The sequence below is a fragment of the Patagioenas fasciata genome, chromosome 1 (assembly GCF_037038585.1).
Source record: "Patagioenas fasciata isolate bPatFas1 chromosome 1, bPatFas1.hap1, whole genome shotgun sequence".
NCBI lineage: Eukaryota > Metazoa > Chordata > Aves > Columbiformes > Columbidae > Patagioenas > Patagioenas fasciata.
The window spans coordinates 185446877-185518965 of NC_092520.1; positions in this window are offsets into that span (position 1 = coordinate 185446877).

Here is a 72089-nt window from a genome sequence, read left to right on the forward strand (position 1 = left end):
TCCAGCACATAAGTTGCCTTCATTCCACCCACCTGGAAGCAACTTCTTGCTTCTTTTATCCAGTACGCCCCTGAAAGAAGGAAGAGTCTGTTTTCCAGAAATCACAGGTAGAAGTGAGAAAAATGGAAACTAAATAGACTAAATGGTAATATCTGTCAGCCATGAAAGAGAATGCACAACATGTGAAAGGACTTTTCATTTCATCAACCTCATGTCACTATATCTGCCACATGTTCCTGAAGAGTTAGCTTTAAAGCTTTCAGATATTAACAATTCAACTTAATCTTTAATAAATGCAATGGAATTGCCTGAAGCTATTTCGCAACTAAGAAACTTTGGGCCAATATTCTCCCTAATAATAACTTGTGTCATTTGAAGACACTGCACAAAAAGCATATTGGGCCCAATCTGGTTTTCTTCTCCTGGAGGTGACATGTATAATTTTATCAGAATTTGATGAATCAAGCTAAGGCACCTACAAACTGCCTTGTAACAACTCTTATAATGAGAATAGGAGCATACTTTGCAGTGATAGAAAATGACAGACAAGTTACAGTGAGCCTTAACTGTTATAGGTAAATTACACACAATATATTTTATTAGTTCTAAACTAATAATTGTTATCACTCTGTCCTTTTATTATCTCATGTCTGCTAAAATAGAATTCTTCAGTTGATTAACACTTCATAACTTTCATAGGCAGCTATAATATAAAACAAAACAGCAGTAACAGCAATTGTACTATAAATGCAAATCTAGTACTAATGCAAGATGCTATATTCTTTACTTATACAATGTTCCACTATTAAGAGAGACTCACTCCATTATATAATGATTTACTAGATCAATTGTTATTTTATTGCTGATGTAATAATAAATTAAGCTTAGAAAGTGTTTCATAGGTCACAAAGTCCTATTTCTGCCAATGAAAAATTGGTCCCTACAGGAAATTGTGTATTTTTTCCTGTTTGATTTAAATGACTTAATTTCAATAGAAACAGTTCCAGGGCATAGATGCCTGATCAAACAGCAAGGTACACTACATTTCTGAATCAAACGAAGTTCAACCAGCAATGAGAAAATGTTCATTCTCCATTAAGTTTTCGTTTGGCTCAGTTCAGAAAGTTCACTGTGAAGTACCTAAAACACAGGATCATAGAATCACAAAATAAATAAAATTTTTAAAGTTTGGAAGGTGCCTCTGGATACCATGGGGTTGAACTACCTTGCTCAGGGCAAGGTCCTATAGCAGGCTGCCCAGACCTGTGTCCCATCAGGTTTGGAGTATCTCCAGAGATGCAGATTCCAAAACCTTTCTGGGCTTTCAGTGTTTGATCAGTTTGCTCTTATGTTCATATGAAACCTTGTGTTTTTCAATTTGTGTCTATTGCCTCTTGTCCTGCCAGTGGACATCACTGAGAAAAGTCTGGCTCCCTCTTCTTCATTTCCCTCCCATCAGGTAGTATTTATAAACATTGCTGAGATCTGTGACCCACTGACAGGCTATTGAATCTTCTCTTTTCATGCTGAACTTTCCCAGCTCTTTCAGACTCTCGTTCTATGAAAGTTGCTTCAGTTCTTTAATCATCTTTGTGATCTTACACTGGACTTTCTTCAGCATATCCACAACCCTCTTCTGCTGAAGAGCCCAGAACTGGTCACATTGCTGGTACATGACTTGGCATATCCCTTTTTCATTAGGTACCTCTTGCCCCATTGTTTCAGCTTACTGAGGTTTCTCTGAATGGTAGTGCAACCCTTTGGTCTTTCAGTCACTTCTCATGGTTTTGTATCACCTGCAAACTTACTGAAGGAGAATAAAATGGTAGATTTTCAAATGTGAGAAAGACCTAGTGGTTTATCAAAGGCATGCTGGAAGTTTAAACTTTTTTTTGTTTAGGTCATAACGAAGTACACATGATTTGAGGAAATCTGTTCCCGGAGGCTTAAAGCCTTGGGTAACTGATCCAAATGATCCACTGCTTGGCAAAGATCAGAATGTAACATTAGCATACTACTAATACAACTTTATGTTCATAGAGAAGTGTATCTGTGAAGTCCTAAAAGTAGGATTCATTTCCTAGACAAATATTAATGTCTCATTTTCAGATGACCTATTGTCCAAAATGTTCTCAATAGGGCTGGCAGATACAATACAAATATCTGCTACAAGAGGTCAGCACACTTCTAGAAAAGTAAACAGAAATAAATTGGGATGTTCTAGTATATCCAAATTGGCACTCAATACAAATACACATGCAATTAAATCCCATTTCAGGCACCCAAAGTTATCTTAGCCTTCATGGTTAATTAGCTGGTATTTTCTTAAATCAGCCTTTAACTAGACTCCTAAGCTCTGCTTAACTGATTTGATGAATGCCTGTCTTGTATTTTGGAATGGAGCTTAAGCCTCTAGGTTTCCTGCAGAAAAGATAAAATATATTTAGGAATCTCAAAATGCTGTTTTATGAAACACTCAAGGAAAATAAATTTAAGGTTGAAAAAAGGGCTCTGACTTCTAATCTCTAGTCGAGTTCTTTATATATTGAATTGCAGAGGTATGTTCCCTTTTGTTTTGTCTCTTATTCATTCAGTGAATCCCAAATTCTGTTCAGGGCCCCATTGTAAGAGGAAACTGGCAACATACTTAGGTATTTGAGTTTATCTAACTAGAAATGCAAGCTGTAGGGCTTTCTGAAGGAGTGTGATGGAACTTTGTGTGGTGGGTTGACTTTGGTTGGCCATCAAGTGTCCACCAAGGTACACTATCACTCCTCCTCTATCAACATCACACACAGAGAAAATACAATGAAAAGTTTGTTGGTGGAGATAAGGATGATGAGATTAATTACCAATTACTGTCATGAACAAAACAGATAGGCCAAATCTACTTGACCTTGGAAAATTAATTTATTGTAAACAGAGTAGGATAGTGGGAAATAAGAACAAAACTAAAAACACCTTCCCTCCACCCTTTCTTTACAGGCTCAACTTTGTTCCTAACTCTTCTGCCTCCTCCCCCTGAGCAGCGCAGGGGAGTGGGGAGTTGTGGTCAGTTCATAACACTTTGTCTCTGCTGCTCCTTCCTCTCTATGGAGTCTCTCCCATGGGATACAGCTCTTCATGACCTGCTCCAACACTGATCCTTCTTCAAGAACTTCTCCAGAATGAGTACTTTCCATGGGTTGCAGTCCTTCAGGAACAGACCAATCCAGTGTGGGTGCTCCATTGGGTCAAAAGTCCTGCCAGAAATCCTACTCCTGCGTAGGCTTCTCCCTAAAGGCCACAGGTCCTACCAGGAGCCTGCTCTGATGCAGGCTCTCCACGGGGTCACAGCTTCCTTTTGGCATCCACCTGCTCCAACATGGGTTCCTGCACAGGCTGCTCTATAAATATCTGCTCCACCGTGGCCCTTCATGGGCTGCAGAGTGACAGCTGACCTCACCATGTTCTGCACCATGGGCTACAGAGGAATCTCTAATTCAGAATATGAAGCACCTCCTGCCCCTCCTTCTTCACTGACTTTAATGTGTGCAGAGTTGATTCACATTTGCTCACTCCTCTCCCAGCATTTTTTACCCTTTCATAAATACGTTACCACGGAAGCACTACGAATGTTGCTGATGGGCTCAGTTTGGCCAGCAGTGGGTCTGCTGGATCTGTCTCTGTCCAACACGGTAGCAGCTTCTGGTGTCTTCTTGCAGATGCCATCTCCGCAACCTGTTCTGCTATCAAAACCTTGTCACATAAACCAAATTCACTCTGTTTATTCAAGTCCCTATGTAGAAGTTAGTGCCTGCTTGTATATTAAAGATCTGAAAACACTGTAGTTAAGAAAATAATATTAATTTTTATAGTATGGTCATATATTTAATCTAACCTACACCTTCTTCTAAAACCCTTGTAGTGACAGAAATTCAGTTTTTCACACAATCTAAGCCACAAATGTATCTGATCTTTCCAAACTAACAGAGTTTTGTTGGCACTGGCAAAGCAGCATTGAATCAATGGAGATTAGCCCTATGATATAAGCAAATTAATACTTCCCTCTAGGGCAAATTATCTATTAATTGTCACAGGGAAATAAGTCATATCTGAAGACAAATGAGCCACAAGATTTTAGTCTTATATAGGCTATGTCCTCTGTTTACACAGGGCTTGTTCTTCCTCATACCTTGCAGGCTGCAGGATATGGTCTCTCATATTTATTACACTTCTCAACAATAAAAATGTTTGTTATTAAAGCCACCCATAAAACAGATGTATGTAGCCTAGAGAGAGAAAGCAGATTTTATGGTATTACTTTGAACACATTCTCTGCAAATGAATCAAGTTGGGAAGCCATTTGAATACTGTTCATACTAAGTCTCTAAACCAGCAGCATGGAAATGCATCTTATTTTCATTTCAGTTATAATAGGTTCAGTGTAATTCTGTTAACCTTGTATTTCAGGATAAGTAAATTAGAAGTTCATTTACATACATAATTAATTTGTTTATATTTGAATACTGTTCTTGTCACATTATATATTAATGAAATAGTAAGCTTAGAAGCAGCTTAAGGACTGTGCCTACTACAGTACACATTTATTTCAGAGCAAAATAATCGCCTTATTATTAGTGTGTGTGTAACAGGGCCACACATATACTTTGGTTTGAAATTCAGCCTAGATAATCTCCAAACCCTGAGGGAAACTATATTTAAGTGTTAACTATAAGTGAAATGTCAGGACAACTGCAAATGCAAGTACAGCTGCAAATATGTCCAGTTAAAATGTCTGAAGTTCTAATGTGTTTTTGCTAACATGATACATATTCTAGTTATACAGCTTAATAGAATATTTCTAAATTTTATTTGCATGAAGCTAATTGAAAATATTCATTTCTGTCGTTCAGTTCAAAGTGAATGGGATATTAAATCTGAATATGGGAGCAGAGGTACCAGCAGTATAAAACATTGGGGAAAGAAAAACTTTTACTCCAGAAAGGGACATGAAATCCTCAGGCCATTTAGCAGTGTCTGGGCTCAGAGATAAACAATGCAGAAAGGAGACCAGAACAGATCCAACTAAAACTAGCTGTGCAGTTACTTTGTCAGTGATGAGATGATGACAAAGAAATTACACGTAAGTAATTTAAATTGGATTGGTTGCTTCTTGGATACAGCCAGTGGTTGTGAAAGTAGTCAGGTGTGATTAGTGAGGCCATCAAAGAGGCAATTAAATGGGACAAATAGAGTCTTAACTCGTCATTTACAATCAGGACACCTTCAATGATATTAAACCCCACCCAAATAAGAGCCCTCATAAAATCGGAAGCCAAATTGCACAAGTAGAAAAGACATAAAGCAAAATATTTGATTTAAGCCATTTACTTTATGCATTATGATAGAAGTATTAAACATACTTGGAGAGTTCACTCAGGAAGGAAATTAACTGAGGCAGAGGAGGAAGAATTAATGCTCATATTTACAGTCATTTAGAGCTAAAAAGAGCAACTGCTTCTGCTTTTAGAATTTCTTTTAGGTTGAAGAATGTCTCTGAAACCTAGGTCATAAGATCTCTTTAAAAATATATACACATTTTACTTTAGAGATTCCAAGCAATATTGAAGTTACAATCTTCGCTGGTAAGCTGTAACAGCATTAATTATCAGCACCACTAGGAATTTTTGTCATGTTTAAAGCTGAATTTTCTAAAATCCCTTTCCAACTACTGACTTTTTATTCCTTTCTTAGTAATGTCAAAATCCTTCCTCTTTCCATCTCAACTTCTACTTACTCCATATTTAAGCACCCATAGTCTTGGATCCAGTCAACTTCTTAAACCTTTTTTCTCATAAATTGGTGTATTAGCTTACTAAGCTATGCAACCAAAGTCTCACAGCTCTCTGAATCATTTTAGAACTACTTGAATTTTTGCTAATGATATGTTGAGGAGGGAATACCGTAACAATACACAGTATTCCACCAAAAGACTTACTGACACTGCAGAGCAAGATAATTTCACTTTTGTAAGATTTTTCTGTGGGAAATTTTACTGAGCACAGAAATAAGGTTGCATAGTAAGACAATAATCTAGTATAATCACTAGATTCTTCTTCAACTCATTCATTTTTGAGGTTAAACATTCAGCTGTATAAATATAGACCCCTTTATTTGCTCTTAGATATAACCTAACAGGGCACTTTTTAATTTGAAGAGAAGTAACCATTTCTTCAAAAGCTTTAAGCACTTTTGTAGCTGTGTTGTAACTCATTGTTTATTAAATCTGCAATCTGTTATCTACGCATTTGACCATAATGATTTCAGTATCATTGTCTAGACTATTTATAAAAAATTATTTATTAAATATAGTAGAGGGCACTTAACTGGAAGTACTTACAAATAGCTCTTTGTAACACCTACAGCTTTAGATCCTTCAATAAGTCATTCTAAAGATACATTATTTATACCCTCCTGATTTAAAATACTGTAACATTAAATCAAGTGCCATTTTATGCTAGTTCGTTTACCTTAGAGATGCTGAAATATTCTATACCGCAATAATCACCTTTGTTAACCAGACCTACATTGCTAAGAAAATGGACAGCAAATATCTTGGATGATATTTAAACCTTCCAGAACTGGTGCAGTAGATAGTAATTTTAGTTTCTAAATATTGTTTGGCAGAGTCACAAATGAATCATACCATGAAATTCCTTGGCCCTGACATTAGGCTATTCCTATTTTTTAATCAATGTTATTTCCAATATTTTTTCAGCACTGGAAAAAATTGCTAGTGACTTTACTCTTTGAAAGTCTCATTTTTTTTTTCAAGATTCATTAAAAGTAATATAAATTAATTGAATAATTTCCAAGTTAAACCTTTTAGGACTTTTGGAGTCCATTTTCTGAGATCACTACATTTTAAAATTATTGTAATGTGGTTGTTCCCTCACACTCTTTTTTTCAAGCTACACTACTTTGAGGCAGGCTTCTGCAGTCTAGGAAAAAAAAGTTCAATATTTTCTAAAAAAATATGTTTCAGTTATTTGATCATCTCTGATTGACACCTGGGGGGGGGGGGAAAAGCCTAAAAAACACAAAACCCACAAATAAACAAAAAACACGCAACCCAACCCCAGACAAAACAAACAAAAAACCCCAACCAAAATAAGCAAACAAACAGACAAACAAAAAGCCAACCAACCAACCAACCAACCAACCAACCAACCAACCAACCAACCAAAAAAACCCACAAAAAACCAAACAAACAAGCCAAACAACAACAACAACAACAACAACAACTTGAAAAATCCAATGGTGTTGATAATCAAACATGAATTAATGTGGAACAGTATGGATTGCAGATGTGATGAACTCAGATTAAAAACAAACAAACCATCCTGTTACTGTCTCACTCTGCAAACCCACCACAGAATGATATCTTTGGTGGAGAGCTGTACTCCAAAATCACTTTTAATTAAAGAACAAGTTTTCTTCTTATTCTGAATCATTATGTATGATTGTTTTTGAGCTCTGGCTTTTTTAGTGTTGTTTTCCAAAAGGTTCATCCAGAAGACTATCTCTTGAAATTAGGTCTTATTTGAATTCAGAGCCCTTTTCTGCCATGATGCTTATCATAGGGAGAAGTAAGACAGGAGAAGGAAGAAGGGGATCAGTGTAGCAATAGACTTTGTAAGTTTGTCTTTTCAAATTAGCTGTTACCTTAAGAAGCATAACTACACAGACTGCACTTTCAGCTCCCTGTTTTCTTGTTTCAAGTTCATGTGCATTTCTGACCCCAACCTGCTTTCCAGAAGAAACAATGTACTGTAATTCAGTTTATTTTCTCTTGTGATAGAAGATACAGGGGAAGACAGAGAGAAGAGTGACTACAAGTGTCTCACTTCAGGAGAGAGAGAGGCAGAAACAAAAGCAGAATGCCCAGCAGCTGCAAGTGTGTTGCTTGTTCTGCTAAATTCATGTGTGAACAAGCAATTCAAAAAAGTTACTACACTTCAATAAATTCCATGAGCTGCAGTAGTCATCCATGCACACTCCTATCTTATCCCACTTGTGAAGTGTTAGCTTAAGCTACCCGCATCGTGTCTCAAAAGTTGTTAAAGGTTGAAGTTCATTATGCACTGCAGTTCACCAGGCCAAAAATACGTGGGTGATCAATGGATTTAGAACAATTCAGTCTTTGGACTATGTGATCAAGCTTTTAAAAAATTATGTTCTTAAACAGTAGTGAAATATCTCACTACTCCAGAAGCACTTACTCTGTGGATACTGCTGTAATGTGTATCATGTGAAGACTTCGGATTTGCTGTGAATGAGAAGATGTAGTACACATTTGGCATCCGTTATGTCTTCTGTCTGCAGCCTAAGCTAAAGCTGCCAGAAATCCTTTTTACCCTTAAGACAGTAAACATTTTGAGTAAACATTTTGAGTCCTCTTAGGAAGGACCCGAGGGCACCTTCAAGGAATAATCTCCACACTATTTTCTTTTTTTCCCTACTTGATGTCACTGAAATGGCAAATAGAATAGCTGAAGGCTACATACAAATGTTGCTGCCTATGGATTTGATACATTGCAAAGTCCCATTACCACCCAGGAATACCAGCAGGTTTTCCCCAGAGCTAGCCTTTGGGGTGATTCAACAAGCAAGCAAGGTAGATGGGCAGCTCTCTTGGCCTTGAGGCTACCCTGAGGACTGTTCTACATAGTAACATAGACACAGCATCTGCGACTCTGCATGTGATCACTGAAGCAGCCTGTGCTTTCAGAGCTGATGCTTCAGGCTCTTGGCACAACACTTAATGTCTTGCTAAACAATCAGTTCACATTTTCAAATTCTTCAGAAATCATATACTGATAAGCCTGTTCAGCTGTGAGCTACAATGGAGATCTGAACGTGCTGGGTGCAAGTGGGATAGGTTTGATGAGTTTTTTAAAGAGGGAAGATTAAAAAACAGTCAACCTAATACAGCGACAGACTTTGGGAGACTACACCACATAGTGTAAGGCTGAATGAGAAAGGTCCTGACCCCTTTGTCCTTTACCAGGACTATTTATACCTGGCATTGTCTTTCATTTTGATTTGTACTTTACTTGCATTCTTTTACTTCCTAAACATTAGAAAATGATCTTCAGTTTATTCAAGTCCTAAATAACACAATTAATGTCTCAACATTTTTCAAATATATATATAAGAAAATATGGAAGTGAAAAAAATAATTATGTTTTTGTCTCAGTAGATATCACTGTTTGACAGAATCTTCTCTAGTTGGTCTTATTTTCGTGCAATATATGTAGGCGAAAAGTATAATAATTTTTTCTTACTGAATATACTAGTTTATGGACTTATAAATAAAACATAATTTGTTGGATATTCTTAGAGAACAAGTTTATCGGCTCATTGAAATTTTGCCAGGATAAACTGCAGTTAGTGAAAGAGAAGGCATTGTGTTACACACCTTGTCGTTCAGCTAAAGGTTTGTAACCCTTTGCAATAATTTAAAATGCCACATTGCAGAAGTTTAATTAGTTTAATTGTAGTTCTTGGTGTTCTAAATACATTTAGGCTTGGAAAGTATTCTGAATACTTAAAATTCTTCTAGAGTTTGTATCCTCACAAGTAGGATGGCATCAAGTTGCTGCTGGAAAGCAAGAAGCAGTAACAATGTTATGCAGTGGCACATGATGGGAGATTTAAGTAATCAGATAAAAGTAACACCCACAAACTTGAAATTAAAAAGTCACATTTGGCAAATCTCATAAGCAGACTCTTCTGAATAGAATTTCCCATTGATCCATTATGAACAGCAGCAGAAGTGTATTAGGCTAAATCATTTCCCGTGTAATTATCCTGTTTAAACAAGACTATAGCTTAAAATCCTTGGCAGCTATATAATATTAAAAATACAAAACCCCTTTGAACTCTGTGTTAGGTTTTGTGAATTCATGAAGCAAAAAAATTTCGTTCTCAGGGCCTATTAGACCATACAGGACCATGAGACATAAATGAGAGGATGACTGGAAAGCATCAGACTACAACATTACCTCCCCTGCCTCACTTCACAATACCTTATTCCAAATAGCTACTATAATGGCTGGTGTCTTTCACTTTAAACATTGGATTCTGTTTGCTTGTGGATACTAATCTTTCCGACCTGCGAAGAAAAATGAGTGTACATAGGAACTTACTTCAATTTTGAGGCCTGAAAGTCTTCTCTTCCCAATGCAGGTTCGTTTACTTTCAGTAACATAGTAACATATAGTGGATGTATAGAATTATGTTTAGGTCACTGAATTGTTTGGTAAAAGCTATAGGCTTAATGCCCAATTCAAGTCACTTGATTTCTCCTTCTTGTCTCACCTTACCACACCAGAAAACAGATTGATGCTTGTTTTCTCACTTCAGACAGAATCTTCTTTTGCTGTTGTTGCAGAAGAGTAATGTTTGGTTAAGAGCTCTTTAAGACTTGAACTGTCTTTCACTATTGGCCTTTATAGCTTCTCACAGTCTGGTGTCCTAAATTTGACAACATGCAGAAAATGGAAAAGCCAATACATTTTCTAGTTTAATTTTTTATTCTTATTAATGATAAAATGAAAACCTACGCATGTCATTTCTTTCATGGGAAGTTGGAAAACTTGACTCACTCTTGAGGAATGGAACAGTGGTAACATGTGGCACAAATTACTCACAGAGACGGTTCTGGTTTCTAATGAAAATTTCATTTCAACAAGAGTGATATTTTTCCAGTAGAAAACTCACTTTTTTTTTTTTTTCTTTTTTAAGTTTCATGCAAATCTGTCTACTCCGTTATGGGACTACTGAAATACAAGTTATAACAATGAAGTTATGAATTGGGATTTCTAACAGTGAGTAATTTCACATATCAAGTGCATTCAAACTGGATTCTGTTCTGTGAGGAGATCACAGAAAGCAATTTAGTCAGTTAGGTTGCGATATTTAGCTGTAATTAGTAAAACCTTTTCCTTCAGAACAAAATACCAGCTGGTATCCTGCAGAAAACTAAGGACATATTTCCTTTTCCTGGGGGTACTATATTCAATTTAAGAGCAAGCTGACTCTTTCAGTACTACAATACCTACAAAATTCTATTGCTATCAACTGTTAAGTTGATGTTGCCTACAGTTCAAGTAAGCCTAGTCTTTATTCTGAGAAAAATGCTTGGAGTTACATGTCAGGTTTTTAAGTGTATATGAAATAGGCATTTGTCTTTTCTCACTGTCTGTAATAAAGCTAGTATAAATTAATGTCTTTCTAACCAATGAATGTGTTTCATTTTTTAATGTCTTTGACTCATGTGTCAAGATCTTTCTTGAAAAGGCTGACATCTGTCTTTTTGTAACAAAGTGAATATCAAAATGAGAAAAAGAAGGAAATTGAAAAGAAGAGGTGAAAGGGACAGTTACATTTTTGAATAAGGAGATCTTTATTGATGCTGTTAAGTTCACACAAAAGTGGTGATTGGGTAGAAGAGACTTATATGGACTTTTTAGTGCAGTTTGACAGGAAATTAAGCGCCTTTTTATCTGCTCATCTATCATGCATTCACCTTTATTTCACGGCATGTCCTTAGTAAAGGGTGACATTTGCAAATGGTTCAATTAAAGTCACTGTGTTCTGGGTAACGCTGCAATCTCTGTGTATGAAATAAATAACAATTAAATTACATTGCATGAATATCACTTCTCAAACAGCAAGTAGTGTCATAACAATGGGTATGTGTAATGAAGTTCAATGAATACTGATTAGTCACTTACTTTACAATTGTTCTATGACCAAAGGTCATTGTAATCTTACAATTGAAGACTCAAGATTTATATCTATGTTAGAAAGAAGACTAGGAAGATTAAACTTTTCTGTTAGCTGAAATGAGAGATAAAAGAACAAAATGAATATTTGCTGTTCTCATAGCTGAATCTTGTAGTTAAAGGAAGAATTTTCCTTTAATTTAGTGTTAATTTTTTTAATGTTTAAGTCTATACTAGGCAAAAGTGTTCCACCCCTTTTTGTCCTTTTTCCAGTGCTGACCTGTGAAATATAATTAGAATAATGTTGGGGGAGGAGATAATTTTTAGACATTAGTATTAGTATGTCTATTCCACTCCTCCACCAGGTTTTATTTCCTGTGATATAGCTTATGTCTTGGCATCTGTTACACTCAACAAAAATACAGAAAAGTGTTATAGACCCTAGTCTGACTAAGGGAATGAAATGGAAATTAAAACATGAAGCACATCAAACTAAAAGTCCAAGGAGAGACAGCTATGGAATTTCTAGATCAAAGTGTTTTACTTCTCAATTCTTTATAAAGCCTTCCTTGGGGGGGGGGGAAGAGGAAAAAAAAAAAAAAGCGGGGGGGGGTTAAAAAAAAAAAAAAAAAAGAGGAAGTTTCTTGAAGATATTGAAAAGCAGAAAGTGACGTTTCCTAACTGGCTTACAGTTTAGGAGTATAATGTTCTTCAAAAGACACATAGCAAGTTATTTTAGTAAAAGAGGAGTCCATACTATAGGATTGATGCTATATACATTACAAAATTTTTATAATAGTCTCTGATGTACTTGATTCTTGGAGAAGGTTCTAACCAGATTAAGAACATTAAATTAAGAGAAGTTTTCAACTGAGGTATATATTCAGTGAGGAAATAATACTGGGAAAATGAATTATTATCACAGTCTGTAAAACTACTATTGCAAGGAAAGTTTTCAAAAAAGTTCCAATTTGCAAGTATCACAGCTTCTTACTTTCAACTGCAGTCAACTGTTCTTCATCTATGCATAAGATAGAAATCTGGCTTATTGGATACAAAGATGATATTGCAGATTGCTATATCATGTATATACGAATGGTCTTTGCATTATCCAGTCTTCCCAGAACTTGATATTAGTATGCGTAGTAACACTGCAGACATGCCAAGTGTCACATATTAGATATAAGACTCAAAACACCAGCTTATGACTCACACTGCCTTTCACAGCAATGAATATACCTTACACATTAATGCAGTTGTGCAGCATTCTTACACCTTCTCTCCTGATGGGAATTTGACTGAGCTGACAGTGATGGTCACGACTTCTGAGTGAACATCAGGCACAGGAGTGTACATCTACCAGCACAGAGTGTACATCTACCAGGGCCCCACGGTAACTGAATCCTTCTTATTGGCAGGCATCCCAACATCAGTTTTGCATCTACCTCTCCCTGCTCATGTGACATAGTGCCATCTAAAGCAGGAAGTAAGTAGAAGTTTGAGATATCTTTGGTTAGAACTAGAAGAGATCTCTGTGGGGCTCTACAACAATAAGAAGTATTTCTTCCATATCATTTGGACTGGTTAACAGGAGAGTATCCTGCATAATAATAGTCCATTTTGCTTAGTTGTTGTACACTGTAAGAACCACTTATATTAAAAGACATCTGCCTGACTGAATTCTCAGTACCAGCCAAGAGCAAAAGCAGGAGTAAGAGCAGCTGACAAGGTATAAAGATCAACACAGTCGTGATGTTAAACCCTCTGAACTCTAATGTGAGCACAATCAACAGTGATGATTGTGCATGTGTTGAGTGGAGACAGCAAACTGAAGAGACTATCGTTTCTTGTACAGTGGTATAACATTTTAACAGCAGAAAAAATACTCAGTAGAAGATAGGTACTTCTATTGTTTAAATTACTTCAACATGTCTCCCCATTGCTCCATATTATTATCCATAATGTTATGCCAATATGCCAACTGTCCAAAAGGGAGAGAAATGCCGGTTTGGGATGCCAGAAAAATATGGGTGAAGATAATGCAAAAGGCACCTTTTTAACCTTCAGCCTGGAGGAAAGTATGTGGAAAATATACTACAACAAAAACTGTGAGTAGATATCTTACAGGAAAATTACAAACCATGTATGGTTTTATTTTTTAATATTGGTGTAATACTTTTCCTCCTTCACTCCTTCTCCCCTTATTCAGTTCTTATAATTTGTAGTCAGTTTAAAATTAGACTATCTTTTAAAGTCAGAGAAAGTGTCATTGCAGTTGATCTACAAAGTATACAGCATGCTTCAGAGTGCTGTATAAATAACATGGAGGTCTAATTCTGTGCTCAACCTCTTGAGAGGTCAGAAGGAGTAGAAAGATATTTTTATGATTCTTAGATTTTGCTTTGACTGAGAACAGATGACACGTTTTAACTATTTTTTCAAATAAGTTCAGTGTCTACAGGTTTGAAAGTTTATGGTAAATCTCCTAGCTATATTCTTCACTAAGGAGTGTCATAGAAAGAACCGTGCAAGTACAGTGTAGTTTCTGCACTAGGTGAATCCTCTACTGAGGCGTTAAAACTCCATTGGTATGTTTTACATGGGGAAGACTATAAGAGGCCAGGTAGTCCTTTAAAGACCCAGAAGAGCAGTTGTTTGCCAAGAGAAATACGGGCCAAAGGTAGGAAACCCCATGAGAGCCTGTTTTTCAGCTGGCAGATTTAAAAAGCTTCCAGCTTAGAATGAGGATTCATGCAGAGAGTAGCTTATTAGGTTAAGAGACTAGCTGCCTGATTTGAAAGATTCTAGAAATTGTTTTTTACTTTTTCTAGCGTAGGACTGCTCTCTTTGTTGTCTTGATGGCTAATGAAGTAATGTATGAATTCTGTAGCTGAATTTCTCTGGTACTTACATCAGGTTTTGACCAGTGAACAAACACTGCATCGCAGTTTCAAATCAACGTCGTTTAACTCAAAGGAGATTAGTCACAGAGGCTTGTTTTCTTGGTTCGGTACTCTCGTTGAGTTTTCTTTACAGTCAACAGAGAAACTAAATCTCTTCTAGGCAGCACTTACAATATCACCCTCAGAATATCGAAGTTTGGCTGGTGTAGCCACCCTGGAAGATTGTTTTTCTAAAGGAGATCATAAGATGACTTTTCTCCTTTAGTAGATGTATGTCCTTGTAGATACCTTTCTCTGTGTAAGTTGCTCTAAAAAATATGATGCTAAATATTATGTCAATATGAAAAGGTTCATTGAAGCAAAATTCTGTGTGCAAAGCTTACCCCTTCCAAAGTGCTGTCAGTACCTTTGTGTTCAAATTAATAGAAAATCTTCAATTTTGTCTAAAAAAAAAAAAATAGAATTTTGGCAAATCACCAGCATCCAGTGTAGCACTATGAATATGAAAAGGATATCTACAGTCTATTTTAATTTTCCATATAATCCACAAAAGAGTTGTGTTTTGTTTTTGTTTTTTTTTTCTTTAGATGAGGGAGAGTAATAATAAAACTGTTCATTTTATTTCAGTGTCTCAGTGATAACACATTTTAAGAAAAACCTATTTTGTTAAAAGTCTTGTTTCTTTGTTGGTTCAGTCATCTGGATGGATTCAACTGTGTCACACTCTTAAATCTGAAAATGAAAGTTAGGATGTGTTTCTTTTAGCTTACAAATATTTGTTATGACCCTCTTTGTCATAAACATTTCAAAGAAGAAAATATATTATCTGCTCTTTCATTTTATTTGGCCACTTCATTTAATCTCTTTCTTCAGTAAGAAGGTCTATATTAAAAATATGGCTATTTGCCATGCTGGATTGGACTAGTAGTTCATTAATCTTATCATGTTTACCTCCAACAATAGACAATACTTAAAGGCTATGAAAAGTATGAAGACAGCAAAAAGACCTAGGGAATCAGCTACATGACTTCATTCAATTAAACATTATTTCTTAGTTTAGAACTCCCCTCATCTGTGATCAACCCACAGTCCCAAAGCCAGGTGCTGTTACGTTTGTCTGTCTCTCTTTGTCTTTTGATAAGTTCCCTTTCTGTGGATGCCACACAATATTACTACCATAAAACCCTACTTGAAGGACTAGTTCTTTTGTGCATGAATTACTACTAATCCACTGTGACTTCAGCAGGCTTTTGCAGAGACCTATAAAAGGCAAAGCACAACCATCTGAACTTCTGCATGGTATTTGTGTATTTGTATAATGGTATTCAGTGATTTCATTGCACCCGACCACTGAAAAACTGTGGTGTGTAACTCCAGTGCATAATCCAGTCTACTAAACCACTCCATTAAAGAACTGTATTTAAATACATGCACTTCACTCTTTTCACTCATTTCAATAGGAATCTACCAGAAACAATATTTCTTATGTGAAGTACGTCATTAGCATTGTTTTCTAGCACTTGAACCAAAGTTTTGTAAGAGGAAATACTACCTGAGAGTGGTTTTCTTCTGAACTGTTCTCAGTTTCCATCTGACAGACAGCAAAGCCCTTCTGTTCCCTGAGTTTGCTCTGGCAACACACCTTTTGATTTTCTTCCTTCGTGGTCACACTTATCTACTTTTTCCTATCTGTGTAGAGCTCAATTATGCTTCATTCCTTTCTCATTCTGTCAGCAAAGGATTCTGTCTTCTGATCTTTCCTCTCTATGCTCTGATTCCTTACTGTCTCCATTATCCCTTTTCTCCACTGGGCTTTCTGTGTATGTGTGTGTTTGTTTGTTCTGTTATGTGGTTTGTTTGTTTGTTCTGTTTTGTGGTTTGTTTGTTTTTCTTCTAATCCTAGCACTTCAGTCCAGCAAATTTGCTGTTGAATTGTCAGTATGATAACTGTCTTCCTCTGCCATGCGTTCATGGTCAATATCTAAGTCCAAAAGTCTGTGTTCTAGATATTTTTCTGCAGCCTTGTATCCTGAAAATCTTTAAATGTCAAGGAGTTCCACAATCATTTTTAGCTTCATCTTTACTTCCTGAACCTTGACTTTGCTAAGCTTTGCCAGATGATGCTAAAAATACAAGAAACCTATATGTTGTTTCTGACTAGCAACTCATATCATGCTGATATTTTATATAAATTTATTTCTGCTGCTTTTTCTTCTTTCTGCTTGGGTTTTGGTCAGCTAAATTTCAGTAACACTTGAGATCCATTAAAAAGCTAGCCTCCCTAATGGAAAGCATAAAAGAAGGGGAAAGTGAAGTCACTGAAAATATTAAACTTACTAAGAATATTTATACATAGGGTTTTGAGATTTTAACATCTTTTTCATCTCTTTCAAAAAAATATACATCTATGGTGTCATCCTTTTCAAAGGGGAGGAGTAGACTAATTGGGTGATAAAACCAGCTATGTACAAACAGCCAGATCTAAACTTACCAGAATCAGAGTATACATTTCCACTTGCTTAAGTGTTACCAGGTATCCATGGTACAGGAAGTAAGATAGCAGAATGAAAACAAGTGAAATTGTGACATTTACAGGTATAAAGCTTTTCTGGGAAGGAGAAGATAGTACTTAAGTTGTCAGAGGCACTTACATGTTAGCAACTCCTCTCGCTTTTCCCATACTACATTTCTAATGATATTAATAAAATTTAAGAAAAATGTCATGCATATATGAAAAGAAAATAGTTCTAAGTGAAGATTATTTTCAGTAGGAATACAGTTATGAGGGTTTCTACTTTGCAATAACTCTCAGAAGCACTGGAATTCAAGCTTGACTTAGTTCAGGCAAGTTCTGCTTTTGAAAAGCTAATTTTGAAGCAAGAATACTGCATGTTACTAACAATAAATTCAGGTACAATCAGTGGAGCAAGACTACTTCATGTGTTCGAATTAATTTGGTTTTACCTTTTCATTCATTCTTATTCTGACAGAAAGTAAACAGAAACAGAAATCTAATTGACAGATTGTATGTACAGAACCGTATGTTACAGTTGATCTAATAGATGTGAAGACCTATCAACTTCAGAAGCATCAGTGGAGACTGTAACTCACCTCAGAGTTTGATTCATACCTTCTCTACCCACCAGTGTATGTCTTGTCTGCTGGTTAGAAACAAGGTAGAAATTTTTGGAACTATAATAAACTCTTTCTGGCAATTTGAAGAACTCATTCTCGATAAATGTGCCTAGCAGAATCAATAAGCAGCTTTCTGTAAGACATTTAGTTGGCAATTATTCCTTCACACCAGAAGAATGTTGAATAAGAAATGCTGTTTCCGGTAGTTTTTTGACTGTGACACTGAATTCACCTGAAGAGAGATTTCTTTTGGCATTAAAAGCTGCAACAGTTTTACCTCTCCTCCCAAACACACACTCTTATTTCCTTTGTAATTATGTTGAACTTTGCCTGTTTGTGCAGTAGCAAGAGAGTCTCAGCTCATGCTGAGTTGGAAGAGGGTAACATCACGGGAAAGATAGATTCTGATGCTAGAGAGAGATAAAGTACTGTCTGACTATACCAAACCAGTGGTACTCAAGGGCTGGTACCTCAACTTCAAACAGCTGGATTAGTATCTGTAAAAAGAGTCTGACAAAAGAACGTCTGAGCATGGAAACAGAACAGAGAATTTTATTTCTATTTTACACGCATGTAGTGATACAAGAAAAAAAATTCAAATTCTTGCCTTTATATCCACTTCAGTTGGAAAGCCTGATCTGAGTTTCATTAAATGTTCTAAACAAAATCATCCCAAAGAGTCAAAGCTCCAACTTTCTGCCTGATTTGGAGCTAAAAAAATACACATATTTTCACAGGGTGTTTGCTTAACATTTTTTCAAATGTTCTTTCTTCCACCAAGAGAGAATATCGGAGCTGAAATGTTCACATGGATTTGTTAAAACTTCCAGGGAAGAAACCCTGAGTTTATGCAAAGTCAGAGTCAGAACTTAATTTACCCTGTAGTCCAGGGTAGTAAGCTCGACGTGCATCTCCTCACTGCCCTAAGGATCTTGAGCTCCATCATTTCACGGTCACTGCAGCCAAGGCTGCCCTTGACTTTCACATTCCTCACCAACCTCTCATTTTTGGTGAGAGCAAAGTCTAGCATAGTACGTCTCCTCATTGGCTCCTCTGTTACTTGGAGAAGGAAGTTAACATATTCCAGTAACCTCCTACATTGCTTACGCCCTGCTGTGTTGCTCCTCCAACATATATTGGGTTGGTTAAAGTCCCCCATGAGTACCAGGGATTGTGAATGTGAGGCTGCTCCTATCTGTCCATAGAGGACCTCATCCACTCATATGATGTATTACAGCAGACCATCCCTATAATGTTACCTGTCCCTGCTTTCCCTTTAATCCTGACTCATAAGCTCTTGGTCAGCTCCTCATCCATCTCCAGGCAGAGCTCCATGCACTCCAGTTGGTCACTAACATAGAGGGTGATATTCCCTCCTCATCTCCCCTGCCTTTCCTTCCTAAAGAGCCTATATCCTTCCATTCCAACGCTCCAGTCATAGCAGCCAACATCTCCATGATGCCAACAAGATCACAGCCTTGGAGGTATATGCACATTTGTTCCCTATGCTACATGCACTTGCACAGAGTCATTCAAGGAAATAGCACTGTAGCCATGATATGCTCACTACAGAAGCAAGCAAGATTTGTAGGCAAAATGATGAAACATTAGTCCCAACCATGAAAACAGACCTTTGAAATCTCAGACTACATAATATGTCTATAAATACAACTGCAGAAAATGGCACTTCTTTGTCATAGGCTTTACTATAGGACAAAGCACATAGACACCTAAAACTATGACATGCCTGGAAAAATGCTGTCTTTTCTGTGCTATAAGAAGACAATTCTATGGGATTAAGTATGATTAAGAAGCAGATCAGTAAATCTGACTCAGTCTTCAGTCTAATAACATATTTAAATGGTTCACTTGCTCAGAAGAGAAAATTAGGAAAAAAAAGCAAAAAGTTAAAACTTTTTAAACTTTGAAGTAGTAATCAAGTCCATTCCTATAGACTAGAGTATCATGAACCTGATTCTCAGAGGACATCTCAATCAATTTAAAAAATTGTTTGCTGTATCATTGCACAGAAACCGTGATCGTCCTGTCAGCATCTAGTTTCTATATCAGTGTCTGTAAAAAAAAATGAATTATTTTCTTAATGAAGATTCCACACCAATTGTAGGCTTTTACATTGTAGAGTAACTGTGAACTGATTTGACTAATTCCTACTGCAAATGGGTGTTCTGAGGTCATAAATTAGTTTCCTCTGTGATACGTTCTATTATTCTGTTGTCTGTATAAGACAATAAACTAAATAAACAATAAACTAAGACATGCGGTACCTAGTACTGGACAGTATAAATACCTCTTGTAAAGCTATGCACACATAAAACCAGAACTGTCATAGGCCTCCTGAACTGTCAATTCCAGTTCTTTTCCATCAGATGCAATCATATTATGCAATAGTTTTGATATAATGATCAGCTCCATTTTGTAACTACATTTTGGCCCTATTACCTGTAGAACCTCAATTCTAAAGCAGTAAGAAACCCTTTTTCTTATTCCAGTACAAGTTTATGGTGGGAAAAATATGTAAAAAGTGACTGGTTGGCAGTAAAAGAAAAATACTCCCCATTTAAAATATTCATGGAGAAAGTTTTGAGATATGCTGAAAGTAGAAGACTAAAGTTGTAGGCAAATATTCTCCTTCTTGTGATAAACTATTGACAAGATGCCACATTTACTGAGCAATCTGAGAAAGCATTATACTCACTGGGATAGGATTTTTTGCTTTAGATACATTAAGGTATGAGGTTTCAGGGCTCTGAGAGTACCAAGATACCAGTGTTCCTGATCAGAGTCAGGTCCTGGAGACTCCCCACAGACCTTCCTGGCAACTCACCAACCCACAAAGGGGAGTCCCTGTGCCCTAGTCCAGAGATACTAAAATACTGTTTTCTGTGGCTTGTTTCTCTGAAATATTTCAGTAAGACACTTTAAATAGACAAATTCTGTGACCAGACTGTTTATTTATATGATGCTCATTTCCTTAGTTTACAGTAAAATGCAGCATTCCTGCGGTCGCCAAGATGCTGGGAGATTCAAAACCCTCACATGCATCACTGTGCTCAAAACTCTGTTATGCAAATGGATACCTTGGACAGTAGTATAACATTTCTCACAAATATTTCATTTAGTTACTTCTTAATATAGATGTACTTAGCAAGGTAATGTAGATATAAATTCCTTTGTGATGAGAAGTCACGAAAAATGTCCTTGGATGGCTAATAGTGATTACAGTGGAAAAGACGCTAAACTGGAGACAGTGTGGCAGGTGGCAAAGGCCTCAGGAGCTTCACCCTGCATCTGGCTACGATTTTCATTCTGCAAGGGCATGTGAGTGAGAGTGTGCACTCCAGGGAACCCTCTGTAATGAAATAATCCTCTATAGAAATTGACAGAGTATAATGAGACTAGCTACCAGAAGCTAATTTTAGCTGTGGCTGTCTGGTATTCTGGAAGTCCACTTGCCTAGATCATTCACCACTTTTGGACCTCCAAGATGCCCAGTAAATGGGCTTATGGAAAAATTCCCTTCTGTATAGCATTTCCTTGCCGAAAAGCATTTCTGTCTCAACATACACAGATTGCTGCTGGCTTGTCAGTCCCTACTGACTTCACTGAAGCCATATAAAAACAGTACACAGTGAAGCAGCATGGGACTCCTTGTAAGCAGAAATCAGTAAATGTTTCAGCTGGTGTCAGGCCATATGCACCTTGGTTTAGGATACATTACTGACTATGAACAGTCCTGAAGGCTACAACTATATTAGTGAATAAAATATGATGAATCTTTGACCCTAGAACCAAGGAGCAGCACGTGGTCTGTGTCTGTATCATTAAAATTTCATAACCTGAAGCACATAACAGTCCTCTGCACCACAACCTGATCACTGGTAATTCCTGAACAGTGCTGAGGAAACTTTTCAGAAACATGCTAGTGTGCCTGAATCAAAGCTATGCTGGGGATCATACTAAGAAAATCACAGTGGACCAATAAGCAGCCTGCTGGAAGAGGTGCTTCTAGTGAGGAATAAGATACAAAAGTGACTCTGTTAGCTACATCTTTCATTTGCTGTAGAAAGTGAAAGTGAGCTAGCAGGTGGCTGTGGATTAAAAAGAGGGGTGAACTTCATCCTCTGAAATGACAGATATAGACACGTCCTGATTCATAGCCATGACCTGGACAGCGGTTCCTGTCCAATGATCCATGACTGTATTCTAATTTCTGAAGGTGGACCATAGCACCAGAACATGTGTGAAGTTTGTTTGCTGGCACAGGTGCTGTAAGTGTAACTGAGATTCTTCTGACAGCTGCCAAATATCAAGAAGTAACATCCACACCACTACTGTGAGCTCAGGAGGTGCTATTATATCTACTGATGGGGCCAGTGAGATGGCAAAATGGTAAATTTTCATGGCTTTTCCTAGATTATGAAGCAAATTGGGAATTGTGTTCCCCTCAGTTTTGTACAGTGACAATTAAAATCTCATTTTTCATGAAATGAAGAATAAATATTTTCTGAATTGTTTATGAAGATTGTTTGGACTGCTCTATTTATTATTTCTTCTATGTGCAAGTAAGTTTTCGACTTCCCATTTAATTTCTATATTTTTAATAATTTATATGTGTTCCTTGAATTAACTGACTTTTTCAACTGTCTCTATTTTTTTAATTAGAAGCAGTAAATTGACCACTATAAGGGAAACACTTTTCACATATCTCTCCAATGAGGGCAAACAATACAGCAAGTAAGTAAAATGACTACAGTATACTATCCTTTCCAAATTCAGTATTTGGATTACATCTACCTAGCAACTGAGAAGGGATGAAGCCTTGTTTTTGGCTTTATGAATGAAGCTAAGAATCCTAGAATTTATGTTAGGAAATTGCAATTATTTCAAAAGAAATAAATAATAGCTTTCTTCTCTTTAAGAATATGGAATATGAACTATTAATAGGACCAAATCTTGTACATGGGTCTTCACTTGTCACATTCTTTCCAATGAAAATACAAATCACTCGCTATATATAGTTTTCAGATACAGAAAGACACTGTAATTTTAAAAGAAAACCAAAAATATGCTATTTATACCCTTGGAAGAGAAAAATAGAAGCAACTTGTCATCCCCTTAATTTACTGATTTTATACATGACTTCTAGCAAGACTGTGAAGCTTCTTCTAATTTATTGTAAACATTACAGGCTCTAATTTATTGTAAACATTACAGGCTCTTCTCAGTGGCAAACAATGATAGGACAAGGGGCAATGGGATCAAGCTGGAACACAAGAGGTTCCACTTAAATTTGAGAAAGAACTTCTTCTCAGTGAGGGTAACAGAGCACTGGAACAGGCTGCCCAGGGAGGTTGTGGAGTCTCCTTCCCTGGAGACATTCAAAGCCCGCCTGGACACATTCCTGTGCGACCTCACCTAGGCGTTCCTGCTCCAGCAGGGGGATTGGACTAGATGATCTTTTGAGGTCCCTTCCAATCCCAAACATACTGTGATACTGTGATACTGTGATACTTCTGAACTGATTATACACTAGTTACTACGGAAATAGTTCTAATCAAATAAATAAGAAAATTCTGTGTGGAATTTGGTTCATTTTCAACAAATGTGATTTTTTTTGCTGTCATTGAAGCAATAGTTCTCTTGCACTAATATTCATAGGTGGAATTTAGACTTATGATGTTAATATAAGATTTAGTCCCCCACCTTGTTGCAATCAGTTACAAGTTTTCTAATGAATCCTGGGGCTTATGCTTCAGTTCTAAATCTTATACAAGCATAACATTTGTTTGTCTTTCTAAATCTTATCCATATTCTTTCTTTGAGATCAACTATAATCAAACAAACCTTGAGGACAGAGCTAAGTCTGAGTTGAGTCACCTTTACACTATTCTGAAGATAGTTACTATATTTAAAGCTGTTTCTTGTGTTTTTAATGACTGACTAGCTTGTCATCCACCAGCTCCCTCTGTAATACTCAGAGGAATGCACAGCCTGAGGAACAGAAAAGTAATTTGGATTGTCCTTGTGAACCAGAAAACATCAGTGCTCTGGTATAAATATCAATTGTGTTTTCTATTCCATGATCTCAGTTGAAATTAATTTAATGCTATTAAACTACAGCACATGGGTTATGTTCAAAATTCTTTCCTGTTCCACACCATGCAAGGTGCTGTGCAAATACAGATGTAGATATAATTCCTGATCTGGAGATCTGGTTTCACTGAGAGAGACTTGAAGACACTGGTTCCTAATCCGGGCAGACTCCTGTTTATGATGCTGGTTTCAGTTTCTTAGCTTTCCTTGCACACTCTGCTTGGAACTTAGATTTCTAGTGCGGGTATGCATTCCCTTCCATGTAATGGCCAGCTAAATTTAGGTGTTACACTGTTAAATTTTAAGGAGGTTAAGTTCTGTAATGGAGCTGGTCCTAAAGGATCTTTGATATTTTGATATTAAACTGAGATTACCAGCCTAGGATCCAATTCACCTTGTGCATGAGATAGTCTACAAGCTATTTTGTACAATTTAAACCAAGAGATGTTTGGTATGTTTCCACAATCTTGGTGAGTTTTGGTCTCCTGGTAAATTAAGAATTTCATGTCAGGAGAAAATTAGGAGTACTCAACATAGGCAGTAGTTTTCAAGGATATTGATTGCAGATATGAGAAGTTAATGTTGCAGCTGGGGTCCTAGTATGTATAGATCTGACTTTTCTTTAGGGATCTAGACCTGATCTTTTAGGGATCCTCTGCAGTTGCTGGAGGAAGTTTGATAAATTCTGTAATAACCAAACTCGAAAAAGTAGACTTCCAAAATGAAGAGCTTTCTCATTCTTGCAAAAACAAACCACGTATTATTTTTCTCTATGTGGTTCTGAATTAAAGTTCCATTTAGTATTCTTCTGCTTGTTTGAAATGAAAAATGTTTAAAAACCTAACATACAGTAATTATTTTGTCTCCACATGAACTTATAGCAACAACTTCCGCATTATCTTCTTTATTCATTATCAGAACTGTTTAACTGGTATAACTTTCAATCTGTGGATCAAAATATAGCTACATAAAGCAGTCATTTAGTATTTATAGCCTTATCTATATGTAAATTCCAAATAACACTGAAATTAGAAAAATGTTAGGAGAGTCTTCATTTAAGTATATGCCCTTTTAAAGGGTGTTCTATATTTCCCCCAACTTAAATATATGTTTTCCTTTTGAAATTTCCCCAAATGACTTTCCTTGGTTCAGTGTAGGTAGAAGATGCAAGTACAATTATAATAAATATAGATATAACTTATTTATCTTTTTATTTTGTCACTATGCTTTGGATTGATGGCTTGAGGAAAGTCTAGGGAGATGGAAGAAAAAAATCTAACTCAATAAAGTTATTTATACAGGCAATTATGATTTGGTTTTAAACCTATACTTTCCTTAATCACATTCTTGAATTCTGAGCTTTCTAAAAAGTGACATTAACCTCTTTCCCTACCTCCATCTTTGATAAATATTCTTTTGATTGTTGCACTACTTCTGTGCATAGCTAAACCAAATTATTGTCCTAAATTTTAGCCTGTTATACCCTTGCTGCTTGCCTGCCTTTGTACCATGATAGAGGAAGTTTTGTGTGTGACTGTCAGCTTTGTTGATAAATTATTCTTATAAATTTTAGCTCCAAGGGGCAAAATGAACTAAAACAGCAGAGGTATCACCATGGTCACGATGATAAAGAAATATACTGAAAATACCTTGAAACATCAAAAAAACATATTTGTTTCCTAACATTGTAAAGAAAATATAGTACAAGGAGCTTTCTCATTTTTTAAACTACTGTATTTATAGTAATCTACATATTAATCTTCCAATTTGTTAATTAATATTCTGATAATTCAGGGGACTAAATTCTATGCACTTCGTTGCACTATTAATGAGAAGTCTACAAATAAATTTGTTGTTCCAGTCACAATTACAGTAGACCATTTAGAAAGAATCATTGCTTTTTTTTTCCTGCAAAATAATGCAACCACCTACAGAATTTGTTGGCTTTCTTGTTGTTGTTGACATTTTACAGTCAAAATGAAAAATAAATTTAAAGTAAATTTAAATGATACTGACAGGAATGATTCCCAGTTTTCCCTTTCTCACTGAAAATGTCTTTCTAATTAGTTATTTGTTTGTTTGTTTGTTTTTTCCTTGTGTCAGCTTTTACTTTTCCTGAAGTTAGTATTTCCTGTCAGACTTTTTATTATATTTCCCATATATTTTTGCTCACTTTTCATACTCTTTTGTCCTTGTTAGATGTCTCACTGTAAATTTTTTTAAGCTCATGTGTTGTAGGGTGTATATTCCTTACTTAAAATTAGAAAAAAGAAAAAAAAAAAAGAAGAGAAAAAAAAAAGAGTAAAATAATACTGGAATGATGTAGAGATATGGAATGGACCTCCATACTTCCCTCTGGCATCTCCTTTGATTCCAGTGCATGCATTTGTTGACTAGATACAGAGAATCTCCCTATATTACAGCCTGTACCATGTTCTCCTGCACTACTGTATAGTGGACCATCTTTTGTAATATTTTCTCTGTTCGTACAGAGGTTTATCTCTTAAACCACTGCTCATGATGAAGTGAGAAGTAGCTTTTTTGCTTTAATGAATGTCACTGAAGTCCACAAAGAAGAAACTAAGTTCTATCTTTAGAGACAGAAGAGGAATATACCTACAATGTTCAGCTACTCTAAGAGCTGGACACCTTAAGAAGGACATCACAGAGCAGAAATTGCCAAATAGAACTTCCAATCACAGACAACCCCAACTCTCTCAGCTGGTCTTCATAGGAGAGGTGTTCCATCCCTTTGATCATCTTGATGTCCCTCCTCTGAAGACTCTCCAACATGCCCATGTCTTTCTTGTACTGAGGACTCCAGAGCTGAACACGTTACTCCAGATGGGGCTTCACAGAGTCAAGTAGAGTGGCAGAATCACCTCCCTTGACTTGCTGGCCACGCTCCTTTTGATAGATATGGTTGGCTTTCTGGACTGCAAGTGCACATTGTTGGCTCACATCCAGTTTTTTCATCCACCAGTGCCCCAAGTCCTTCTCGGCAGGGCTGCTCTGAATCTCTTCATCGCCCAGCCTGTATTGGTATCGAGGGTTGCCTCAACCCAGGTTCAGGACCTGTGTTGAACCTCATGAGGTTCACACGGGTCCACTTCTTGAGATTGTCCAGCTCCCTGTGGATGGTGTCCTGTCCCTCAGGCGTGTAAACTATACTACTCAGCTTGGTGTCACCCACAAACTTGCTGAGGGTGCACTCAATCCCACTGTCCATATCATTGATGAAGATATAAAACAGTACTTGTCTAAATATAGACCCTTGAGGGATATCACTTGTTATTGGTTTCCATCCAGACACTAAGCATTGACTTCTACCCTCTGGGTGTGAACATCCAGTCAATTCCTCTTCCACTGAACAGTCCACCCATCAAATCTTATCTCTCCAATTTGAAGAAAGATGTTGTTGGGGACCATGTCAAAAGCCTTACAGAAGTCCAGATAAATACCTGTAGCCCTTCCTTTGTCCATTGATGTAGGTACTCCATCATAAAAGGCCACTAGGTTGGTCAGGCAGAACTTGCCCTTGGTGAAGACAGACTGGCTACCTCGATTCAGCTCCCTCTCCTTCATGTGCTTTAGTATAGCTTCTAGGAAGACCTCTTTCATGATCTTCCCAGGCACAGAAGTGAGGCTGGTGGGTCACAGGCTCCTGGCATCTTCCTTTCTACCCTTTTTAAAAATGCATGTGATGTTTCCCTTTTTTCCAGTCACCATGGAGTTCACCTGAGTGCCATGACTTCCCAAATGTCATGGAGAGTGACTTGGCAACTGTATCAGACTATTCCCTCAGGTCTCTGGGATGCATCTTGTCAGGTACCATAGATTTATGTACGTGCAAGTTCCTCAAGTGGGAGAGACTTTGTTCCCCCAGTCCCTGTGTTCCCATTTATCCACTCAAGAAGTGTGGGAAGAGGGATTGCCAGTGAAGACTGAGGCAAAGAAGTTGTTGAGTATCTCAGCTTTCTCCTTGTCCATTGTTAGAGTTTGCCAGTTTTGTTCATCAGGTGTGTATGCTTTCTTTGACCTTCTTTTCCTGGTTGACATACCTGTAGAAGTCATTCTTCTCATTCTTGATATCTCTAAATTTAATTTCTAAATTCTCTAAGTGGCTGCTGTGTAGGCCTAGCTGTGCAGCAGTCTTGTATTATACTTGAAAAACTGAACTCTTCTACTAATAAAAAAGAATATATTTGAACCTGAATATATCTATGTTTTACCACTTTGGAAACAGTCTGCTCCTTAATGTTCATCTGTGCTCAGAGGGAGTCTACTTTAAATGTATGGAAGACGTGCATATTAATATATTTATGTTGCGTATTCAGTTTGTGAGGTTGTGCATGTTGGTAGGAGTATAAACATGCAATAATAATTTCCAATCTAGTGTGTGCGAGTGGAAAGAGAAATTATCAGTGAAACAATGTCCTCTTTGCCCTTCCACTCCAATATTTATTTCTGTATCACTTATATTATAGATTCATGTTAGGAACTATATCTATCTCTGAGTTAAAGGGAATTTTGTAAATGGAGAGTACTAAATGGAGACTTAATAGTGCTAAATAACTGCAGTTCAAACAAACAAAAAAAACCACTTCTCCAACATCTGCCTTTTTTTTTTTCCTGCTGTTACAGATGGTGAACATTTCTATTTGGATCAGAAAAATGCCACATTAAGGAGGATTTCCATGTAACTTTTACTTCTGCTGTTTGAAAACAAGCCATAATTGATCCGATCAGAAGATTTATACTGAAAAAGAATTACTTTCAACACTTATCAATGAACAGGGCTTGGAAAAGAAAATAATATGTTGGAATGATTATTTTTGAAGAACACATGTTCAAAAAACACTTCAGCCTTTCCCACTCCTCCACCCTAATCTTTGCTAATTCAAAAGCCCCTCCCCCCCTCCTTTTTTTTTTCCAAACAACAGTGTCAACAAAGAGCCTAAAACCACATAGAATAAATTCCTTCTTTTTCAGAAACACTTTTAAGACAAATCAGTCTTTATCAGATACTCCATGCGGTGGGCCAGCTGTGAGCATGCTGAACTACAGTCCAGAAATACTCACAGCACTCTAGTGGTTTCTGTTGTATGCTACACTGCAAACATCTGACAGGATGCCATATAAGTATGTTCAAATAAACCAGAAGGAATGTCTCATAAACTGGCATGCACATTAAACCAAAACAGCTGGCTGTCCAAATTATTGGTAATTCACTTTTCATAATCACTCTCTTTTTTTTTCTGTCTATTGAAAATTCTTTATAATGCTTGTATAGAGCCACAGAGGAGACACAGGAATTGTATATTGGGGAAAATCCCATTATCATATCCAGTCCACCTCTATTATATTGTTCCCTCTAGAATTGTAAACAGCAAAATATTTTCCTGTTTTATAATTTTCTTCTCTTTTATAGGAAGAATTAGACGCTTATCTGGAGAAGCAAGATTATAGTGTAAGTTTCATATTTTTTGAAAAAAACATGTCTAAATCCTTCTGGTGACAAATCCTCTGCTATTCTGGAGGAAGGAAATCTGTATGAAAGCATTATCACCCAGTTTTCTGGTTACTTGAATGTCAGAGATGATGCTTTTGTCATCTATAAGCTTTATTTTGATAGCACCAGTAAGTGAGCTGGCTGAATACAAACAGATAGAATGTCACCTACCTGCCAGATAAGGACGAAAGATAAGCTTAACTACCACAGGGCATCAGGTGCTTTGTTGCATCTGGTTCGATTGTCTGTGTGTTAATGAAAAGACCAATGACAAATGCCTGAGGCTAAATAGCCTTCCCACCAAAGCCATACGAGGCATTCTGTTTAGAGAAGATATCATCTCCAGTATGACTAGAAACTATTCTTCCTGCAAATATTCTGTCCTTACCTCCCTAGTTTTGCTAACATAGACATTTAGGGTTGCACACCAAACACCATGTCCTCCCCTTTGTAAAGCCCAGTCCACTAATATTTCTATACTCATGGCCCAATGCTGGACACTCCTTGCTCAACTGCGAGAAGTGTGATGGAGAAGATGCATGATTTGTCTTCTTTTCTGATTATTTTGTCCAAGTACCAATGCAATTCGCCATTTCATGGCTATGAAGAGATCATTAATAGCTGTTCCCTGATATCCTGAGCATTTCTGATCAGTACTATGGGTCTAAAATTGCTCGAGAGACACAGTGGAAATGGGAGTATAGTTGGTTCACTTTACAGCTACTTGAAAAACTTTCGCAGCTGTAGGTATCTGTGGATAGTTTTGGTTTGCCCTGTAGGACTGAATAGGCTTCCAGCCTGCACCAGGATGAGTTGAACACAAATGTACTGGAATTATCCTCTTGTTATATTTATCTCTTGGCTATTGGACTTATGCCACACAAGACACTTTGAGAGATCGCTCTCAGAAGGGGAGCACTGCATAGCAAAGAAGCATACTCCAAACCAATCCAGACTTCTTTCTTTCTTGTCCTTCCAGAAGTCCTACTAGGTAAGTTTACTCTGGAATGCACCATTTTTTAAAAAAACGTTTTTTTCTCGGGAAAAAGAATAACGGGATAATGGAAGAAAAAAATACATAATTGGTGATGTCTCTTCCAAATTAGTAAAATATATAAGCATGTGCTTGATCTGATCTCTGTTTAGAAATTTGTCCTCATCTACATACTTTATCTGAAAGAAGTATGGTTCTGTTTAATCATTCACCTGTGTTTTTTCCTGGTTAAGGATGAATCACTAAATTGGTGCTTCAGAGACAGCAGTATAAAGGAAGATGATTATCGGGAGAAAAAACAAGGACTCTGAAGAGAGAAACTATTCAAACATCTCTACATAATGCCAATGCAGGACATTACTGGAAAGATTCCTTACACTGGCCAAGACTCAATTCAGCATGACAAGCAATAAACCTATGTAATATTTGAGCTCTAGCCTTCTGCTAAAGCCCCCCTCTAATTGCTTAGATATGTCAGGTGGCAAGTCTTGCCACTCTGAATAAATCTGACATCAACAGATTTCTCCTCCTAATTTTTATTTTAATAAGTAAGCCATACAGCAGCTGTGAAGTTACTGATAATGAATGTTAGGAAATAGGATTACTGAAGTGAGTTAAATCCTTCTGCCTTTTCATTATACGCTATATAATACTCAAAACTTGTGTCCTGAATAGACAGAGAACAAGTAACTGGAACTTACATATTTGATCCCTATGCCTCTGGCTGAATCACTAAAAAATTCTCAGGCAGTATATGCTTTCAAAGGGCTATGTTCATGAGAAAACTTGGGGCGACAACAGTACCTGAATGTGTTTAGCTGCATTGCTGTGTTCAGGAACTCTCCAGCAGATTGTGGGAGTTTGTGTGTGTGAGATTATTAAGAGCAGACTGATCTCATTTTGACTTGGTGTAGTCTATATTTTAGCACCTAACTAGCACCTAAAAATCCTTGAGATATTTTTTGGCTACAGTCCTGTGGAATTTCCGTGGGGCCACTTCATGCATCTTCTGAACTGCTAAGCTGGTTTACCTGTTGTTCTGGCATGCTTTCTCCTGTTAGAGATATGCTGGTATTGGCCTATTTTCCCAAGCCTGTTTGATGATGACAGTGGACTGGATCCACTATAATTTCAAGTTTCACTACACAGATAAATGAATTTACAGGGTAGTAGGGAGCCTTATTGCAATAACACTAGCAACCCCTTTTACCTGTTAAGTTCTGCTGGGTTCAGTTATCTTTTTACAAACAAAAAGATCAGAGAAACATGATACAAAGTTTGAAGTGCTGTCTGTAAATAAAAATAGAGAAGATACCCAACAAATTATATTGAATACAGTTGCATTACAATCCCTGTGTTGTTTATATATTTTTTAGAAGAATGTAGCTTAGTCTAGTAAAAAAATCTGCCTTGATAAAGTGATCTTTGGTTTAGTAACATACCATGTCTCGATTAAAAACTTGTTGAAATTTAACATAGCACATAATAAATGGCTTAAAAGCAACTTATAGCCTGACCATACAGGGTATTTTTAAGTGTATAGAGAACAGTAAGTGGAGCTGTTTCTATGGGGATTTCACACATGGAAAATTTTTATCAAGTGTCAATAGTGGACAATGTTATGAAAGCCATGGTAGATATATTTGGGGTGGAATTGTAATTAATAAGGAGGACAAGTGGCTGGTTATCTGAGTGACTCTGCAACAAATGGTCACATCCTACCAAAATGTATCTTAACACATTTCAGTAAGGGTGATACCAAAGAGAACAAAGAACTAGACCTATACCTACAGAAGACTACCTCTGGAAGCAGTGATTCAGAAAATGACTTGAAATCATCATGGAACCATCTTAACATGACATTTTTGTCTGATACTGGACCAAAAAGGCAAATACTGTCCATGAATGCATAAAGGAGCGCTGCCGAGTTAAAGTCGGGAAATGGTTTTGACTTAGTATGTGAGAAACACAAAGACCTCTGCAAGGTTGTGTCTGCACCCAGTGTCCACATTCAGACAAATATAGAAGTACTGAAGATAGTTCAACGAAAGGACATAAAAGCACTCTAGGAGTAAGAAAACCAGTTTTATTATTTGAAATTTAAAGAGCTCAATCAACTCATCATATCTGCAGAGTAGGTTAAAAAGATATTTAGTCAGAATACAGGTGCTCATTCAAATAGATGTGAGTGGGTTTGCTCAGTCTTACAGTCAAAGAAATAAAAAATTCCAACATTTAAAAGCTGAACTTGGATGAATTCAAGCTTGGAAAGGAAATTAATTTTAAAGCAGTAAGAGTAATTAATATAAAAATAGAGGTAAGAGACACACCAGCACACAGACATTTTGAGGTACAGTCTAAAGCTTGTGCTTAAATCCATCCATCTTCTGCAAAAATTGAGCAAGAGAACTGATTCATGAGTGTTTTCCTTTGTGGGTTTCAAATCTAAGGTACTTAGTTACTTAAGAGAAGGAAGTCTGTGTTTCATAAAACATGCGCCAAAAAGTGCAGCACTTTGGAAACTGATTTCTTTAAAATATACCTAATTTTACCAAAAAAAAAAAAAAAAAAAAAAAAAAATCTCTTTCCAATATTGATGCTGAGTCAAGAGAAAATATAGGTTGTTGGAAGTAAATGTATTCTCCTTGTACTTCAGTCACAGATCTCAGGGGACAAGAAGAAGTGGCTATCCACCTTCTCCAGTGCACTTTATCAACATCTAGAAATGTCAAGCTTACATTTAAGAATCTAGTTCACTATTTCTTTTCAATTCCACATTCCAGCCCTGGGGATTGGAAAGGCAATCTCCAAAACACGAAGTGAGTATGAACTGATGCTATGTTCAATCTGCTGAAAGCAACTAGGCAGCAGTAAGAGATAGAAGATCATGCTGGGATGTTAAGTCTTAAAATATTTTCACTGGAAGACAACTTAAATGTCATCTCTTTGCTTCATAGGATGGTTTATATATCATTGTTACCAGCAGAGTATTTTCCATGCAGAGTTTTTGGTGAGAGAAGTAGACAGACAGTCTTCGTTTTGGCACAGTGGTATGTAACTTCCCTCAAGCTTCATATTTTCTGAAATTTTTAGCCCTGTTTTGATTAATTTTATTTACTATTTGACTCAAAAGGACTGATGTTATTTCACGTAGATTTGTGTGAATTCTCGTAAGGAAGCAGTGATGCAATTTAGGGAAATATGGGTTAGAAGAATTTCTGTATCTTGACCATTGGCTCATCTGCCATATGTACAATACAGATGAGTTTACCTATTTTACTTTATTTGCATTATACCTCAGCTTTTATGATATAGGGCAAATGATTTTGCAGTACAAACTAAATACAGGTGCAGCACATTAGACTTTCCTTAGATGTCTACAAATTCTCTCAATAAAAAGAAGCAATATCCAGAAATGAATAATGGAAGGACAGAAGAACGGCAAAATATAAAGTCTGGAAAAAGAAGATTGTTCTTGGTAAAAAAAAAAAAAAAAAAAAAAAAAAGAAAGAGAAAAAAGAAAGAAAAAAGAAAGAAAAAAGAAAAAAAGAAAAAAAAAAGAAAAAAAAAGTACCATAGGAAGAAAAAGTAGCTCCTGAGACTATTGGACTTCTCTGCAACCTTTGGTAGGAGGTAGTTCTTATATACCTGTATGTCATCGCAGAAGACGAACTGAAGACTCTAGTCTCTCTGGTTTCTGAGGCAACACTTAGCTTGAAAATAGTAAATGTTCCACTTCTCTGACATAGCATCTCTGCAGACTCCTGAGAGCATTTGAATACATGTCCTTTTTTGGAGAGTTTTTTAGTCATGTGAAATACCATATATGAAATATCATGTACTTAGTTGAACCCTGCTACGGATCTAATTCTCATCTGATAGAATCATAGACTCGTAGGATCATTTTGGTTAGGAGAGAGCCTCAAGATCTCCAAGTTCAACTCTGGCACTAAACCATGTCCCTAAGAACCTCATCTATACGTCTTTTAAACACCTCAGGGGATGGTGACACCACCACTTCCCTGGGCAGCCTGTTCCAGTGCCTAACAATCCTTTATGATGAATCACTACAACTACCACAGCAAAGCCACACAGTTGTTTAGTTGTCAGACTAGTAAAAGAAGCGTCAATGTAACCTACCTAGTTATGCTGACTATCATAATCTTCAGAAAGTCTTGTTTTGGTGAAGAATATTTCGAAACTTTATTTGTTCTTCCTGCACAGAAGCCAAGCCAGAATATTTTTTCATGTACATCTTTTCTGTGGAAAAAGCTAGGCAATTGTTGGGTTGTGGGGTTTTTCATTTGCTTGTTGTTTCTTGGTGGGGGGCTGGGGAGGTGGTGTTTGTTTTTTTTTGTTTTCAGTTTAGGATATTAGGTCACAGAGGCAAGATAACAACAGTCAAAGATGACCACTAAACATGATAAAAATGTGTCACGAACTCAAAGAAAGAGTGAAACATTTAAACACAAGAATACAAGATAAAACTAAAAAATACAGTAAATAAAGGATCTCCTGATCTCCAAGATGTTGAAATTCCAGCACTGCTGTGGCTTATGATTGACTGGCACAGGATGATATCAAGGAAAATGGAAGCTTTTCCAATTGCTGAAGAATTTATCATCTGCATGGTGTCTGACATGCTGAAGAGGGATTGAAATCTTTCTGTGACATTTTGTCCTGGTTTTGTAAAAATAAGACAAGTTTCTCTTTCAGTGAATTTTTCTCTCAGTTCAGCCCTTCTTAGTAACTGCACTTTTCTGAAGTTGGATACGTTTTGGTAGACATAGCAATGGAATGCAAGGTCATTGATAAGGATGCACGGTCCTGTAAGTGAGAGGGCAAGGAGGAGCGAACTGAACAGGTGACTAAAACTGACCAACTAAGCATTCCATCCTATTCATGTGATACTTCATATAAAAATGGGAGATCATGAAGGTCTCATCCCTTTTTCCCCTTCTTTGACTATGGTCGACATCTGGGAAGGACCCTGCCTGCCATCTCTGCAAATTTGAGGCCTAGTGACAGACCCTGTATCCCTGAATCCAGTTCTGGTTTGCTGCAGAGTCCAACCCAGCACTTCTGGGTACCTGCTCTGCTGATGCAGGAGCAGTTTTGAGTTACCTGGACTTTCAAGATTGGTTTTGTATATTTTACATTATTTTCTCTATTTTATTAGTATCATTAGTAAAACATTTTTAATTCTTTCCAACTCTCTCTCTCTTTGTCTCTCTTTGCCCTCCTATCACCTGTACTTAGTGGGGAGGGGAGGCTGAGGGGATTAACAAAGCATCTGCCATGGTTTATTGTCGCCCTTCAATCAAACCTTGACATCTTTCTATCACTCAAGGCTGCTCTTCTCTACTTCTTGATTCAGTTTGATTGAAGTTTGCAGAAGCTTTCAATGACTATTATTGGAGGCTAGGACACATTAAATGGATAGTGGGAGAGACAATTGGAACACAACAATATTTTCATACTTTTTAGACACAATGTTTACAGCAACCTGTATTTTGCTTCCCCCACACACACTTCCCCAAAACTATAGTATTGGAAGTATATTAGCGCCTTTGTTGTTAATTTAATCCTGAAATACGAGTGTGACAGAAAGCTTTATAAAAGGCTAAGATAGAAAATTGCCACCTTTTTTTTTTTTTGTTCTTAGAACTTGACATATTCTCTGAGCAAACAAACTTCCTTTACAAGAAATTGTTTTCCCTTACCCTAACCACATTTACCAAGGTCTTTATTATATCTTCAATTTATAGGTGCTTTACTCGTGTAGCAAAACGACAGATTTAGAGCTTACAATAAAATTGTCCCCAGTTTTACTGCTGTGCTGACTGTGTATTTCAGCTATTTCAACTCCAGTAGGTTGAATAATTATTTAAGACCTACTTACCTTATTTAGTTATTATAAACATCAAGTCTTTGTTGAATATCTGCTACAGAGAAGGTACTAACAAGAAAAGTAAATTGACAGATGCATCATTATTGAAACTATTACTCATCTGAAAATTAGTTGCCTTTTAAAGCAACTGAGGATTATCTAAACAGTTAACGATTGTTGATTCAAGATGAACCCAACACTAACAGTTGGACAGAAATTAACATTGGTTTCTCTATGCGGCTGCAGACATCTTACCTATTTTATGCTTAAAGTATTACAGTTGCAATTTTGGGATTCTTCCAGAAGCTACTTAATTAACATTACTTTCATTTGCATAATGTTGGGTCCTGTCATATTGATTGCTTACAGTGCTTTGTTCTAACAGCTAAAGTCTATTCTAACCAAACGTATTAATCTTCTGCCTTTTAGTGTGAGGGTTCTTGCCAACTGTTTGCTTCAGCCATTTACTGTTCATTTTTTATATCATGTGGCTAGTTACATTTTTGCTTGGTAACTCAGTGAATTTTTCAGAACACTGAATGATGGATTTTGACTACAGGAGTTTCATAAGAAAAGTTACCATATTTTCCAAATTAATGAGCAATTTCAGAATTTTCTGGCTAGGTATCCTAGGAATTAGAGAACAAGCTAAGTTTTCATGCACGGATGTATATTTTACTGTGATTAACTTATTCATACATCTTAAGCTTAGTAAATTCAACAATTTATTTGTTAGTAAAAGATTAAGCTGAAAGGCTTTTTAAATTCACACATTGCTAGGCTAAATCCTCTATGTTATGCCTATAAACAAAACTTTGGAAATGCCTAGCTGAGATCCTCTCGTTTTCACTTTGCAAGGATAAGGAGATGTTAAAGACCGAATGACATTTGTCTTTTTGCTCTGCAGTTGCAGTGGATTTATTTTCTCTTAACCATGAAATGCAGTTATGAGTTCTAAGTATTAAAACTTTGCAGTAATTACTGTCAGTGGGTCTAAGTTCTTTATAAAGATCAGAGTGACAATATGTAATTTTCTGATTAAAAAAGAAATAATTTCTGCTTTCAGAGAAAATAAATATTGTGTTGGTGCCAACTGTATGTTGAAATAATTATTCATAAAGGAAGCATTTTAAAAGACTTCAGGTTCAGTGAAGAAAAACATTTTTCTGAAAATTCAAAGCTAGTCACACACAAAAGAGTGGGAAAGAATATAATACACTTTTAGCTTTGTGGTTTTTTATACCTTGATGTGTATGCTAGAAATTATAATAGTGTGTTATAAAATATGTGCATACTTCTCCCCTTAACAACACTAATTTTACTCCAGTGTACCTTCAAATGAATCCTTGGGAATTGAAATTGGCCCAAGAGACCACTGAGCCTTTCAAAAATTATTGTAAAGCAAAAATGTTTCGGAACATTTTAACATGTTCTAATGCTGCTCTCAAATATTAAACAAGTTAATGCAAACAAATATTTATAGATATGGATATCTTTTTTCAACAAAGATAAGTCAAAGATAAGACAAAAATTCATCTCTATCTATGCAGCTATACACTTCTGAAAAATAAGAGCAAAGTCAGTGTCCAGTACTAAGATTCTGATTTGATAGCATTTTGCATTAGTTTTTTATAGAGTAAAAAATTTCAGTCATAGTCAAAGAATATTGAACACAACACCAAATTTATTTGGTACGCTTGTATTTTTTATGTAGATAATCTGGAAGACTTAAGTGTATTCATAAGTAAAACTGGATGCTAAGCAGCTAAATGTAACCTCCAGAGAAGTGAAGGAAGGAAAATAAATTTCATTAAGGATATGAGCTGGTTCAGTATAGAATAAGATTTTAAAAGTTTATCCATTGTTACATTTCATATATTTTCTTTTTTAAAACGTGACTTTGTAAAAACTAATTTTAGAATCCAAAGAAAGTAAGTCTTATACAGCCACAATTATTATGTATCACAATATGAAGGTGTGTTGCTATCCATTTGCTCACTTCCTTTCCTCCCATTCAGATTTTGGAATTCTATTGAACAGAATTTTGTCAGAGAAGTACATCTGAAAAGCCTTAAACTTCCACAAAAAGCCTGTAAAGGGCCACAGTCATTGGTTTGACATGCCAGCAGCTGAGAAGTGTTTTGTAGAGTTCACACAGACGCCAAGAGCAGAGGTCAGACATGCAATCAGCACTTCTTATTAACTGGCCAAATCAGTACATGCAAAACTGGCAGAATCCCAGAAAGGAGTGCAGAAGAAAGTTTAAAATGCTGTAATGGGAGAATGTAAGAAACTTGACACAAGAAAATGTAACAGAAAATTCAGATATGAAATATACAGCCAAACAAAGCCATGCGTCATTACTACTCCTGTTGAAAAAGTTTCTTGTTCAATTTAGACTGCCTTTTTTCCCTCTGGAATACAAGAAAGTTCCATGTGAGTGGCTTCCCTGACAGTTATCTGTGTTTAGAAAAAGAGACATCTTTCTGGATGTATGTAAATTGCTCATTCCTAAAATGGTGATAACCTGTTTAAGTTGATTGAAACTCAATATTTTTCAAGAAATATTTATGTGAGACTTGCTTAAAGTGGAGTTGTAGCCATATAGCAAGACAGGAAAGTATGAGGCAGCCAATACAGAAGAATGTGAATGCAACTTGCATAGGTTTTGTTCAATGCTGAAATACTTTTCAAAAACAGACAAAGAGCTCTCCTTGGAAGAGTACAGTGAGTTAGTAATGTGAAGGAATCAGGATTGAGAAGAAAGACAGTTTGCAATAGAGAGAACAACAAAGATATGTTGACAATAAAGTTAAATGAGAATAGCTCTGCCTTAAGAAAGATATTGATTAATAACCATAAATTTTACTTTTTCCAGTTAGTGTCCTATCATCAGAAGAATATTCTGTAGAGGTGGAAGTGCAGGTCCTTGTTTAATGAATGTGTTTGTAGTAATTTTTCTAATCAAGGGCTTACTTGCTCTCTTCTATCCTGCTTGTCCATGCTTAAAAAACTGTAGAGGAATATGATTAACTAGGATGTAAATGTTGTCCAAAAACATGCAAATTCTTTTTTGAAACTTTTAGAATATGAAAAAGGCAAGACAATGCTGACCATGTTGACTTCTTTCTGTATGTAAGTAGAGTTCAGTTATGCTTCAGAGAAATATATTTTTCAAAAGAAACTCATGGCCTTGTGTAGTCATTCTACTGACCTTGGTCTAGGCTAAAGGTTCAGGAATTCAAGACTCCATACTCTATTTAGTATTATAATAAATGGCATGAGAGATATAGATAACCATTGAAAGGAGAAAATTTATTTCAGGATTGGTGAAAGAGGGCCTAGATTTAACTACATGAAATGGACATGATGGGTATGGGACTTTTAAGTTTAAAGAAAAGATCACTTACTTTATATAAAAAAAAAAAAAGGCAAGCAATTCTATTTCTTTCAAAAGGTTCTTATTTCTATATATATTAAGAGATCTGATGTGCTGAACTAGCTGCTAGAACATCAGCATTCTAAATAGTACTTTATGAAAGCAACCTGATTTATAATCCCTTATCAGGTAAACCTGAAGCTAACTATACAAATCTGAAAAAGGAGTTGACTTTTGGCAGGGGCAATCTTTGTTTGCTACTGTCTATTCATTTGAATAGCAATTTTGGCCCCAAAATATTTGGGATGATTTTATATGATTTGTTCTCAATTGATAAATCTGATGATAAAACATATGCCATGTAAAGTTATGTGAAATGTCCTAGGATATCTGAGATATCTGCACAGGACTGGTAGAAGAAGGACAGTACCTACGGCAGGCCCACAACTTTATGGAGATACAGTTGCAGGTCAGACCTATGTGGAGACAATTGATTTGAGCCTACATCTCCATTTACTGAAATGTGAACTTACTGCCCTGTAGGGTGAACCAAATTTAGGTAATTTAAACTGGGGCTCAATGCAACTCTGCCATCTTTGCAGCAGCAGTAGTTTCTCTGTCTTCAAATTTGACTTCTCTTGAGTTAAGAAAAAATGAAGTACATACAAAACAGCTAACCACCAGCAAGACAAAGGTAAGCTGAGTGCTGTTTAATTGATTGTTCTGATTTTCATGTGACAAAGGCAGCACTGGATTTTCATTAAAATTTACAAAAGAATGGCAAAGGTTACTAACAGTTCAGAGCAATAATACACCCTCATTACCAAATTCCTTTTATATGTTTAACCATATTCATTTAGGATTCAGTTAAAAAGAACAGCAGGCTTCTCTTGAACCTGTCACTAGTGATTTATTGAATTCATTTTATATTCATTTGTTTATAGATCAAACATGAGGAAGAAAGACTGAACAGTATCAAACACATTTAAGAAAAAAAAAAAAAGGATGACTGGGTATTTAACTTTGTGTTGTGCTAGTTTACATATTTTTAGGAGGAAGAAAATAATTAAATTTAAGCAACTCGTTTGATCTAGGATAAATGCTCTCTGCTTCTTAAATGCCTCTGAAATCAATATGCCTATTTAGAGCAAGATAATCGTTCCTGAAAAAACAGGGCATCGTCTTGGTGGTGGACTGAGGTTTCACTATGTGTGTAGTTTGAAGTAATGAAAAGTTGAAATCAGTTCTGTTGAAAACTGATTTCCTACATGTAGGTAACACACATTGGTGAATCAGGCATTGTGTATGCTGGAATCATCCCTTGGCTAAAGAAACACAAATCAGTGTGTAGAAATGCAGAGTCTCACAGGTACTACCAAAGTACTTCTGTCTTTTACCTGAAATATTCTTCACTTCAGAGCAGCAGCTGGAAAAATTGTTAAACTACCATTTAAATATCAGCAGCAAAATTTACAAAAAATCATGAAAAGATATTCCTAATTTTACACGGATTTGCAGCATAATGAAAATATATATTTCTTGAAGATTTTAAAATTTTCATTACTAAGAAAATATTTTCAGCTTTTAAAATATTTTCAGCTTCAGAACAACTATAATTTTTTATTTGAAATTGTGTGAAATCTGGACATTGCATAAACTTTTCATAAGAACTAATATTTTTTTTTTCCTCATATGCTTGTTTCTTCAGTGCTGCACCTGGCAGTGACTCCTGGAGGGAAAAAGAACTTGCAGCTACAAAGAACCAGCCACTACAGCAGGAGAAGTTGATAATGTGGACACACAATTACAGAAACATGTCTGCAAACATTTCAAATTATTAATTGGATGTTAACACCCTGTATTTTGTTTTGTTTTGTTTTTGCTGTTCATGAGAAGACTTTTATTTATATGTTTTAATCTTGGAGAATGTTTCCTGGTTATACCAGGCCAATAGCAATAATAGGACATCAGAGTAGGTGTTGACATTATGAGGTTATTTTGCCTGTTTGGGCTATGTGTACTGTTTTCACATGGTGTTTCCTCCAAGATGTTATGGAAATGCAATCCTTTCAACAATGACTGAACAACACTTTAAAACAAAACTATTTGCATATAAATAATTTTAACATATTGTTTTTATTGTTGTTCCATCTTTGCTGCATAGAATTATTCATACACGCAAACAGAAAATAAATAGATATTCTGGTATAAATATATGGATATTGTAAGACTAGTATAATAATACGTCATTAAAAATACCTTTTATAATAGGCTGAATTAAAGCTTGAGCATATGGGAACCCAGCTAAAAGGAAAAAAAAAAAAAAAACAGAACAAAACCAAAATGAAACAAACCAAACCAAAACAAACAACCAACCAAAAAAACCCAACCAAACAAAGAAACCCCTGGTTTTTGTTGGAGGCAAGATTTCACACAGGGGCATAACAGCCTCTTTCTGGCTAGTGGTCTTTTGGTTTTACGTAGGAAATTCAAAATACAAATGTATGCTATTAAGGAAATAATATCTTTGAGATAACTGGAAAGAAAACACTGCATTAATTTAACTCGAGATACTCATATATAGCTAGACTTTTCTCCTGCACCACATAATATAACAGAGAAAGAGAAAAATTACCTTGCAGTCAATCTCTAAAAGAAATTCCAGATCACTCATACATGATTTTCTACTGTCTCTTTGTGACACTTTGGATGTGGTTGCTAATCCAACAACACACGTCTTCTCTATCCCTTCTGAAACCTCCTCCTCTCATTATATTAATACTGAGGTTAACATTAAATACCTAACTTTTTAATTTTTTTCTCTTTTCATCATCTCAGATGTGAGAAAAGTAAAAAAGAAAACATCAGTTCTGGCTTCCACAGTTCTAGGCAGCAATTTACAGCAGCACATGCTTGAGGGTGTGGCTTTATTTAACAACCTGAGTCACTATGTTGTTATCTCGAATACACTTTAATATGTTTCTAGCATTATCAAGGTACGTCCTTATTTGAATGTATAGCTATGGATTTTATCTCTTTCAGTGGGACCATAGCTCACAATATAGTCGTATGTAATGTAATGCTTTATTAGTGTCATAGATTTTACAAACAGAGAAAAACACTTCAAAGAGCAACTGCTAGCAGCACAGAGGTATTAAAAAAATTTTATGCACTCTTCTTGTCTATCTCAGTTTGAATTGTGCTGTGACAAAAAAAGAACACTCGGTGATTAATTTGAAAAGAATGAGACCTCCTGGGGAAATTGTATTTTATCCATCCAATGGCAAAATGTAAAAAAAAAAAAAAAAAAAAAGTGAAAGTAAATACAAGTGTAAAATTTATGCTCTTCAAAATATATACATAAAAAGTCAGTGTGCAATGTTATGAAATCATAAAAGTATTTTTAAAAAGACATCATAAGAACAAGTGCTTGCTTACTTCATGAAAAATGAACAAGGGATGCATCATTTCACAACAGCACATTGAAATAAAGGCTTATGTAAAACACAGAGACAGGGGAGAATATGCTGTTATTAAAGATGTTACAAAATTCTGTCATTAGAAATAACATGAGCAACAACAGTTTATAAACTCTACCCCAATAGGGAGTAGTCACATGGGAACCTAGGTTAGGTAAAAATGTAAAAGTTAAAGAAATATGAGATTCACATCTAGTCTTTGAATGAAATGAGGAGCATAGTTACAGCTTCTCAGACTGTCACATATAAGAGATGTATGAAACTTGAAAGGTTAGAACATCTTTTGTCATTTTTAAGGATGCTGCTAAAGTCAGTCAAATGATGTGTTCACCAGCTTCCGATAAGGAAGATTAAAAGTTTCAGGGTAACAGCATTGGTCTTTACAACTGTGGCTGATGATGTGCCAGTGGTGGAATAGACATCTTCTTATTCAGCAAGTTTTGTTTGAATTCTCACACTACTTACAGCAAAGTTCCTTTCACTTGAGGAGTTATTATAATAGTTTTGGTTAATACTTCAACAGCATCTGACCACAAAGTCATAAATAATTATCTTTGAAATATGACTTAGCTCCCATAATATTTCCCATAGTGTACAGTCCCTATGTTTTCTAAATTGTCAATGGATAGTTAGAAAAAATTGTGGTTGCATTAATTTCTCTTTTTCATTTTAATAGTGAGGCATTAAAGATGGTGTAATGCTGAGAGATATTTGTGTCAGACTTTGGTCACTTATTTTTTTGAGTATCAGGGTGGGTAGCACCTGTGCTTGAAGGATATTGCTCTTTAAGATCTGTCTGTTGTGTTGAGCTCCTTTGTCCCTCAGAGCTGCCACCACATGACCACACATGTCAGTTCATTGAGAAAACTGAGGTCTAATGCCTCCTGGCAAGTAGAAACTGCTCTCCAGTTTACTTGATCTACAATCTGCTGTTTAGGGGATCCGTTAAATACTTACACCAAAAAAAGTGAGAGAATCTCTTTGTGACAGTATTTTAAATGTTTGTTGGCTTTAAAGAAGTCTTGAGTCACGAGGGATTTGGTGAGGTTCATCCTTCTGATCATCTAATTTACTCATAGCTGGATATGAAAGATGACGTATTCAACTGAGAGCGATCTCCTCAGGCAACACAAGATAGTGTGTAGTTCATGACTAGCACAGCAAGATCCTCCCTCCACCTTCAGTATAAAAATCAGACTCCATTCATGGGTCATTTAATATCTGTGTGCAGAGATAAATACATTTTAAGCATCACTAAGCCAAAAACTTCAATAAGAAGATTTCCTTCCTGTTTCAGACAGCCTCAATCTCTTGAAACTTGCATTATGTACATTTTATTCTGGCTAATAACTGCAGCTACGGGTCAGAAATGATTAAAATAAGCCTCAGTAACTTCCAGTTCATTAAGGCAACCGAAGTACCAGAAAATATTTGTCTTCTTCGCTAGGCTTAGACACTCCTAAAATACATTTTTTTGGCTCCAAATTCCTGTTAGTATTAAGAAACTGCAAAACAATCCTGTTAATTGTTACTTATTGTGTTTTAAATAATAAAATATGCATATATGTTCTGACATATGCATAAACACACAGACACAAACAACTATGTTTATATTGGTAACCCTCTTTTTAATTGATCAGCGGGCCAATTAGAAGGCAGGTTTCCTTGTAATCTCTCATTCGAATTTGTCTCAAAGCTTGAAGTAGGCTTTAAATTCTCTGATGTTATCTGTGCTACCATCAGACACCTAAACTCAGACAATATTCTGTTGTAAAAGAGAGGAAAAGGGAAGCAGAAAGATAAAAGTGAAAAAAACCCAGTTTGCTCACATAAAAATTATTATAATTAGACCATACAGATATTGTAATGTTTATTAAAAAATCCTCAAAAGCTGTATCTGACTAGAGTTATAAAGGTGTTTGTGGAACCTTTTCATTTAGAGAGAGTAAAACATCTTTATTTTTAGAAGTGTGAGCTGATCTTTGAAATAAACGTAACATGGAGGGAAGTGCAGAGCAATTCTTATGTCCCAAAGTAATTTTAGCAAGGAAAGGGCAACTTACTAAGTTATTTTCTAAATGCTAAAGCAATCTTGCTATCACATTATAGCTTTCCCCCTCTGCCACTCCTGACTTCCTCATTTAAATAGCTTTTGGTTACAGGTGATATAGTCACATATTGGAATAAAATACCTAATTCTGAATAGCAGCTTTTTATTTATTGTTTCTCCATTCATAATAATTTGAGTGTAAACCATGTCATAAAGTTATATTTTCAACATACGTGTTTAAATAAAAGCAGGAGTTTTGCATCTGTGGTCAGCTAGGTGCATCCGCACTACATTAAAGCCTTCTTTAGGTGTGAATTTAGGCTTCCTAGGGTTTTTCTAGGATAGATATCTGTGAAGAAAGCAAGGGGATTAATACTTCATTTCCCTGTTTAAATTTCTCTTTGATATTATAGAACTTATCACCTTTTTTCTTACTTCTTTATTTATTATCTTCAAAAATTTTCATAAACTTTACAAGCCAAGTCTTGATTTGCACCCCTCTCTCTTTTTCAGAAATACTATGTAGCAACAGAAGCCTGAGAAAGCTATTTAACAGAGCGTTTCTCTACAACCAAATGACAAAGTACGTCACTTTCTACCAGACAAGACGTTCAGCTTTGAGTGAATTTATTAAGTTAAATGCAATTTCCAGCTCTACTAACATTTATCAAATCCGGCACATTTATCAAATCCGAATCCCCTAGGTTACTGGACAGCTGCACTAAATATTTTGTCTGAATCAGACCTGGATCTGGTGGTTGAGGGAAGATCTGAGGGGGTTTTACCCTTCCCCATGCACTACCATCTGCTGCTTCCCTGCTGCAGCACTATGAACTCACACGTTCCCCATAGCTCCTTAGCACTGTCTGCCACTGACAGAGTTAGAGAAAAATGTGGCCCCGTGCAGCACACACGTCATCCTGTTTGTAACTCTGTCAGACAGTGGGATGGTTCAGCTCCTTCATTTTGCTACAGCCAGCCAGCCTTAGTATCGAACATCTGGCAATTGGAACACCTAGCTGCCTTTTTGTCCTTGGTCTCTTCTGCTATGTCATTAAAGCACTCATTTTTAGTAATGGCTTTGTGCAATTTTTGAATAGTTCTTTAACTTTCAGAACTTCCTTTTTCCAAGACCCCCTTTTTACATCTAGTTGAGAAATTAATTCTTACCTTTTCTGGCTTTAATTTCTCCTTCAGGAAAATCAAGGAAGATAGCTAATAACATTTAATAATAAATAACAGAGAACAAATAATACTTGATTTTAAATAATAATTCAATATCTTTCAGTCCAGTTTATTCAATGCATATTTTATTTAGTTGTGTTGTGGAGCAAGGTTTCTGGTAGTCTTCTGTATCTCAAATCCAGTTCATTTTGAGGTAAACGCATTGGTGTGTATTTTTTTTTTTTCTGGTATGTTCTCAAACCTTTTCATCCTGCAACTGCAGTTCTCATGTATGTGTTCTCTATGGTCCACCACCTCTGCCCTTACTATTCATGGCAGTGGTGGAAGGGAAGGTAGTAGTAACGGGCACTAACACACAGATAGAATCCTACAGTTTGTGGGACCCTCTGTTAGGGACCCTCTAATTTGATGGTAAGTGTATCATGACTGTAGGCTGCTTAAACTTGTTTTACTAGTTTAGTTTACTTTTTTATTTTCCTCCCAAAAGTGATTGGTGTTATACTGTTTTAATTGTAGGAGAAAAAATGCGATCTCCTCTCTCTTCCCTTAATTCTTATCACACATTTAAATAGGCTTGCAAATTCCTCCAACTTTAATTTTCAATCTGTCAGTAAAAATACAATTAAAAATATAAAATAGTACTCAGTAAAGTAGTGCTAGTTTTTGTGGAATTAATGTTTTGTCTGACAAAAGATGCAGTGCATTACATTTTGAAGAAAAATCTAAATTGTCAGGAAGGAAAATCATCTCTTCTGAATGCAGGAAATATGTTTCCAGTGACAGATGCTTCATCTTTGCAACAATTTTAATATACAGTGAGGTTTGACAAATTAGTAAGGTTAATAAAGTAACCTGAAATGTCTCTCAACCTTTTTCTATTCTAAAGTAAAACAAAATACTTTCCTCAGAACGGTCAGTGAACAACAGGAACGAGCTATGCTGCTTGTCAAATGGAGTAATAGAGTTTGTTCCAACGTCATCCAGTAGAGGCCTCTGTCCCTGTGTTTTCATTTGAATGTGTGAATTAAATTTTGCTCACAGCAGTAAACATGCATAACAACCATCATTAATAGTTCCTATGTGACTGTAAAATATTGTAAATTGTATATGTAAATATTAGTAAATTGTATTTACTCTGTCATCATATACTACTGTACACTATTTGGCATATATTCTAGGTTTAATACTTACCTTCTGCAACCCTATACCATGGGAACAACACTTTAGGGGACATCTCTGACTCCATGTGACCTTGAGCTCAGATCAGAAGAAAATTAGAACAAACATAATTACTATACATCTGTTTTATCAATTTACTGGACAGAAGGAAAACAGAAATTTACAAATTGAGTACTTCTGAGGTCAAAGAATGCCTTAATAAATCAAGTAATTGCAGCTTACATTTTTCTTACAAGTTTTCTTCCCAAGATTAGTCCAATATCCTTTTAAATATAAAACAGTCATGTATCCATTAGGTTTGCTTTGTTTGTTTGTTTCTTTTCCTAAACCAATGGTTGGCATATTTCATGATTTATTACTGCTATTGTTTTTTTATCACAGATTGCTTTGCAATGACAAACATCAATCTAGAGTGCAGCGTGAAGATTCATATTTTTACTTTTTTAGAAAAAAAGTGGGGGAAAAAAATTAAGGTCGCTTTTTGTCAGCAAAATCTGTTTGTCGCTTGAAGTTTATACAGCAATAATGAATCTTAGCTTAATAAATTGTTCTGCCTCTTTTCTCTTTCTCCAGTTAAAATAAGACTATAAAATCTTAAATCTGACAGTTTTAGCTTTCTATAAATAATTTAGCTACGAACAATAAACAACCTTTATTTTTAATCTTCCCTCAAAATTACGAACAAGCCCAAATTCAGTGTTTATTTCAGCTATTGTGTAATTTCTTTTTATTTGCTGTAAAATCGGAAAATATAAATATTTTCTGTCTCTTACAGGAAAGAATCTGGATAAACTAATTGCCTAATGTATCCTAGAAAAGTAATCTATGCTTCATTTCTATGGTGACATTTATGATGCTAGTTTTCATCTCACAGAAGTTCACCTCATGTTAAAAAACAAAAACTAAAACAAAACCAAAAAAACACTTATTGCATTAATTCAATTATATCGAGAAGTTAAAAATATTTGAATACACTTCTTCAACAGGACCTGGAGCATTGCATGAATAAGTCACAAGTAGGAACAAATCTAACCTTATTTTAGAAGTTACTGCATTTTTGAGAGATTTACTCACAACCTACCTCCACTCTGGCCCCTGGCCAAGAACCCAATTTCAGCCCGGTCAGTCCCTGGTTGGGGCTGGGCAGGGCAGGTCCTCACTGTCCCACCACCCGTGGGACCCGGCGGAGGAGGACCTGCCTTGCCCACCCCATGGGCAGCCTCTGCCCCAAGAATTCACTGATTGTTTCAGGAGTATCTTTAAAAACTGAAGACATTCAAATCTCATTAAACTTCTACGAACCAGAAGTATTCAGCATGTGTATTTCTACCCGACATATCAACACAATTAACCTGGCGACTTCTGACAGGAGCACGGTTGTAAGAGTTCCATCAACAGTCAGCAATGACATGAAAAAGGGAACGTGGAGCCATCTTGTTAAAAGGTTTGACCTTTTTTGACCTTTTGTCATAAAGACTAGATTTTGCAGTGCCCAAGGCTATCTAGGCAAGAATGTTTTGTGAGATTTTCAACATAAGATTCCCTAAGGGCAGAAAGATAATATACACAATGTTACATGGTAAAACAAGCAATGATTTCTTTATGGCAGCAGAATAGCCAGGAGGTTTCTATATGCTGCTTACTGCCACTGCATTTAGACTGTTTTCTGTGTTTTGTCCTGAGGTTGTTTAACCGGTAGCAGGGTGCTGGAGGTACCAGTCTACCAAATTAAAAACAGAAGAAAAGCGGGATAGAGACACTATCACCCTCCTTTGGTCTTGCACCAAGCCACATATAATTATTTATCTTCTTTCTCTTATTCTCTTTTCATTGCAAAGGTGTACTCAGTAGCGTGCATCAGGAATGACCATCAAGAAATGCATCAGGATTAATATGAGATTTGAGATGAACACGTATGTGCATGAACCTTAACACCTGTATTTAGAGTATTCAGAGAGTTCTGTATTAGGCAAGGCAGGTAGGCAAGAATGCTTCTTTCTCCAAGTCCTGAGTCTGATTTACAGGTGAAAGAATTAAGAAATAAGTCAGAAGATCACAAACAGCACTTCGAGTACTTCACCTCACTGTAGATGAATCTGTGCATTAATGGAAAAAGGGCCTCACACTTGAGTATCTAACACACACTTTCCAACCTGCAAGTTTACTCTCTCTACATCCCTCCCCGTAACCCTTGGTAAGAGGAAAACAAATGAAATATCAACAAAGGCCTAGCTGCTGCTGCACACCCAATGGCTATTTTCTGTGTTCACTGCATTACATGCTAGGAAGACCTGTTTGAATCCACCCCAAAAGCACATGTCTGAAATAGGAAAAGACCAGAAACAGTATAAATAAGAACATGAATAAACCCAAACCTACAGAAGAAGAAAGCAATTCAATACTGAAAACCTGAACTACATTCAGAACTTAGAAACAGTCTCCAGGTTTATTTAGTCGTTAATCAAAGAAGAATACAAAAACTTGCATGGCTGTTCAAAATCCAGATCCAAATGCCATGGCCAGTCCCAGCTGCTTATTATATATGGTAGCTGGCCAACCCAACTTCCTGCAAACTTTATGAGCTAAAATATTAGCCAGACCTGTAGTCATTGCCAACCCCATCACATGAAAATACCAGGAACATAAATAACTTCGTGGCCTTTTATTTGCAGCCTATAAAACCAAAAGAGCTTTATAACACAAACAAAAATTAATTGCACTATTACATTTCTCCTGGATTGGTTCCAAAAAGACAAATAAAAAAGATAAAATGACAACCAAAAAAAGCCTAATGCATTTTAAATGCTTTTCTCTTATTTTCGGTATTGTTTTTCTGCTTGCCTCATAGCCAAGTAGGAGGAAACCAAAAGATTTAGCAAAACCTTTTACTTACAATTCAAGATTTCTTAGTCAACCTTATTTTTCTTGTGACAAAATTTACCTGAAGTTTTCAGCAAACAATATTAGTAATAAAGGCGTGGTCTAAAGACTTCTCTATTCTTTTAAAAGTCATAAGCTTTAGAAGCTTTTATTAGCTGTGGTTGTTTCTTCCACCTTGAAAAAGTCAGTATGTCTTACAAGTTTCATTTTCTTTACTTTTCAAGTGAAAATAATTATAAAAGAAGTCTTATTTCAGTGATATGGTGCCAGGGAGGAGCAAGGAAAGGCTGCTCCTTACAGCTGTCCTCTGAGAGCGGAACTGGCAGGGGCAGTGTCCACGCTGCACAGGGTTCACTTGCACAGCACACATAGCAGCAGAGCACAGACAGCCCAGGAATCTCCTGGCAGGTCTGCAGTCATGCTGGGAAGTCAAGTCTAGAGGTCAGGTCCAGCTCACCCAGTACATGGCTAGGCACATGCATAGCTTTATCATAGTTGACACAAGGATTAGGATTCAAGGCAACTCCTGAGTAAAGGTAGAGTGTCTCTGCCTGCCACAGCCCTTTCTCACAAGAGTGTGATGCAAGACCATACAACTGCACGATTTGGTTATCTATGGCTTTGTTGTTCTAAGTTCATCTCTTTCAAAATCTCCACATTCTGTAAAGGTACTCAATCACAGTAGAACTTCATGTATATTGAAAATTTTCAGTACCATAAATCATCACATGTGCACTTATTTTCACAGCTTGCTCTAAATATCTTTGTTTCGGGGCAGACAGAACTTACTTTGGAACAATGTGTGTCATTGGGTTCTGTATGACACTGGAAAAGTTGCTAAAAACTCTAGAAAAATTACATTGCGTATCTATTACTTGTTCTTGCATAACAGATAAGATTTGAAATATAAATTGAACAGTATATTAATGTGTTGACATTTGAATTACCAGTTCTATGGATAGTCACACCCCACTGCAATATATGCTTATTTTTCTTAGAAGTGTGTGTGTGTTTACTTGTTCTCTGTAGCTTCACGTAGCATTTGAAAACTGCAACAAAATTAAAAAAAATGAACCCAGCTCATTCTTATGGTTGAAAAATATCCAGTAATAATCTTATTGATGATTAATGACATCAACGGAGTGACTGGAATTCCTGGAAATTTAATGAAATGTATATACAGAAGGGTTAGTCTAAAGTTGGGGTCTTAAGGCTTACCTTTGCTACTAATATGAACAGAACAATTCATTCATTAAAGCTTTTACATAGTTACTCTTAGGTTCAGTATAAATATCTTCCACTGGGCTGTGGCTAAAAGATGACCAAGAATTTAGAGTAATGAATGGGATGGAAAATAATATAGATAATGTTTTTACTATGAAGTAGTTTGACTTTTTTATATGTATGAAATATGTAAATAAATAACATGAAATTATCCATTAATACTGGAGAAACTGCTAGGGGGAAAATGAACTTTAAAAAAAAAAATAGAGTCATGTTAAAATTATGCAACATAATTATGTGGAGAATAAAAAATTGTGCTGTTCATCCCAATTGCTTCAAACACAAACATGGATAGGAAAATTTGAAATGTGTATTAATAAAGCATTTCATCACATGGTATTTGACATTCATTTGCCTCATGGAGATGTTATGCCATTTTAAATGGCTGAGTTCATTCTGCCTGACCTCTAACTGTTTCCCCAAAAAAGTGTACACCTTTTGTGGATCCCAGTCCCGAATGTTTTTGTTCAGCATACTAGGGTGTTAGAAATGGCATTAAACACCTGATCCCCATCTTTCCTGGGTCACAGAAAGTTGTAACCAAGTGAAAGTCTAAAAAAAAGCATTGAAAGAACTGAAAATAATGAAAGAAAAGCAACTACCTATTTAGTATTCAACCCAATTTCTTATTTTTAGATACATGGTTATCACTCAGGCTTGTAGTAAATTTTTACTTATAAAAGTACTGGGTTTTTTTTATACCTTCCCTTGAGGTATTAAATGTTTGTCTGCTTGTGTGTTGGAACACACAGCTAGATGGACCTCAGACCAGATCTGGTGCAAATATTTCCAAAATGAGGTCCTGTTTTCTGTTTCCACTCCTTGAGATGCATTTTCTCATTCCTTAGGCTATGATCTCACGTGCAAGATCTTATTTGCCATCAGGGAGGGAGTTAACAGAAGTAGTTCATCTTTCTGGATGACAGCAGAGAAGACTGGAGAAAAATTCCGTGTGTGGGCTTGGAATTTGATACAAGCAGTATACCCCTACACTGAATATCCAGTTGAAGAGTGACATTAATCATGTGGAGTCTTATTTAAACTCAGTAAAATCTCTGGAAAGTCTCTCATGGATGTCAGTAGCTAAAACAAGATTTACTCCACTGGGAACAAAAAGTTGTATAGAATGACTTGGGAAAAATACTTTTTTAAAATCTTCTTTGTCTATTACAATTGGTCCCATGCTTTAAAATGATATACCAGCATAAACTTCACTATGTCTGTTGGGGAAAGCAGAGATGGATTAAGAATATAACCAATCGTTTTCAAAATGACACATTATGTTGCTCTAAGAAAACCTTTTATGCTGAAATGTTGTCAATTCCAAGCACAAAATACCCTGGAATTTGCATTAGAATGATGTTCTAAGGTATTTTCTGGTTCGTTGCCCTGAAATGTGGATAAGCTGGTGTCTCTAAAACTTAGGATATTCTGCACCCTTGTTTTCTCCAGAAACCTAGGAACCTCTGGTAGGTTTATGTCCCACAGGTCTCATTCAATAATTCTTCTGTTTTGCTGTATTCAGATGCTGCTGAATTTCTTTTCTAAGAGGAAGGGTCTCAGCTACCAACTGGCTGTTTTCATTTACAGAAATAATTTGATTAGCAAATGGCATATCTTCATGATCTAGTGTAATGCCCTGTAGATAAGTAGATGTGAGGCAGGGGGAGGGATGTGTAATTTTTATTAGTTTCTTCCTGTAAATATATTACATGAATAGCGGAAATGGACTAATGTGGTCAGATTTAAATATAATGTTTTTTCTAGAATTCTCAAGTGTCCTTATTTTTTGTTTGATACCATTCCATGGATGTCAATTGTACTCCTAAGAAACATGAATAAAACATGAAACCTGGAAAAAAAAAAAAAAATTAAGCAGTGTCTTGTTTTTATATTGAGAGCTTGATAAAATCAGCTGCTATTTATTTTGGTTCCGTTTTACTGTTTTGGAGTTTACAATCTATAGTGACATTCTTATTCCAGATCTCTCACCATTTATAAATACTTTCTATATTTGACTATTCCAAACTGTGATCTGTAAAGTCTGTCTGGATTCCACTGAAAGAAAGCAATCGGGTATATGTTGGTTTTCCTTGAACATAAGGGTGTGTGTTCAAAAACTGGCATGAAAGAGCACACAGTGTCAAGGTAAATTACAGCAAAATAATTTAAAATTTATTTATGTGAAACCAACATGCACTGGCATGCAATAGTTTAGTTGCTATAGAGATATGAAATATTTTATCTGTTGCAGAGTTGTTGACTTTTACTTTAGGGTGCCATCAAAAAGGAATGATATTGTTGAATTATTTAACAAGTACCTATTCACAAAAGAAACTGAAGTTGTGATTCTAGAGTTACTAAATTGCCTTCACTGAGTAGGATTGCATAGGTGGAACATGTGTATGTGTTTATATACATGTGTAATACCAGTATCTTAGTTTGAACTGGTTACTATTTCCTTTAGAAGCAGCAGACAGGTATGAATGCTTTCTGTCTACAATACATCTCATTATAAAACTGGAATTTAAAACACATCAGAAGAATTGCCAATACATTTTTATACTTATTCAGAGACCATAAAGGTTGAGCAGCTCAAGTGCAGATAACTACTGCAGGTTATGTGCTCGTGGAGTTCACAGTCCTGAGGGATGTGGGACAAAAGAGTAAAGTCAGGACCCTGAACTTTACAAAAGCGAAGTTACGGCTCTTCAAGGAGGTAGTCAACAGAACCTCCTGGGAAACTGCCCTCGGGGACAGCAGATCAGAACAGAGATGGCAGATCTTCAAGGGTGTTTTCTACAGATCACAAGAGCTCTTGATCCCCAGGTGTAAGTAATCATGTAAGGAAGACAAAAGACTGGCATGGCTGAGCCAAGGTCTGCTAGTCACACTAAAGGGTTAGGAGAAAATGCACAGGCAGTGGAAGCAGGGGCAGGTATCATGGAAACAATAAAGGGACATTGTCCGGTTGTGTAGAGACGGGGTCAGGAAGGCAAAGACACAGCTGGAGTTGAACTTGTCAAGGGATGCAAAGAAAAACAAGAAGGGCTTCTATAGGTATATCAACCAGGAAAAGAAGGTCAAAGAAAGCATACACTCCCGATAAGCAAAACTGGCAAACTGTAACAATGGACAAGTAGAAGGCTGAGGTACTCAGCAACTTCTTTGCCTCAGTCTTCACTGGCAAGCTCTCTTCCAACACCTCTCGAGTGGATGAACTGCAAGATGGGATCTGAGGGAACAAAGTTGCTCCCACTGTAAGGGAAGATCCAAACATACATACCTGAACATATATAAATCTATGGGACCTGACAAGATGCATCCCAGAGTCCTGAAGGTATTGGCTGATGTAGTTACCAAGACACTTTCCACAATATTTGAGAAATCATGGCCATCAGGTGAACTCCATTGTGACTGAAAAAAGGGAAACATCACACCTATTTTTAAAAAAGCTAGAAAGGAGAACCCTAAGAACTACTGACCTGTCAGCCTCTTATCTGTGCCTGGGAAGATCATGAAAGAGGTCCTCCTAGAAGCTATACTAAGGCACGTGGAGGACAGGTAACTGATTCGAGACAGCCAGCATGTCTTCAGCAAGGGTAAATCCTGCCTGACCAACCTAGTGGTCTTGTCCGATGGAGTAACTACATCAGGTGTACTGGTGAATGAAAAACTGGACATGAGCCGGCAATGTGCACTTGCAGCCCAGAAGGCAAATTGTATCTTGGGGTGCATCAAAAGGAGCGTGGCCAGCAGGTCAGGGCAGGTGATTCTTCCCCTCTATTCTGCTCTATGAGGCCCCACCTGGAGTGCTGCATTCAGCTCTGGAGCCCTCAGTACAGGAAAGACATGGAGATGGTCCAGATGAGGACCACAAAAATGATCAGAGAGATGGAATACCCCTCCTACAAGGAAAGGTTGAGAGAGTTGGGGTTGTTCAGCTTGGAGAAGGCTCCAGGGTGACCTTATTGTGGCTTTTCAGTATTTAAAAGGGGCCTACAAGAAAAATAGGGACAGACTTTTTAGGAGGGCTTGTTGTGATAGGACAAGAGGTAATGGTTTTTAAACTAAGGGAGGGGAGATTCAGGTTAGATATGAGGAAGAAATTTTTTACAATGAACATGGTAAAATACAGGAACATTTTGCCTAAATAAGTGGTAGGTGCCCCATCCCTGGAGACATTCAAGGCCAGGTTGAATGAAGCTCTGAGCAACCTGATCTAGTTAAAGATGTCCTTGCCTTTTGCAGGGGCATTGGAATAGATGACCTTCGAAGGTCCCTTCTAACCCAAAGTATTCTATGATTCTATGTCATAGGACCTGCAGCAATAGAATGAGATCTCCACCATTTTGTTTTATCCTTAGTTTAAAATATGTCAGCTGTCATTCCAGCCTGAGAGTCCTGTGTGTCCACAAGCAAACGTATTAGAAAATCAGATATCATATCAAGAGTAATAGGATTACCATGATGATTGGACATTAAAAATGGTTAATGAGGTATGTAAGTGGGAAAATTAATGCATCTTAGAAAGTGGACATGGAGGAAGAAGAAAAGGTAGATGAAAAAGAAGATGACCTACAATAATCTGACACCATCATCCACTCCTTTCTGATACCATGGGCACCAACTGAAACAGCAAAGATAGAAGTCTGGTTAGTTTTGCAGTAATTATCTCTTCACACTATTCCACCCATCGTCTGTTCACAACAAATCACACTAACCCACAATATCTGAGATTTTATAATATTTTCCTCTGTCAAAAAACATTGAATCAAGTTTTCTGAAAGTCAAGGCAATAGCAGAATCTGAGGCAATACATCTTTGAGTATTTGCACGTACAACTTCACCCAACACAAACTTCTTACAAAAAAAACAGGCCTGAAGTTTGTGTTTTTACTGATTTATGATTCAGAATTCTGAAGTTAAACAGAAAAAAAAAAAAAGCATAGCATCCTAGGTGTGTGTATGTTTACAAGTAAGCTAAGATGTAGTTTGTTGCATAAGAGCTCAGTTGGTAAAATAGACAGCAATATATCCCAATGATACCAAAAACCTCTTCACAGGAAAAAGAACTGTAGTTTCTCTGGGAGTTACCTTCAAGTTACAGTACAAATTGACAGCTTGGTTGCTCATAACCCTGCAAATTATAAAGTCAAACAAAAAATTGACATAGATGCAGAGCTAACAGTTGCTTGAGAAAAAATTTATTAGAAAACTAAAGTTTATTCTCTTCAGAATTCAAGCAGCATAATTTGGAGCTTTTGCAGCATTTGTTAGTGGTAGATGAACTGTTTGAAAATGTCTTTAAAGTAAAGGAGATTTTTAAAATAAAATAAGATTCATATGTTGTATAAATACTGTGCCAAATGTTCTTAGTTATTCTGGCAATGAAGAGCTAGCCTTTACCCCTAGGGTGGAAGCCATTGGCTCACAGAAAAATCAAAGATTCTGTTCCAAAAAATCTTCAAGAATTTAAAGAGAAGAGATGAGGGAATACAAACAAACAATAGCCAGATGCCAAGCCATATGCCAGACATACTCCCTGGAAGTTCTCAATCCTTTATACCCATAATTTGTGAAATGTATAACTGATCAAGAAGATACAGAACAGATACTGCTGGGAAAAAAAAAAAAAAAAGAAACAAAAAAGGAAATTATGGTCTTCAGTGATGTTCTTACTATCAATTGACATTGAGGAAAAATTATATTCACAGAAAATCATGTTATTCCTAATATATTTATATTTCTTTCCCAACTGTACTCCCTATTATATTGGTTAATTGATACATTTAACTTATGTTACCTCCTGATTAAAATACAATGTCTGTTATTTGATTCTGACAACCAGAAATTAATGACGCTGTTCAGGTTTGCAACTCAAGAGCAGAATGACATCCATTGTTCTGATGTTGCTGACAATGAAATTGATTTAACTGGTAATGAAATCTATCCCTGATTTTTTAATAATCTCACAATATGTTAGGAAAAACAATTATATATCAGGATAATCCTCTATATTTTTTTAGGAGAATATATTTGAGGAATAATATGGCTGTTACACATTTGTAACTTTGTACTTACCAATTAAAACTACAACGGCAAAATTCACACTTGTAATATTTAATTTATATTTTTGTTGTTGCTGTCAGGTTGAAATGCCTAAGTATAATCATCTAAACATGAAAAATAGAAATTTTTCTTGAATAGTCTAGATTCTGGTTAGTGGTACATTCACTGAAATTGTCATTTTAGTAAATTTAAAAATAATTTCCAAATGTGAATGAAATTCAGAAAATATTTTAGCTAAAAAAAAAAAAATCATAGATAATTAAAATTCTGAAGCAACTAGCTTATTTTTTGCAATCTTTTTTTTTTTTTTTTTCCTTCTTCCTCCCCCCTCCAATCAAGAAAAACTGAGAAAAAGAAGAGATACTGCTTTTGCAACACACAGGTTACAACATAAACCACACTTAGGCAGCATGTAAGAGACTAAAGGTCAGTATTCCCTTATGCTGTTAGGGATTAGCTATTTATCTCACTTCCCAAGAGAATTTCCTATCCTTCAGGTTATGCAGAAGTGCTTTTTTTTTTCCTATCACAGTGTTGGCTTCTATTTGAAATAATTAAATATTTTGTAAATAAGGGATGGCAATCAAAATATGTTACTTACCAACAGATTACCATAAACACATGGTTATGGAAGAATTATCTTTTCTTTCCAGTCTGGTGAAGATGAAGGTATTCTGAATTATTTAGAAGTATTTATTTACCAAGGATTTTTTTCCCCCCAGTATTTATTTAGTAAGCAAGTAATAAAATATTTCATCAGCTCTGACTGGTAACTCTCCTGCAGAACATTAGTCTCTGGCTTGTATACTTTTGTGGCAAAAGACAACTTAATTCTATTTCTGCCCTAACCGATGGAAAATAGAGGGTCTTGACCCTGAATTTTTCTAGGAGTTTGTTTCAGTTCAGTTGTTCCCACTGCAAGGGTAAGAGCTTTGATTTTCATTTGAGGAAGCCAGCAGGAAAATATCAGTTCTCTGTGCCAGTTCATTTCAAAGCAGAAGAAAGCGAGAGGCATTTACAACCTGCCCATCAATTTTGATTACCATAGAAGACATTAGTGTCTTGCAAATCTTACAGAATCTTTTACTACATACCCAACTGACAGATAAATGTGGAACCCATTGACAATCATTAGGATTCATGCTCCAAGCCACGTTTGCATAGCATCTTCATACTCAGAGATACTAAAAGTGAGTTCCAAACAAGAGCTCAAAGCTTATAAATTATTTTGAGGAAGACACATTCTGAAAGATGCAACCTAAAATGTTTTACAAAGTCCTGATTTTCAATGAATTATAATTTTCTTCAACACTCATCTGTTTGAGCACCAGAAATCTCAGGCTGGCTCTCAGGTGTTTCACAGTACAGAAAACACAAGTAAACTGTTTATAAGATATTAAGTTTTCAGCACTTTTTAAAACTACAGATTATAATACACTTGTCCAAAATGCTACAAGGAACACAGAACTGGATAGGATCTCCTGGGTCAGCCAGTCTCTTGTTATTATACGAAGTAATATCATTTTAATCCCCTGCATCACTTTGTCATAATACTCTGAAAAATTAGTTAGTTCCCTCACTTAAACTTTTTGATTGAAAGATTGTTCCAGTATTTTATACTCTGAAAGCTATTAGTTTTCTTCTAAAGATACTTGCTTTGCCACAGATAAAGAGGAAACTATTAGTAAAAAACACTGGGTGTTGTGAATAACAAGAAAGCCACCCTCATTTGACTGCTGCTTTTCTTATCTGATATGGTAACTTTCAGCTTGTCTTACCTCAAAAGTTTTTTTTTTTGTATCCCTTCAGAAGACCTAGAGATCTATGAACCTTTGAAAGAAAATAAGATACGTTGGGTAACTGAAGGATTTTCATAAAACTTATCAAGGGGAGAAGCTGTTGATATTTTTGATAGTGTAGGTTGTCATAATATCTGATTAAGAAAATTGATGCCACTTTCATGTTAAGACATTGGAAAACATTTTAAATTAAAACTTCTATGTTTTCTGGATAGAAGATTGTGAAGGTTCATTTCCTGTTATTACTCTTGTATTTAGATCTTTGTCCATGACAAGAAGGTAAAATTATTCCTTGCTGTGTAAGAAAACAAACACACAAAAAATGTTCTGTAGAATCTTAGTCCAACAAAAATACGGAGTGAGAACAACAAACCATGGACCAGAAACAAAGCCCTTAAAATTACTTGCTGGAGTTAAAGACTGAGAACTATGGAAACATTTTTCTTTAATAAATTATGTAAATTCAAGTTCAATTGTGTTAAATCTGGACAACTGGAAAATTCATAGGATATTAATCTTTTGAAAAAGAGTTATCTTTTACTCTGACATCAGTGAAAATGAGAAATTCACTAAGGGAAATGAGAGTACACGCCTCTACTGTTGGTTTTACCAGCCAGAGTGACCCTGCTACTGCTCTTCCTCGAGGTGACTTGCTTTGGCAGATGGTGGCTCAGTGAGACAAGGAAGATTATACCGGGGTAGATCATGCCGCAGGTTCTCAGGCCTGTCACATGCAGACTTGGCTGCTGAGCCATAAAAGCGTGTGGACACACCATAGAAGGAGGTCTGTGACCAACAGTATTCCATCACTTACCAGTTTTAAAAAGTATTTAAATGTAAAAAAAAGTTGTATACTTTCATTTTTATTCCATTGAAAACCAGAAACTGGGTTTTTGTGTTGTGGACTTGAGAAATTACAGAAATAAAGATGACAAAACAAAAATAGTTTTAGCTTAGTTTTCAGAACAGCTATACCAGAGCTGGTGATGTAACAAGGGAGTGCCTACTATAACATACACATAGGCCGTGACAAATATTTCTTTTACTGTAGTGTTATTACGATGTACACATCCTATATTCATTAGGTCTAGAAAAGATATGTTGTTATTGCACATGCTACCTGAGAAGCTGCAAAAGGAAAATATGCCTTTTAATTTCCGTAATGGCAGTATAATATCGTCAGCATTGCTTTCTGTTCATTTCCCTATAAATTCTAGTGTTGTCTTCCTTCTTTTTGACTGATGCTGTGCATTAAGCAGACATTTTCATTATGCTAACTAAATGACACTCATTTCTTTATCCTCAGAGGTTACAATGCATACATTTTTTAATTTATATGTGGTCAGAATTTTTCTGATAAAATGACATATTATCATAAAATGCAAATTCATTCAACCGAATTTTACACAAACACCATCACTGAGATTCATGAGAGCTAAGTAAATGCTTAATAAAAATAGTATTATCTGTATGTGTCCTGCCAAAATAGGACTTCTTTCATGTTTTCTCATCAAAATTCGTGTTCCTATATTTATTATCTGAAAAATGAAAAGGATTGTCATATTAGAAGTTCAAATCAAATATTCAATCAAAGAAACATTTCAATTTCCCCTGTTTTTATACATTTTGAATTTGTGACCGAAACCATATCAATAACACAGGGCTGCTTTAGCTATTGCTGAGTAGAGACACAGAGTCAAAGCCTTTTCTGCTCCTCACACCACCCCACCAGCAAGTAGGCTGGGGATGAGTAACAAGCTGGGAGGGGACACAGGTGGGACAGTTGACCCCAACTGATCAAAGGGACATTTGTTACCATACGATGTTATCTTCAGAAACAAAAGTTGTGGGGAAGAGGGAGGAAGGGGAGATATTTGGATTTAAAAAGTTTGTCTTCCCAAGTAAGTGCTATGCATGATGGTGCCCTGGTGTCCAGGAGATGGCTGGAACACCTGCCTGCCCGTGGGAAGTAGTGAATGAATTCCTTGTTTTGCTTTGCTTGTATGTGCAGCATCTGCTTTACCTATTAAACTTTATCTCAAACCATGAGTTTTCTCACTTTTACTCTTCCAGTTCTCTCCCCTAACCCACCTGCGGGGAGAATGAGAGAGCAGCTGAGTGGGGATGAACTCCCTACAGGGGTCAAAATGTGACAAGTCATTATTTACATAAATACATCAACACTACGGTAACAGTAGTCATCACCCCACCCTATTGAACAAAGGTGATGTAAACTTAACATAAAAATATAATGACCATCTGGTCATTCTCAAAGCAGATCAAGGAATTGGAGAGAAAGCCTGATAGTCGCTGAGGTTTTTGCTTTTCATACAAAGATTTTGGTCTATTACTAGTAACTGCAATACCAGGTTTACTGAGTTATGGGGCTACAAACGCTTCTGGAGCATTAGGAGGTTGTTATTGATTTCAAAGTTCCTTTTTCTTTGGAACTGGGATGTCTTATGGGAATGTGCTAGGGAATTTAGTTCAATTAGCAATCTCCTGATTGTATCAATTTTGATTTTAGGACATAATAAAATTTTTTTTGCAGATTTTTATTACTTTTTCTAGAACCTTCATACATAATTGGCCGTAGTCCCTGAGCAGCTAATGCAGTTCTCTGTAAAACTCACTTTTAATTTTTCTTTCTACTTGGATTTAATAGTAAACCCATTACCAGCTCTGAGGCTCTTAAATATTATGCTGATCACTGCCAATTGTAGTTCTAGGGACATATTTACATAGCAGGTGGAGGGATGCCTGGGCTTATTTTGTGTACTGAAGCCAAAAGCAAATTCAATCTGACTCCTTAGACTGTAAAAGAAATGCAAAGGTCTTATGTCCTCCTTGAACATCATTACACTGTTGAAATGTTTAAAAACCTCTCAGTTAAAAGAGAAATTTCAAATAGGCTCAAGAGGTGAGTGGAATCAGAAAAAGACTAGTACAATATGTAACTATAAAATACATTAAGAAAAAATAAGGTATCATTGGAGTTTAGGAAACAATTTTGAAATTAGTTCCTGAAGAAATATAAAAGTAAAAATATATTTCTAATAAGTTTGTAAGGCAATGCCTTTCGGTTATACAAAAGATTTTAAAATGAAAAAATAGATTTTTTTTTTTACCAGAAACATACCCCTCCATGAAAACATAAATGATGCAGGTCTTTTTATTACCCAGTATGGTGTGGCACATCAGAAATACTGGAGTTATTAAAATAGCTAAACATTGCTAAAAGGATCAGAAGCATGTCCATATAAGCAATGATGATAACATACTGTACTGTCCTTCAAACAAAAAAGTGCACAGTGAGATGCAACTTTTCACCACTGTGTCATCTTGAATACATTGATTGTAAATGGAGTACTTAGTGGAACATGTTCGTGTTAAATATGATTTCTGGTGAATTTCATTGATGCTACTATTAGCATGTAATGGATCAAAAATCCATTAATAGGGACCATGGCAGGCATTAGACAACTTTGACTGTAGTAGATGATCGAAATTAAATAACATTAGAAAACATTTCCTTGGTAGATAGGATGAAAAACAATAGGAAATTTAACACTGTCAACCTTCAAGGATAACACAAATTCCTTGAAAGAAAAAGAAAAACATGGCAGAAGCTGTTGTTAAAGATCTGTTGTCTGTGCTCAAGAGTACCTCTTCAGTTCCATGTTTGAATTATCTGAAGTGAGCTGGTTGCAATTCTAAGTGAGACACCCAAATAGGTGTCCAGAGAAGGGACTTTATAGACATTTTAAAGATCTAATAAAACTAGTTCTCTGATCAATAATTATGGTCCAGAGGAATATTAGTATTTTTTTAAATCTATAAATCTGTATTTTTTTCTGAAAATAAAGAGTTTTAATTTATAAATTTACTTTCCTGTATGTGGACATTCCTTAACACACTTGCCATGACAAATAGAACTAGAAGTTTTCATAGTCAAAAAGGTGGAAAGGTCGCAGCACAAGTTCTGCAGCTCTCAGTGGTGCTTTCAAAAACACAGTCCCCATTTTTGTGCTGTTGGGCCTCAGGATATTATTAATATTTCATTTCATTAAAGGGCTGGTATGCAAGGAGTAGGATTTATACCTAATTTCAGAGGTCCAAAACACAGATATGGAAGCCTAAGCTGATTACTTTCACCTCCTACTCTAACCAATTGACAAAAGTAGACACCTCTAGAGAGTGACTTATCAAAATCTGACAAATCGCAGAAGCTAAATGGATGACATTTGTAAGTGTTTCTTTCTCTCTATTTAATAGGAAAACGGAATCTAGGGATTTATGGTTGTCTAAAAATAAACAAGTAAATGAACTCTATCAAAAGTTGTTCTTTTTGAAAGGCCAAATTCTAGATCTGATGTGTCTTGCATTTCAGGTTCCATTGCACACCTTCAGTGTTTTTCTCTAAACACAAGATGCTTCCCCAAGTCCGTGCTAATGACTGGTCTCTTTCTGATTCCACACAGAAACACAAAAGCATTTTTCTGCTATCCTCTAGCTACACCAAAACTTAAAAGTTGGTGCAGCCTTTTGTATGGCCTGGAATATTTGGGAACTTTCTGGCCACAGCCATACAGCTGAATTATCCTCCAAAAAAAGGTGGCCTGTGTCCAGGTTTTATATTGAAATGAAAGCAGTAATAGCTACTTCCAAGCCACAACTGGGAATTTTGTGGGTGAAGCCTGTCCTCAGTCAACCATACCTGGAAGATTTTTTATGAGCCAGCAGAAAGACTCTTTGGCATTGTCTCTTCCTTGAACCTCAAATATTGTAACCTTGCCTCTGGTCCTGTCTCAGGCATCATCTCCTTTCTGCTCCTTTGTGGAGTCCCCGGATGGGCTCTGGATGTGGTTAATCCATTGCTGTGACTTTGGCTGTTAATGGACCCCATTACCACCACAGGATTCATGGTCTGTGGGACTGTGTCTTTTGCTGAGGGCACCATGTGTACTGGAGTCACCCTTGATATGTGGCTTGTTCCCATTGGTGGAGCAACCCTGTTCTTGCTGCTGCCTATATTTGGTATATGTATCAACCTGACTATTGTGCAAATGGCTTAAATAGGTGGTGTGGGAATGTTCTAGAACTTATGAACTAGTACTTTTAAGGAAGAAGCCTTTTCAGAAGAAGAATCTACCATTTATTACTTCTTTCTAGACAGTAATCCTCCTGTGTGCCTACGGTGACAATTTTCAGATTCTCTTTGCCCACATACAAGAGTAGAAGACTCGACATATAGCAGTGATTTGATGAGTATGTAAATTTTTCAGGCTAGGGGAATACAGAGTTGTTTTCCTCTTCCTTCAAGTGAATGCTTTCATAGATAAGTGGAATGCTTTAGAGTGAACATAAATGACTGAGGAACTTCTATATCCTTGAAGTCTGCTTACCTTTTCTGCTGAAATTGGTTCCAAAGTAAAAATTAGTCTAGATTTGTGTTCCCATGTATTTCTTACAATCACAGGAGAATGCACTGCTTTAAGACAGAAGAGTGTTGCTACCAGCAAGGCACCACCCTAAATTCGGAGTTCCATAAATAATACTGATACTTGCAGAGGAGGTAGGTTCAAGCGTTCTGTCTACATTCGTCTGTTATGGTGAACAGCTTTCTTTTATTATGGCATGTTCTCATCTTGTTTCAACAAGACATATATATGAAAATGGAACATGAATACTACAACTTCATGATCTCTTTGAAGAAATGTTTCTTCAGCCCGAAGACTAAAAGCAAAATTGTTAGAGGTAAATTAAATAAACAGAAAAGATAAGCCCTCCTATAATTAGAACAAAACCTTAACTGTACGAGGTTTTCTTCGTTTGACACTGTTGCTGATAGACATTTCTAAAAATAGAACATTTCTAAAGATCAAATTATTCAGAACAGAGGGAGTTTGTGGATGCCTTTAACCCTAGTCCACCAGTTTGACAGTATTTAGCATGTCTGTCAATCATTTATTCTGCAAGAGTCAAGATACAATGTTTAAGAAAAAATTAGTAGAATAAGAGCAACTTGACAATTAAAGCATACAGGAAGCTTCGACTCACATGAAAATGTTTTATATATTTATATTTATATTTATATTTATATTTATATTTATATTTATATTTATATTTATATTTATATTTATATTTATATTTATATTTATATTTATATTTATATTTATATTTATATTTATATTTATTTATTACTTACCTGAATTATAAGACTGGATTTCCAACGTTGACCAGTGCTTTCATATGTGAATATCACCAAAAGACAAGCTAAGAATTTCTCTCTTGCTCAAGTCTGCAAATACCAGAGTTTGTGATAAAATGTAAGGTAAAAACTTACATGTACCATTGCTGATAGCTTGCCATGTGTGAGCACCTCAGTTTGAAAGAGGAAGACAGGCAGAAAGTTTACTTTCCACAAGGCTTCTTTTGCTTCTAAAATGCACCCTTTAGTCTGCTGTTCTACTCAAATAATACTGTTTCACTTTTAGGGGACACCCAAAACTCCTATGTCCAGAAGCTTTGAAACTAGGTTTGCAGCTGAGGGAGTGATATAATACTCCCAAATAGTGAAGGCTGCATTTAAATTAAGAATTTACTTCTGATTAATAAATTTCTGCTGCTGGACTTGTTTTAATAGTGTTTTAGGTAGTGTTATGTATAAATAAGGCGTCAGCCATTAATTTCCTCATTTTGGCTATGCCGTTATTCAAATCAGAAAATAATAAAAGAAAAATCAGATAATGATTTTACTTTATCTTGAGGGAGAGGTTTGTGAAAGTATGCTTATTGCAAGTGTGAGATAGAAAAATGTGGAACATTCTAACAGAGACAGCGTACAATATTTGAGAAACTGTTATCTAAAATATGCATCTGTTTTATGAAAGGCTCCTTATCTAAATAAAATAGTGTCACTACATGATTTAATTTAGCTATTGTCTTGTGTTCCAGTTTCGGATAAAAATGAAGGCTTTTTGTTTTCTGGTTCGTTTGTATTGGATGCAAAAAAAAAAAAAAGTTACAGTCTAGAAACTAATAGCAAATTATTTTTGCATTCAGACTTGAAAGACACGCTGATATTGTGAATATAATATTAATAACATTCATTATGAAATTACCATGACAATTAAAGTCAGCTCTGAAACACCAGTTCAGGAGTAACTGTTTAATTTTAAATAATGTCATTAGTCTTTGCCATGCAGAGAAATGTAGTTAACGTAAATTTAATTTGCTTATTCCCTGCTTAATTTCTTTTATTTCTTTAATCTTGTAATCACAACAAGTAGTTTTTCAAAAAGTTGGCCTTAATAAGTGATTAGCATCTTTTTAGAACTCAACCTAACAATTATTAGTTTATTATTATTAGTGTTGCTATAAACAAACAAAAGCTCCATTCTAAAAAGAGATGCTCAAAAAGCAGAGAAACTTAAGATAGTAATAAAAGGTGTATTATTTCATTTAGAAGGGCTCAGGTACTAATAAATGCATTAAAATATGTATGCAATTACAGTGACACAATTCACACCTACTGTGAATCTCCTAGAATTATTCTGATTGACCAACAATTATTATCACACTGCCTTTCTAATCAGGCAGAAAATTCTGAGTCTGGGATTAATTATTTGTAATAGACATATGGGATAATTTATCTTCCTTCTTCTGTATGGATTATTCACAATTATATTTCTCAAATATGGTAATTATTTGAAGACTATTTTCTGCAGACAGTGGTGAATAGCATGGTCACAAAATATTGTGAGTGTATTTTAAAGATAAAATCACCACTCTTCTTACATCAGTGAGTAGAAGAACAAAGCAACTGAAACAACTGGGACACACTAGGCATTCTCTAAAACACAAAAAATTCCCAGAGCCAGAGAAATCCAGAATTGAAAGTATAAATATTTACGTTGTTGAATTCATCATTCATTTTATTTGAATGTTCTGTGATTGCTATAGAAAATTGGTCTTGTTGGCACGCCTTCCTTCCAACAACTCATTTGCTAGAATATTCATAACAAGGCAAACGTAAAGCAGTGAGTACAAGTGAAAGGATTTATTGAAAAGTCTGTATTCCCAGGAAATCATTTGCCCAGCTAGCAGAACTAGCTGTGGTAGCTACAAGTAATTACTGGGTATCTGAACTACGTATTTTTAGCCAAGACCCAAAAGGTTTTTTATGCAAAAGGGAATCATGGAGCTTGGTATATTTTAAATGAGCTTTTGATATTTCTTCAGTCGTATTTCTATGTGGTATGTGGCTTCATTGCTAAACTAGGAGAAAAATTCACTGTCTGGATCCAGTTCTGTTCTGAGATAAATGAACATTGGATTTATCAATGTAGTAGAATAAAATCACGAGTAACTACTACTAATGACTATCAGGTATTGTATTTCTACGAGAACTCAACTCTTATTAAGAAGCCTGAGATTTTGGAAAACAAATACTGCAGTCATAAATTTTTACTTCAGTCATAATTTTTTAAACTTCTGATGTGATACGATACGTAAGGGTGATAATTTGCTAGCATAACTCAGGTGTTATTTTTGACTTTCCAAACTGTCATCAACCTTTTCTTGAAGTTTTCTTTTTTTTTCTTTCCCAAAGATTTATGGTGTTTCTTGCACTCTTTCATGCTGTGAATTTGGAGTTTAACATTCTAATATAATATGTTTTCAGAACAACAACAGTGCTTCAATATTCCACATTTTCAGTGAAGTATTTCATGTACTTTGACTAACTCAACTCTGTTCACATTGTCTTAAACTCCTGATAGTTGAGGACAAAGTGTCTAAATAATGACAAATCCAGTTCTTACACAACTGATAATCTAGTTTTGCAGCTTTGTGCAAAGGGAATACATTTTTGCATACTTACCAGTCCCACTGCTTTTGGCTGTAGACTATGGGTTTTAGGACTGAATGGTTGTTCTGTTAGTTTTTCAAATATTTTTTGGATTTTCTGAAGATCAGTCTGGCAATTGAGATACCAGAATTGCACATTATTTACCCCCAGGTTTCTCCTCACCTTTAGCTCTGTTTTTCCCATATACTTCTTTTTGAACCTTTCGGTGCTTTTAAAGGACCCTTGTTCCTGCTGTATGAGAAGCCAAACTGAAGTCAGAGAAACACCACTATCGTGCTGTGCAAATACCTTTTTGCCTGGTAATCACTATTACTCCTAAACCCAGATAATCATTTACATTGCTCTACAGCAATCAAACATGGGTTGTCAGGGTCCTGACACATTTTAGGATGGGTTGTTTGAGTTCCCAGGCAAGTCAGGAGTATTTCCTCAGGTACATAACTATACCAAAAGTTACAAAATGAACAGTAACGATAGTACATTATATAAGACCTCAAACCATTCCACTCTTACAGTATTTACTGATTGCTTGTCAAACTAAAAAAACACAGGACAGAACCATATCCATTAGAGATGGAGTGAGTAAGTTCTTGTCCATCGCTTCTCTGACCAAATTTCCTGCTGCTAGGCTGCAGGGTTTCTTTAGCTAACAGAAGGGTCTAGTTCCCACTTTGCCTGCCCTCCATCTTTGTTTTATGTATGCGTGTTACATCACCATTTACATGAAAATCAGTGTGTTTAAATGCCTTGTCATACAATAACCTGAATAAACATAGTACTTGTTTACTTTTTAATGTACTACCCAATAAATCGGGCATCTGCCATGCGTTTGGCTCATTTTTCTTAGTATCAGTTGTGGCTTTGCCTTATACTGTCTCACACATGCAGTGTTGCATCCATGGTGGTCAAGCATCTGAGCTTGATCTGAGAAATACCCTTTCTTTGTATTGCTACTGTAGAATAAGAAAGAAAGTGCAATACGTATCCCAGTCTTTTAAGAAAAATATATATATATGAACAATATTATTTCAATTGTAGTCTGGCCCAAAGAAATTACCATTTCCTTACAGCTGTAGAAAATAGCTTTACAGATACATGTCAAATCTCATTCTCAGTTTCAAATGTTAGCAGGTAGAAGTTTGAAGCTGAGAATTCTTGACTGAAAAATCAGGGATTCCTTCATCACTAGTTACAGGAAGATTAATTTTATTCCTTCTGTCTCTCCCTCGGAACAAGGACTGTTGATGTAGATACAGGTAAGTTATTTTCTCTCCTACGTATTATGCATGCAGTGATTTGTTACTCCTGATGGTTCATTTTATGGAAATGCTAGCATATTTGGTATAAAAAATATTACCAAGAAACTCGGACATAGTGCAGAAGAATGTTGTATAAAAAGTTAGAGGGAGCTGAGTCTACAAAATGTATGTTAAGTTATCATTTATCATGGCCCTTGTTCTTCATTTTACATTATAGCTACTATGCTACAACTATATTGCTATTCCAGGCTGTGGCCAGGTTCCTGCATTCTTAATGGTATATCACTCTTGTTTGCATTTTCAGGCAGTTATTTTTGGGTTGATTAATTTGGGTGTCAAGAACCAAACTGCTGTCTTCCAGATAATATTCTGATCAGATTAACTGTGTCAACAGGTATAAGGTACTTCAATTCTAGCCCATTGCTCAGTCTAGATAATTAAGTTGTCAGTCATTTAAACAATTTATTACAATATAGTACGCAATTGTTTTATTACACATGAAGGCAATGGGCAGGTTCCTATCAGTGGTTTGCAACTTGAGCTATGTGCATGACTATCAAAAAAATAAAATACATGTCATTAAGAAAAAGAATGAAAGGAAAAAGTTAGAAAATTATTTATAGCATTTCTAACTATTTTTTTAAGTTTTCTTGAAATTACATCTTCAGCTAATCCAATTTACAAAGATTTGTTGATTTACCTCTGAGCAGGTAATTCTGCATGATAACTGTGTACTCAATAAGTTAACACATATTGATCAATAAGAATAACAGAATACTCAAAAACATCTATCTGTATTGAGTGAGACCTCCTTCCTTCAGATAATGATTCATGAAAGAAGAAAGAGACAAAAAGCAGAAAAAGGTTTTCATGACAGAAACCATTGTCTGAATGTGCTGCATTCAAGTTAAGATTGTCTTTTTCAGCATGAATGTGGGCAAAGGAAACTTTGAATCCTATCACTGGTCCAAATGCACATTCGATTGCATTTGAATGTCATCTCCCTCAGCCTCTTTGGCCAGTGGAATTTTAGCATAATCATGACATTTTTCTAGCTGACTTTCTGGAAGAACATTTTGTAGCTGCCTATTTCAGAGTTGTTTTCATTCAGAGCAGATTGCAAAAGTCAAAATGTTAGCCACTTCAATACTAACCTCTTTACCTTCTAAAGTGATGCTAAAGTGCTTTTTCAGTTGATTGGGTGGGTGGATTCTTTTGTGCAAGACTGCAAGTCATCTTTTATTAAAAACACCATCAAAGGATGTTTTATTCTGCCTAAGACCTAAAAGAAAAATCATGATTTAATGGATTATATCAAATCCTATCACAAAGGCATATTTGTATATGTTGTGTTGTTTCCTTTGTTTTCTGGCATTATCACCCACATAATGGGTGCCGTTCATTTATATCACTTAAGAGGTTAAATCCTATCCTGCATAATGGTCTCCACCACCTGCACAGCTTTTCAGTGAGAGAGAACATCAGGGATGAAGTATTTGAAACGTGCACTCATTCAGTGACTCGAGTACACCACTACATCTACTGAGAACAGACTCCTATGTTTTGAATAAATATTTGGTACAAAAACATAAATTTGTGTACATATGCCACTGTGTATATATATGACATAGATAAACACACAGGGTATTTGTCATAGCACCCACCTAGAACTGTGGCCTTTGAGTGACTTCCAGAGCCTCAAAAGGCTTTTAAATGAGTAAGGAGTCATACAGAAGTGGAGAGAAGTGGAAAATGCATTAGAAAAAAGTGCAGTCTGAAAAGACTAAATCACAAGAGACCAAGAATGAAACCAAGTTAAAACTATAATACTAGTTCTACATCTACATTAGAAGTAAGAGAAAGACTAAGAGATCTTAGTGCTATTATTTGTTTGAGGGAAAAGTAAACACAATGGATAGTGCTGAGAAAGCTGAAGTAGTCAATGCCATCTCACTTTGCTCTTCCTCCGCCCAGAAAAAAAACGTGTAAAAAATAGCTTTAGTATATAGATCAGATGCATTCAAATCCACAGGCTCAGATAAAATTCTCCACAAAGTACTTAAGGAACTAGCAAATACAATCGTGTAATCATTAGTCATTCTCTTTGAGAAACTAATGAGCATAGGGAAAGTCCCAGGGTATTGAAGAAGGCTAAATATAGTATTTATTCTTAAAAGGGGGGTGAAAGAAGAACCAGAAAGTTATAGATATCAGTCTGACTTAAGTATGTGGAAAGAGTCTTATTTTTTTTAAAAGCAAATAGTTTGTAAGCTCCTAGAAGATACTAAGATCTGAAACAAAGAGACAGCATAATGGTGTCACTAACTAT